A 57,251-nucleotide genomic window follows, 5' to 3' on the forward strand; every position below is an offset into this window, starting at 1 on the left:
GACACAGATGTGTGCTTTTAGGTGCATGGTGCTGCTCTCAAAACTCCATTTATTCCTTTTTCTTTAAACTGGATCTTCCTGTGCCTCTCTCTCTACCGTGGAGACACTGGGATTATATTCCTCGCTTTGCACCTCTGGTGTGGCAGTGGCAGAAGGGAGAATGTTACTGGAAAGTGTTTAGATGACAAAAGCTTTCACAAATTGTTTTGTTAAACCACAATACTTCCCGTGATACATCCAAGCTCTCGTTGTATTCCTGTTTACCCGACATCATTTCATTATTTACATTACATGCCTCTGTATTGTCGACTGTTTTGGGAGCTGACTTGCACTTCTATGCCTTTGTTACTGTTTTGACATTGCACTCTCCATTTATGATCTGTTTAGCGTTCAGCGTGGACAATGTGCATGCAAATATACTCATCCCATTATACTGTCTCTCTTTGTATGTCAGCTTTCTTGCCTAAGAGGTATAGATGTAGAGTTGGTTGGGGGGAAGGGTTTGATAGTGCTGTATGGTTGTTGTTTTTTTTTTTTTGGAAGGAGACACACACACACACACGCATCTGTGCCGCCAAACCCGTTTCAGACGTGAGAAACTGTACCTTAATTTGCATAAGAATAATTGACACTTCAAATTAGCCTTCCAATCAAAGAGGATTATTTTTTCAGCATATGTGCAGCTACTGAGCACTGCCATGGTGGAGAATATGAAAGGGAGGGCAAAGAGTGTAGGGACGGGAGGGGGCACGTCATAAAAGATTAACCCTTTCACTTCCTCATCTCAGAGAGGAGGAGCTGGCGTGCCATTTTATTGCATATATAACTTGATATGCAGTTTAAAAAAGAAAAAAGACTTTTGCAGGAGGAAAAAATGATTTCTCCTATAAGTCAGAGGATACTGTAATACTCTGGTAGGGCAAAATGGTGCATCTGATTGATAGGTGTTTTACGTTTGAAAGCCTTAGGTGCACTGACTGTGTTATGTGCACGATAATACATCTATATTCACCTTGGTGGCACTGGGTACAGGCCAAGAGAGCGAGCGCTATTAGGCAGAGCATATGAGCGTGTGTGTGTATGTGTATGTGTGTGTCATAGTGAATGTGTGCAGATTGAGGGTTTGCCCACATTAAACCATTAAAGCAAGTGCAATGTTGAATTATTGATAATGGCTAATGAAAAGGATCAGTTCAGGATGAACTACAGGCTTAACCACAGCCCTGAGGCTAACACACACACACACACACAAGTACATGCATATACACCCATTCTCCAGGTGCAGCATTGATTTCAGCTTTTCTCCAACTGGAGTCAAATCGGTACCAATGTGTTTTTTTCCCTGTTTATAGCTTACTCGTCATCATTCCATCATCTTTAAAGGCCCATAATGATCCATTCCAGTGAGGAGCAAAGGAGGCCACAGCAAAAGAAAAAACTCCAGATTTCTTCCAGGCCTCCGCGTTTGACAAGCAGAGAGCCTTTTTTAAGGTTGAGCCAGTTTTCAGGGAGAATAGGGACAGAATTCATTTTGGGGGAAGGGGTAGAGAATGGGGACTGAGGGTTTGGCGCCAGCCCCTCTGAAGCGCTCAGCATCCCCCCGCTTATGGGATGGCGGATGTGTCTGGGTGTATCCATGACAACCTCACTGCATGCAGGGATATACCACGGCAACATAGCCAAGGAAAGTTAAGAGAGTAGATGTGTGCGTGTGTGTGTACGTGTCGGTGCAGATCCATTAAGGTCCACATACTGTATCTCAGAGAAAGTATTCTCTCAGTTAGACTGGGAAGCCTCAGTTTGCTGATAGACATATATCTTTAGCCTTTGACTCAGAAGCTAAACATAAATAGATGTGCTCTTTTGTAAGCCAGTTTTTTACTTTGACACAGTTGTAAGTGAAAGCGTCTTCTTGCTAATGGTTCAGCATTTCCTCCTATGTGCTGTGTGTTTTATGCTTTCGCGGATACAGACAGGTGCACCCTCATGTGCACTCAGGTCGCTGCCTAACAAACATTAAAACACAGACTAACACATTCTCAGACACAAAGTCACACAATCACTCTCATGAGTCTTGCATAGCTCAAGCTGTGTTCTAATAATCCCATCTGGGATGGCCTGGATTCTCACTCAGAAAGTACCTCATAAAGTAGCACATATATGTGTTTCAGTGTGTGTGTGTGTGTGTGTGTGTGTGTGTGTGTGTGTGTGAGAGAGAGAGAGAGAGAGAGAGAGAGAGAGAGCACAAGGGAGACAGTGCACAAGAGTGAGACAGAGGAAGATGCTTTCTGTGACATGGAATATATACTGTTTTATATTTTAAATTCACCTTTCTGTCCATACTCAAGCACAAATGCACACAAGCGCACACTCACAGATGTAGAGTCAAACTCAGATCCTGTGGGAGTGTATTTTTAACCCCAACTGCCTGTGCTTTTGCTGAGGGGTTAAAGGGCCGAATGGAGAATCAAGTAAATAATTCACAATAGCTGAAACTCTTTCGATGTAACCTCAGAATGAACGGGGGAGGGATACCAAAGAGACTTAGTTATGTAGTGGCACAATATAGTCTTGCAAAATCCTGCTTTGACTTAACGGTAAAAAGAAACAAGTAGGTCAATAAGTGGAAAGGCCCCTCACCTTCTGATTAAGTCTAGCTACATGGAACAACTGTGAAATGTCTTTATATATACAGCGCTAAACAATATACCTTTCCTGTTATTTCAGGTTTGATGGACCAGAAGTCCATCATGATCCACAAACATCTGGAATAATGACCGGAGTCTCCGACTAAGGACGTGGAATACATTCTGCTGATCTCAGAGGTAACCGAACTCGCTCCATTGTTACATGGCCTGCTCTGTGCATCTTTTTTCTCAGAACATTTGATATGGAGGTGTCTGTAAGACACTTTTGAGTGACACTGCCTCTGTCAAATGGCTGATTGAAGGAGACACAGAGAGAAATGCTGTGCTAATGAAATCATCTGACCCACATCTTTTCGTGCTATCCATTTCTCCAAAGACACAGAAAGGGCATTTATACAGGTAAACCATGACTGGTCCCTGAAGTGAAAGAGGGGGTTTTTCAGAAGGAAGAGGAGCATCCATTATTTACTATACTGAGGTTGCTAGACACTTAAGAGATAATGCAGTGCTTCAAGCATACAAAACATAGAGCCTCCTTGGTGCTGGTGAGGCCATTGTTGTGTGTTTTGAACATGTCTGTTTCCATCCATACTGACAGATGAAAAAGAATGTGTCTCCCAAAGGTTCAGAAGCTTGGACAGAGATAGACAGAGAACGGAGGAGAGGCAGGCAATGGGATGGTGAAGAGATGTGTTTGTGTGTGTGTTACATCTCTGTGGATGTTCGTTTTTGTGTCTGTGCATCTGTGCATATGTATGTCTGTTTATTACCCCCAGTTTGTTTTTCGGTATCTGCTCATGCACTTATATGTTGAAAAACGTATCCAGTCATAGACTGCATAATGCAAAATAAATAGTCTTATTTAGTGCATGTGCCTGTCTATACATACATCATGTTCCTGCTGACTTTGTATAAATATTCTCTTCCAGTTCTAATAGACTTCAGTCAGGTCTTATTCTCTATAGATTAGCAGCATCACTTTCTCCCTCCTGGAGACTGGAAGCATCTGACTGTTGTCTACTGGGAGTAGTTAGCAGAAGGAGACTAAGGCATAAAACTCCTCCTACAACTTGGGGCAACACCAGATACTACTTTCTGCCTTTGTCAATTTCCTGGGGGACACTTTGACATGAAATCCTTTTTATTTTTTTGTGGATGAGGAGAGAGCACTCCCCAAAATTCCAGTGTTTTTCTGCATAAATGCGCATTGTGATGGAGAGCACGACAACTATACATGTTTACAGATCCGCTCAGGGAAATTCCAAGTCACCGAACAATATCCGTAAACTAAAATATAGATGTGTGCATGTGTGTGTATTTTATAACATAAATGATGAAAATAGTGACAAGGGGACCTATTATGCTCATATTTCAATGCTTATGCTATTATGCTCATATTTGGAATCTACTAGTGTTTATGGCTAAAACATATTGGTTCAGTCCCTGAATTCAACCTCTGTATAATAAAAAAGAAAAAAAAATGTTTTTAACTCCTCTCCCTTTAAGGCCAACCTCCTTTTAAATAAACTGTCTTGTGATTGGCTACTCCTCACAAGCAGAAAGCAGGCCAGGCTGCTGTGCTAACAGCCAGAGATGTTTGACTGAGGTGACCGCATTAAGGATGATATCATAATCTTTGACATTATATAGATCCAAGACTGCAACAAAACTTGCACTTTCACTGTTTGAGACTTTGGCCATCAACCAGTATCATAAAGCTAAAAATAGGAAGATCATATTTCACAACTCTTGGGTGTGCTTTCTCAAAATGTCTCTCTCTGAATTTTACAGTCAATGAAATGTTAGACAACCAAGAAAACGAAGGCTAAAACTATTAAAAATTCCCTAGTTCGTAAAAGATGCAAAACTCTCTTTGGGACATTTGAAATAATAAAGTTATAAGAACATATTACAATATTTTACCCTTTAAGTATTCATCTTGAAGCACAAGTTTTCACAGTGTGCTTCACCTCAGTCTTTCTGTTTTTTCTTTAAATATTTTACACTTTGGTTGAAAGTTTTTGAAAGAGGCAAATGCAGCGGCTCTTCCTTATAGGCATAAAACTGCAGTGTCAGCAGAGGACATCAGGAGGATGCATAGAAAGGCACATGTAGTTTTGACTGCGATCAGCTGCCACAAACAGACAGGCAGGCAGTGTTTGCCCTTGAGGAGTTGTGAACAGACAGGGTGGTGTGTTTGAGTTGTCTGAATCCACCTCCCTTCATCTTTTGGAGTCAGGCTGAGTTGGACTGCTGATGGCCCAGGGACCCCATGCCAGCCCTGAACTATTTTGTACTGTCAGCCAAACATCAGACAAACTTGTTCAAGGAAACATGTCTGGCCAAAACACTACATCCATAAATTCTTGTTTTCTCTGAAAAAAAAACTTTGGGGAGTTACTGATTTATTGCAGCTTGTAAAGGTGTAGTGCACTCTTAAAGCTATTTCAAGTGGTGAGTTAAATCAGCAAACAGCAGTCACAGGTTCGTAAAATGACATGCTTTGTTGTCTTTGTAGTCTGATGCAGCTGACGAGACACTCAGCCACCCTTACTGTCTCAAATGACCCCAGCTGTTCTGTACAGCCTATACATTTGTATTGGGCCCCTTAATACCTCCCATGCTTGTCAACGAGCTCTATGGTTTCGAGGAAATTTAATACCATAATGTCTTTTTGGAGGAAGGGAGTGTCGGTATGGCAGGAGTAATGGAGGAAGGGCTGGAAATGCAGGTAACCCAGGTTAGGCTGAGGGTACAGGGATCCGGTAAGGCGTTCCCCAGACCTTAGAGTCTTCTAGGCTTCTCTATTAGAGAATAATAAGCAGCTGTAACCCTGAGACACTCCCAGGCCTGTGTCCTCAGCTACAAAAACCTCCACTGGGCTTCTTATCAGGTTCTAAGGATATCATGTAAGACAATACATGTGAGAAGTGCAGGGAGAACAATAGGAGGAAAGTGCAGTGTGATATGAGGGGGACTAATGTCAGCGGATATTGCTGAGGCCTTTGTCGCCTTCAAGTACACTGGGAACTCGCAGCTCACTGAGCTCCTTTCATTCAAGGCTCATGCTCTGGGATGTGACGAAACTCTACAACAAATGCCGTCCCTCACGCTTGATGGCAAACTGTAAACACGGAGGTTATGTGTTTGTTGTGTATGAAGCATAACTCACTCTTTCCCCAATCTTGGTGGAAAAATTGTGTTTACTGAAAGCTAAAGAGTATTTCCTAAACGTTGTGTGCTGTACATTTGTTTCCACGCAGCATCAATATTTTTCTTTAGAACTGTAATTAATAAACTCCTGTGATAAAATCTAACACTGTTGTAATGATAAACTCATATTTCTCTTCTATTTCTTTTTCTTTGTATTTCTCATTTTTTAGGTAAATAAGTTATCCTGATTAAGAAGAACGGAGCCAAACTTTCAGCAACACAGAGTCTTACAACAGCCTGAAAATAGTACTTACTGTGCCTTTGTTCTGATGGGTATCATATTTTCTTTTCTTTTTTTTTAATGGAAAAACACTTCTTAAAATAAGATGAAAATATTCTACACATTAAAACATGTATTTATTTCATGTCAGTGATTGAATTTAACAAGTATATTTTCTGACAGCTAAATAAAGACTTTTTCCCCCATAAGTGATGTTTTAAGTGTGAGTTATTTCTTCCTTTCTGTTCAGTGCTGTGGCACTCCAGGTAAAGAACAATGTGCTTGACATAATTGGGTCCTATGTGGTTATGAAAAGAGCATGCACACTGATAAAAGCTGGCAGTGTGATCAAAGCACTATGTGTCCTGATCAAATCACACACCTGACACAGTTGTAGTTTTTCCAGACAAACTTACGAAATGTAGAGGAAAGAAATTTCAGTCGGCGCCAAGAAGCCTTCCTCTTGAAAATCTCTTTCATTCAACACTGTGAACCATTTTGACACGCTGCTCCTTGTCTGTCAAATCAAGTGTAAGTGCATGTGCAATAATTAAGAATTACAATAATTATTATTTTTTTCTATATCTCCTTTGGGGGGGGGGGGGGGGGAATGTACAGTCTGACTTCTGTTTGTGCTGTGAAGGTGTCTACATAATTATATCCACACACTAAATTACAAAGACAAATTAGGATCACGGTGTCTTACAAATTGTTCGGTATAGAAACAATTTGGTTTTATCTTTTATTACTCAGTTTTTATGTCCTTCCTGTTGCACAACTACCAGTATATAGCACACCAGGCTACAAACCAATAACATCATAACACTTCATGAGGTAAGTAGAAAGCTAATGTTTGACACTGGAAAATGCAAACTGGACATGTAAAGGACACACACATACAGACAAACTCATACTGACGTCCTGCGTTTTTCCACAGTATCCAAACACCAGCGTCTGGTGAAGTACTTTTTAAAAATACCACTAAGTGTAAAAAACAACTTTATTTTTCATTTCAGTGCAGCTCTCTAGTCTATTAAGTTGTCATTTTAAGGGCTTTCCTGGCTTTCCAGTTAGCAGCATCGATTGAAACTGCTGTAAACTGTAATTGATTAAGTGATGGCTCGAGCTCATTTGTAGCATTTCTGTAAAGAAAATAATATGACATAGAAACCTGCGTATATTCCTCAATTATTCTATTTTAGCGTTGTCTAGATCTTAACTAGTTTAATATTTGGTTTCATTTATAGTTTTAAGGGCCTCTAGTTAAAACACAGCACAGAATAAACACCAAATTAACAATTTCACAAGGAATCTACTGCAAAGTACATTGACTGCAACGCGGAAAAAAAACCCATCATATTTTGAGCCTGATTTGGGTCTGATATTTGCTGCTAGGAGTGGTAATTTTTGTTGAATGCCAAGGGAATATTTTAAGCACAAGATACTGACACTGGTGAATGGCTCAATGTCGTGAGTGCAGAGCTTTTTACTGACTCCCCATATTTGATTTGTCAAACTACAGAGATTACAGTGATTTAAGCAGGTCAAAGGTGTGTTTTTGATTAATGCCTGACTCTCACAATATGCACTATGAACTTTAATAAATACTTGCAACCCTGTATGGCAAAAACAAGAGTAATACAAGCAATTATGCATAATCACACAATCAAAATGCTTAAGGTAATTTTCTGTGTTACCCTACACACCCTACAGGACAGCTGTCACACAAGATTTACCGGTGAAATAGTTTTCACCAAAGCACACTATTTAGTTTCTTAGAACTTTAAAGTTTGCCCTAAGAAACTGCTCCCTCATCAGGTCTGTTCATTAGTGACGCTAATTTAAAGTACTACTGTTGGCTTGTGTTGGTCACTATTACAAGGAACTGCCTGTGAAAGCTATCTTATCTTTTTAAGTCGCTCAGTAGATTGTTCGCACACTTCCCACTGCCCAGTCTCACATTACTTTGATCTGCATAGTAACTCTGGTCCTTCATGGCTAAAAGGGAGGATCACTTAATAATTACTCCGCAGTTAAATATTTATTTTTCACCCTGACTACTCATTATTTGCTGATTATGTATGTAATATGTGAGATAAATACATTCCATTCGGACCAAATCATTGTCTCTGTGATTCTGCGCAGAATTGGGGGTCAATAAAATTAAGGCTTTTCTTATGAATTAGACTGATACATTTATTTTAATTGGTTCAATTCATTAATATGAATCTGGTGTCACTGAAAATCCAAAGTGCCACACTCTTCATTCTTCCCTCTCCTATTCTAATCACATTAATTTTCTCTGCTTCTCCCTACTTAACATTCATTGTCACTATTTTTCTCACACTTACCCCATTTTCATTTCCTTTACCAGCATCATTCTTCCCTTCTTTCCTTCACCCATCTTTCAGGCTCATCTGTCCTCACTTGTCCTCTCCCACACTAAACCATTCTTTTACCGCCCCTCTCATTCTTTTCCTGCCTCTCTCTCTCTTTTCCTCTCTCTCACTTCTATTTTTCTCCCTCTCAGATGTCAGATCACAGTCTAGTCTTCCGCTTGCCCTGTCATCACATTTTTCACACAGCCCCATCCCTTAATTGGGCCTGTATCATCATATCATATCATGTAGAATACCTGATCACAGCAAGAGATGAAAGATGGCCTCCAACTATCCCCACACAGACAGACTGACACACATAAAAACATACACATTACACACAGCCGCGCTCACACGGATGCACGTCAGTGGTCATATGGGACATGAATCTAAGCTGAGGGTTGTGTCTGTGTAAATTTTTGCTCCTCGTGTTTGCAGCACATTGTCGATGTGATCGTTACAGTGTGACAGGTGAGATGGTGTGTATTCCACGAGTGTCCAATGATGTTTGTATCAACTGCTAGTGGCTTTTGTGATGAGACAAAGGATGCCCTGGAGCCAGCGGTGTCACATCTGCAGGTAACTATGGCAAAATAAAGGAAGCCTCAACAACAACTGTCAGAGGAGTGTTAAAATAGCTCAAACATGTCTTGGTGTCAGTTTGAAAGATGCAACATGAAATCTTGTGCAAGCTCCCCTGTCATTCCTGCAGCTGGTAAAAACGACTTAGCACTGTAGCCGTTAACTATATAATGAGCTTCTCATTCACTTTATGTTCTTTCAGATAACAAAGGTAACATATTTATAAATTAAGTTTATTTAAGTCTTAATTATGTTTATGACTTAACTGATAAGCATAATATATCCCCATTTAGGTCCATGGTAATAAATAAGAAAAGAATGGGAAATGGAACTGGGCAAAACTTTGTTAGCTTTTGCATGCATTGGGCATTCACTGTTAAAACACAGTCCAACTCATGTTGTTTCTAAGGGTATAACTATTATTATTACAGAGAGGCAGAACTGATAGCATTTGTTGCTCAGGTTCCACATTAACAGGGTTGTTGTTAGCCATAGCCGCTAGCTGCTACCTCAATGATAATACACAGCTAATGTGACTATGAGATAATTGCTAACAGTTAAACGTCTAATGTAAACATCTGCACCAGCAATGTTAACACTTATGATAACTTTTTAACATGTAAATGTTGAAATGGGAACTGTACTGACCTCTCCAAAGTCCTCAGGAAGAGTTCCTCAATATTGTGAACACAGCTAGCGCTAGAACAGTTAGTTAGTGTATGGGCTGTGCGTCTGTCTGTAAAGTTCTGAATTAGCTGGAGGAGGTGAAGTTGACATCAATACTACTGCAAATGCATATCTAATCCAAAAATCTTTACTATCAACTACTATCTTTTTCTTCTTCTGTCAGCTGCTACTTTTAGTGGTCACCACATCTGCCTCCATTTTCTCCTATCTTACATTGCACGTAATTTCTTAGTTTGGTGTATATTATTCAGACCATCAAACAAATGGTAATATTAAAAAAGAGTAAATAAAAAATGTGGGTTATAAATTATGCCAGAATTTATAAAGGGGGGGAAAAAAACTACCAAAATGCACCTGAGCCTGAGTTAAATAATTAATTAACTGTGTTTATCATGTTCAAAACTTTCCACTTTCCAAAAAAGCAAGTTTAGGTCAATTTGAAACAAGAGATCACTTAAATAGAACCTGACAAAGTAAAAATAGGCTAAAAGACCAGTGTTGGACGTGTTACTCAAAAATATGAATGTATTATGTACTACTTTTCATAAAATTAGTGTAACCTATTAACTTACGTTACTTAAATTCCTCGCCAGAAAAAGTATTTTTTTTACAATGTTTGTTACATTAATTTCACGTTACTCTGCGAAAAGACCAGAAACCGCTGGTACCTAATTACCAGTTAACAATAAAAACACGAGGCGGCATTTCCACACATCAACACAAAACCCTATACTAGTTTAAGACACATAAACAATTTCTTTTTAGTTTATTTTTAGTATTGTTTAGTGTTCATGTATGAACACAAAACCAGCAAAGCAAAGATGAAAAATAGCCCTAAAGAGACTTTAAAGCCACAGTAATTCTACTGCAGAAACATGTACAGGTGAAAATGGAGGCTGAAAATGTTGAAACCCTAATGGGTCATCACTACCTGTTGTAGTTCCTGACCTGGTTCCTGGGCTGCAGTCACGATCCACTCAGCTTAAACATCACTCTGGATTCTTGGCTAGCTTTGTGTTAGCATGCGGTATGTACGGATGCTTGCTGGGAGCCAAAGTTGTATGTCTGTGTGTAGTAGTCTGCATCTCACCAATTGCTTGTCTTGTCTTGTTGTGCAATTAAAAAAAAAAAAAAAAGATCTCCACTCCTCAAAAACTGTAGAGCACCTCATCATTTCCCTCCTCCCACAAAAACTGAATTCAGCTAACTGTAGCACAAGTGTTCAGGAAGAAAGTATGTTTGTTTGAACAATGGTGAGAGCCATCGTTCACAAATGGAAAAAATTCTGAAACAAAGGTGAAATTTCCCGGGACTGACTGGCCTAGCAAAAGCACATTGACTACTCACCTAAGAGGTCACAAAAGAGCCCAGAATAACATCTGAAGAACTGCAGCCCTTAATTGCCTCAGTTACGGTCAGAGTTCATGATTCAGCAATAAAAAAAGGACTGGGCAAAAACTGTATCATTGGGAACGTTTCATGGCAAAAACCACTGCTGACCAAAAAAGAACACAAGGGTTCATCTCACATTTTCCCACAAACATGTTGATCCCCAAGACTTTTGGAGAAATAATCTCTGGAATCATGAAACAAAAGTTGAACTTTTTGGATGGTTTGAGTCTCGTTACAACTGCCACAGCATTTCCTAAAAAACAAACAAACAAAAAAAAAAAACATACCCACTGTCAAACAAGGTGGTGGCTTTTGCACATAGGGGCATGTAGGTTTGGTAACTTTTTCTTTATTAAATGAGGCCATCATTTAAAAACAGCATTTTGTATTTACTTGGTTATATTTTTCTAATATTAAAATTTGATGATTTGAAACAAATAAACGTTAAAAGCTAAGAAATTAGGAAGGGGGCAAATACTTATTTGTGGCACCATATTTACTGTTCCTCCTCTTCACATTTCCAACCAATTTCCATTACGTTTACATTTCCAACTGTCAACATAATGGAACAAACGTATAAGAACTCCATAACTGACTCCTGCAAAGGCAGAACAACATGCCCACTATGAACGCTTAAGAAGAAAAATGTTACTTTATTCGTTAAAAAAGGTATTCTGTAATTATACTTCTGTTTACAGCTTCATTAAAAGCAAAACTGGTTCAAATTAATCCAAAAATTTAATTTCAAATAGAAAGGAAATGTCATGGAAACTCAAAATATTTGTTAATGGAATTTTAAAATGAATTAAAATAAATTAAATTTAAACTATTGAATGTAATTTACTTGCAGTAATTTGGTTTACAGTGAGTCGGTTAACCTTTAGAAGTAAAAAAAACCAAACAAACAAACAGACAAACTGTACACACTACCTCATTGCAAAGTCATAGGCTCTCATATTTCACTAACATGGATAACTTCCAGTAGATAATGATGCAATCATGTGCAACGTGTGTGGATAAACACAAGCACCTGGGTTTGCTCAGAGACCCAAAAAGGACACACACCTCTTCATTCCGTGGGTCTTGTCAGTAAACAACCACACATACATTACTTGTTCTTGTAGAAGACGTTAACGTTTTAAAGAATATATATGAAGGTCATGTTATGAAAAACTATAACAAATGGAAACTGAGTTACAAGCCCATTTTTAAGTTGTTCTCCTGTTATGACAAAGTATATCCAGTATCTGGGTTGGTGCCTCAATTATATGCAATGTGTGTATTGTGTACAGACACACAAGGTGCGTTTGTATCACAACAAATACTTTGTCAATAGCCTGGCGCTATCCATGAAAGAGAACACAGATAATACTGTACTGCAGTAGTTCATGAATGAATGTGAAATCCAAAGAACACAAACTCAGTCATGTGAAGATGTGAATCTCGGTTTTTGTAGAATCATAAGACACCTGTCTACATCTTTCAGTACTGTTGAATGGAACCTGGAGAATTTGGGAAACACAAAGACCTCAGATGACTTTAACTGGCACTTACTCAGGAAGAATTCTGCTATTGATGCAGAGCTATGAAGCAATGAAAAAAAGCTTTTCTACATTTAGGTGGGGGTGTTTTAGCCCATGAACATGACCTTGGTAACTACTGGTGAGGAAAAGTAAAGAATAGAACTTCTAAACTCTATTATGTGATAGAACTTTTTGGCTCCGTTCTTTGTCTCCCTCTTGTTTTTTTTTCCACTAGACGGCACAGTATTTCACTTTTATCTGCAAATAGCAGGACTTCGTGTTATCTTATTTTGTTTGGGGAAAGATTCACAAGTACTATCCGCCGCATGATCCCAGCAGACGACAAGATACAGAACTCCAAGTCTGGAAACTTCACAGAGAGAAAAATGAGGTCTTACTGAAACTATCTTTGGTTTGTGTTTAACTCTGGTAATTCCCGCTGAAGATCTCCAAACCATAGTATCTCCTGGTGTTTTAGTATACAATGAAATAGTTTGTTTGCATTTTAAACCAGTTTTTGCTTATGTGTTCATTCCTTCTTCTTTTTTTTTTGTAGATCACAGCTGTAGACTGGAAGAGCAAAAAGGATGACTCATTATTTAAGGTTGTCGAGGTTACTCAGCCTACTTTTTAAAGGCTTCTTTAAATGAGAATGTTGTGATAGACTTGATTTGATCATCATTTTACAGACGTGATCAGTTCTCATCATTGATCTGTTTTGTCATGTTTGCTTTTGTAAAGTACTGTGCAAAAGTCTTAAGTCAACCCTCATTTCTTTATCATTTGCAAGAAAAATGGGAAGTAGATTCAGCTATTTATTGAAATATGTACAAACATACATGGAAATGCAGCATGTAAGACAAACACAGAGTCTGTACAATTCTAACAAGGTTCAAAGTCAGCATTTGGTATGCCCACCTTTATTCTTCAACAGAGCCTGAACTCTCTTGTAAGCTTTCTTTTAATTTCTTAAAGTAATTTCTTAAAGTAGTCTTCAAGAATGGTTCTTCAGCCTTCTTGAAGGATATCTTAAAGCTCTTCTTTGGATGTTGGCTGCCTTTTGTTCCATTGTCTGCTAAGACATTTGCACACTGCTTTAATTATCTTGAGGTCCAGGTTCTGTGGAGGCCAATCCATGACTTATAGTCCGATTGTGTAAAAGAAAAACAAATAAACAAAAGTTGGAGAACCTAGACAACTGGAAAAAAAATCTACAGCAGATGGATGATATCTGAAAATCAGGTTCTTAAGAAATAGAAAAAAATCCATCAAATATCTGAGAGATGCTTCTGGATCTTCAGTTGATTTTCGGCCATCCATGTTTTGTTTTTCCTCTAGTTTACCTGTTTCTCTATTTTTTAAGGACACATTGTACACAGTGCTGAGATATGGTAAGTGTTCAGTTAATGGCTTTTTGGGAATCACCATGTTGGTGCAAAATATACAATTCTATGTCTGTCAAATTGTGTTGTGTTTTCTGTAGACATAATTAAAGAAATGAGAACAAATTATTTTTGATAAGTTGTCTGTTTTGTCTAGAAACAACACTGGATGATCACTTGAGTTAGATGAGTATTAACCAAAAAATACATACCTCTGAAAATTGACAGGTACAAAGACTGGACTGGAAATGAGTAAAAAAAAGAGCCCAAAGAACTATATCTGAAGACCACCCACTTTAAAAAATGACAGGGAAGCAAAATGTAAATACTGTAAATGAGAACTGGCTCAAAACTTTTGCACAGAACTGTAGCACTACTACTTGGAGATAAGCACATTACCCCAATTTTAATTTCACTCCACTGGCTACCTGTACATTTTAGGATTGTTTTTAAAATTCTCTTATTTGCTTTTAAATCTCTTAATGGCCTATCATGGTGTGTGAACATCGGCATGTTTGAGTGTATGAGCTTGCATGTGTGTCTTTCTCTTTTTGTCCAGTGGAGAGTGATTGGGTTTGAAGTGTACGATGTTGACAGTGTTCAGCCATCTCTGGAGGCATGGAACCACAGGGCCGAAACTGTTTCTTCTCTTTCTGTCTTTCTTCTAGCTCACACTCACTCTCCTTTTTTTCCTCTCAATTTGCGACTCTCATCTTCCTCATCTTTTCCCTGCTCAATCTAACCTCTTTTCCTCCTGGCTATTTTTACCCTCCTCTCTGATGAATTTATTGATATCCAACATTGATATTTATTGCTGCCTAAAATGGTCGTCCGTCTTCTGAGAGGTAGGCAGGGATTCCTTATATGGGTCAATAAGAGACACACATGCCTGCTGCTTTGAGGGAATTCACAACTGCTATAGCAGAGATATACCTCATGGTCCCATATATTGAAAGAAAAAAATATAAAAGAGATTGGAAATGGGATAATCAGAGATTTTCAATATTGTCTAGGTCACTTATTTGCATTCTGTGCATTCACCTATAGCTTCCTGGTTATAAATGTGTCTTTACAGTGTACAGGGTAGGAACCTAGGCTCTAGGTTACATGTGCTTCTTCTGAGCACTTCTTCTGGGTTTCTTGCAGCTGCCTGAAAACTCTTTTAAAAGTAAAAACAACATCATAATAAGAATGAATCATTTCTTGATGTTTTTTCTTTAAATTGCACATATGTCATGATACATTTCCATAAAAAGTTCAATAAATGAACTTTGAAGCCGGCTTCCTGGTGAGCCCTTGGTGGACTGACTCAATTCATCTGTGCAAACTTCAGGTTTGAATTCTTGAACTGTTCATTGCTGTATCTCAGACCTGCTGGTTGTCACGAGGACTAAGGGTAACACAACAGAAGCAGTGATCCTCTCTGCTCCGCCATTATTGATGTCGTGTCACCCACTCCTGGGGCTCCGGCTTTGTTTTCCCATCATGCCCTCGCTGCCTGCTGGTTGGTTTAAACAAGCAGTATTCTTGTTCAGCCTTTCAATTATACCATGCCCTGTAGCAGCACCCTGCACCCTCCATATACACCAAGACAGGAGCTAAGAGAGTGGGAGGAATTGATTTGAATTTGGCATCTAATAGATGTTTTGGTGTTCCTGTGGTTTTTCTGTTTATTAGTATTGTGACTCCTTATGAGCATCTATTTTATGTTTTAGGTATGATTTTGAGTGATGCACGAGGAAAAAAGTACTTAGCCTTGAAGGAAAACCTAAAGTAGTGGACCCCAGGTGCTGAAAAAAATAAATAACTTAAGAGTTCAAGAGTCCTAATAGTTTTTGAGAGTAGTAGAGTTAAACAAGTTACAAAGAACACTGAAAGGGAAATGAGAAATGCAGTTTCACACCAGCTGTTTCACTTAGGCGTTTATCACACTAAAACATATTTAAAAGTCAGGCCCTCCATAACTTAAAATACCAAAAACTTATTATTTCCACTGCTTTCCCACTGTCTCATCACCCTATAACTCCCTGTCTCCTTGTCTGCAAGTCCCACAACAACTAGACACGGGTCAAGTTCTTCTATTGAAAAGGTTACATAGAGGCTGAAACCCGGCAACCGCAAAAGGAGACCGTCTAGACAAGGCCCCACAGTCCTGACCCCAGTTACAGCCTGTCCCTCAAGGGGCCTATAACACCTTTGTTTTCATGTTGATAAATTCCATTTCCTGTCATACTAGCAGCACAACAAACCCTGTGATATCAAAACTTTGAAACCTGGACTACAGGCATGTACAGAGCAAGTGACAGAGTGTAGTATAGAGCAAAATTAAAGTGTATTTTTTTTTATGTCGGTAACTATTTGTTTACAACAAATTACCCAACAACTCCTGCTTGCATAGTGTGGAAACTGTTTTTGTAAAATATTCTACAATTATTGATGAGAATAAAACAATCTGCAGAAAAATAATACTTTTTTCACTTGCATTTACTTTGGTTACCTGGGTAAATTTTGATGAGAATATGTCTGGCACAAAGTCCTCAGTTCCCACAGACACATGTCTGGATTTGGGGGAAGTCTGTTGATTTAAGCTTGCATTATCATCTAGTCACACAGCATAAATTAACATACAGAGCACACACGACCAGTCTACATCCATTCAATAAGGGAACGTGGTTTGCTGGCTGACACGTCAAAGGGTCGTTTTAAGGCCTGCTCATGGCTAAGCATTATGCTAATTACTGCTTACACATGCACTTTAATTAATATGTAAAACATTAAAAATGCATGCTATATTTCAAGTGCTGTCAATAAAGAACAGCTTGTATAAAATATATTTAGTTTTTATAAATAGTCTTGCATAAAATGTACTTATGTAACCCCAGCCAATCGTAGGTACACTCCATGATTCAGTTTCATTCGCCGTTTCAGAGAATAATTGAAGTGGAGACGTCTCTGATTTCAAGATATTATACTCTGATTTTTTCCTCATCTCTAATTGTAACAGCAATAGAGTGATAGAGTGTATAACAGTTTACTCTATGTTATTATATAAATATAGTACATCCCTGTAGTCTCCTAGATAATTACCACTTTGCTTCTATTAAGCTGTTTTTCTGTACGTTCAGTAATGTCAAAATTGCAAAAACCTAATTGGACTTACTGGACTATTACTTCCCTCTCTTCCCTTTAAGCTATTAACTAACTGTACATTTAAACTTTATGTATACCATATTTCTTAAAATAACAATCAGTAGTCAATTAAAAGCTGGGCCTATGAAAGTGCTGTAAGTGTGCCATAATAAAAGCCCTGTTAAATGATGTGTGTCTGGCGAATTTGCTAACATTAAAAGCTCAATGGTACGCATGTTCTGCTATAGTGAGCGTTTCTCTGTCGTTCTATTATATTAGGGGTTCGGTTGCACATAATGTTTTTTATTTACCTTTTCACAAGATTAACTAAGCCGTGAAACCACGAGTGCATTGGGTTGCTGGGTTTATGACCATTGCCATGTTGGCTCAGTTTAGGGTGTTTAAAGTGTGGGGTTCAGATTTTAAAAAGAATGGCACAGAGAAACTCAAGTTCATGTCTATGAAAAGTCACTACTTGGATCTGTTTTAACCTTGTATGGCAGTAATTGTAGCAGGACGTGAGAGCAGATTAAAACAAAGCTGTCTACCTAGTGTACAACTTTGTGTAATTAAGCAATCCTGTGCAAAATTTCAGTGAATGTAACTGCAAACACTAGCACACACAAAAAAAAGCAATATGGGCATGTAAACAATTAAATGCATTTAATAAATGAATAATTACATGCATTAAAATAATTAAAATGAACACTAACCAAAAGTGACCAAAGAGCAGATAGATATTGATTAGACAGCTGTATTTTTAAGCACACCAAACTAGGTTTCCCTCATCTTTTCATAGAAATTAAGCAGCATTTTTTTCAGTATATATGTGGAACAAGATGGTTACAGGAAATATTGGCATTGGCAGAAATGTTAATTTCTGTAACCACATTGTGTCGTTAAATCAACTCCACGTTTTTCTAGAAATAAAATGAACAATTATTGCAATATCTATAGTTCATTTTTTTCATGTTGGCACACATAGAAGAATCTCTTGTTTTGCAGACACAATATTTAACAAAGCAGATAATGATATTATATAATTGTTTATAAATACAACACTCCCATGACTAGCTTTATATGATATAGTTTGTTTTAGTTTTTTGTTTTTTTTTAATTTTTTTTATAACAGATATTTTAGTCATCTATCTTGATTTCAGTATATAACTAGTACTCATGGGCAAGACTGTGATAGCCATATTTCATTCTGATTCAAAACAACCCTTAAAAGCATCACCTAATGTTTCAGTACTTCATGTAGAAAACCCTACTTCCTGTTATTTGTCTTCCATTTTCTACCACCAAGCCAGCTGAGAGCTTTCAAGTTTAAAGTATACACTAACCCTATCAATGCAGGGTTTTGCTTGCTTGCTTCCATTGTTCCGAGACTCCTTGTCCACCCCTTTCCATCTTCTGCCTCCCTATGGAGAGCCATGAAGTGTCTGAGTCATCCTCGATTACAGTTTGTATTTATAGATGAGAGTCAGGACCCGGGCCTTGCATGCAAGCATGCATGTGCATGTGTGGGTGGATAGGTCTTTCCAACTCACACTGCCTAAAACCAGTGCCCATTGTCTGATGACTCACCTTAGCTACTGGACGCTGCCACAGGAGAGCTGATGTCACCTTTCCTGAGACAGAGTTACTGCTTGCAGTGACCTCACTCTGATCCAGGTTAGAGAAGACTGCCAGAGGATGTCTGGTATGTCAGTGCTTTAAGGCACCATCTCATGTCCTCCTTTCTTGAGCACATGTCAAAGTAAACATATAGCATTTCACTTTGTGACAACAAAGACTGTCGAGCCACCACTGTTTCAGCGGTCACGAACAGTCAGGTGAAGCTGTGCAAGAATTTTGTCTCTTTGTTTATCTGGTCTCTTTTTCATATCAAATTTGGAAATTTCAGTTAAATGAGCAGCCCATAATCGTATATTTGCACTCAAATGCACACACATAGGGCCTTCGGGTGATTGATGTAGGAAAATTTCTGATGTGTAGACTGGAGATGCCTGTCTTTTCCACTTGAATAGGAGGGACTTTTTCTAGACGGAAAGGCGGGAAGGCAAGAAGGTGGTGAATGCTTTCCCAATGAGAGGTGAGGCATATTGAAAACTATATTAAATTACCCTGATTAACAATTTAACCACGATCAGGAAAGCCATGGGGGTGCTCTGTAGGGAGGCCCAAAGACTATTCATCCCCACAGCGCCAGGGTCGTAAGGTGCCCCAAGTTCACAGGCTCGGGCTTTTTGTTATGCTAACACCTTATCCCAAATCAGCTGCCTCCTCCATGGTCAGACACAAGCATTTCCCTGAGAACTTTCAATGATTTGTCATTCCACCGTTCATCTCACCCCCACCCCAACACACATATATGCACGCTCAGGCACTTCCATGCACAAGTTTGCATTTTTGCAAGTAAGAAGAAAAGAGATGTGGGTTTTTGAACCTGTGCGTCCTTGAGAAAGCCATTACAAGATGTCTTTTTATCTTTTATATAATGCTAAAATATTCCACGTACAATCACATTTTTTTTTAATTTCGAGAAATCAAGCGTAGTGATCAGCATAACCTTACTGTGCACTCAACATACTAAACATAAAACTGAAGACGTAAAAGAAAAAAGAAACAAGACAGAGGATAACATGTTTCAGCATTTCTGTCTCATGGGAGAGCTAATCAATACACATTAAGAGGGGAGTTGATAACACATGTATTAGAGGTCAGGAGTCAAACTCTGGTCAAATACCCTTGACCTAAGGTCAAAGTCTTTAGCATGAACGTGCCTCTGGTGCATCATCACATAGGTCCCAAAACTGTGTAATCACAAAAATCTATTTAGCCAGATAAGCATTTCTACAAGAAGATGTCTTAAAAAAAAAGGGGGGTTATTTTTTCACTTCACATTTTGAATTCTTAAAATTGTTTTGTCATTAACAAATTCTAATTTATGAAAAGGCTTGAACTGTATTACAGTTTCAATAATAAAAGCATATATCATGCACAAATACACAAAATGCACAATACAGTCCCTTATTTTAAAATTTTTTAGACATTGCCAACAATCACAGCAATTCACATAAAATAAAAGAAAAGAAAAACGCATGCAATATAATGATATACCACTGATTGGAAGACAATTATTTGTGTACAGCCATGGTCCTGAGTTGTAGGCGTGTATGACTGCCCTCATCTCACACTCAGCCAAAACTCAACCAGGAGAGAAGGAAAAAAATCTCATCAATGCAAATTAGAGCCCACAACCTGAGGAGCCTTGCAGGACCCACCAGTTATCAAAAAAAAAAAAAAAATCACAGGCTTTCATTTCCAAATCGTGTTGTCACAGATTCTCCATATTAACACAGGATAGTCAGTCATATCCATGGATTAGTCTGCAGTTACTTAAAAAGCCGTATCCACACTCAGGCTGCCACAAGAGAAAATAAGGATGCTTCTAATTCTGCCAGCATAATTGCCTGATTATAATGAGCTTCTCTCTCGCTCTCTCTCTCGCTCTCTCACTCTCTCTTTCTCCAGCACTGCCTTTATTTCTCAGTGTCTGCACACACACACACACACACACACACACACACACACACACTGCAGCCTAATTCTGATATAAATCAGTCTTCAATTGAATAGAGGGGGGAAAAAAAATCAGCATTATTATTTTCTGGTGTTGTAATAGTGCTGTGCACAGTGAAACCTGGCATGAAACCTAACATTTTCCTGCGATTTCAATAGATAATAGAGTTTTGAGCAAAAATAAAAATAAAGCGCACAATAAAAACAACAATTTATGTTCAAATGAGGTGTGCTGACATACCGCCTGACATTCAGTTAATTAATTTTGTGGAATCCAGACACAGTGCCAGTAAAGCAGCTAATGTCATATCAATACGCTATAGTGCCTTATGTTTCGACTTTCTTTGTTTGAGATGCATTACAAGAAAAAACACTGAACATTTAGCTATGGCTTGAAATTATAGATATGTATATTTTACCAGAGTTTGTAGCTCAGTATAATTTAAGTATGAAATATCAGTATTCTGATAATTTTTTAAAATTAAGCCACAAAGAAAAAAGATATTTATTTAACTTATATCTGACTGCTTGGATTAATAGCATTCACCTCACAGGTGACATGTCACCTCAAACATAATAATGACTTAATCTTGAGATTTTATTAGTCAGTTATTTTCAAATGACACCATTGCTTTAAGTTGTGTATTTATTTATTATTTTCATAGTGTTGTGCACTATAACCTCATCCCAAATCAACACCGCGAGCAGTCTAAGCTGTCAGTTCACTATGCACCAAAGTGACACTTTTAGTAAGAGCAGTAATAAAAATACATGCATCATTTTATACCTTTAGGTGTAAAAGTAAGTAAGAAGGATTAGGCCACACACACACACACACACACACACACACACAGAAAGACACGCACCAGTACAGACAAAAAAATGATATTCAATTAAAAACAATTAGAGAAAGCATTATAATATAATATTTCCTTTCAAAGTAAATATAATGTTACCGCTCTTCTACTGTCGACAGAAAACTGCATTTGTCAATCATTAAAACACATGCACTCCCCATGATAGAATAGACGGAGAGGAGAAGAGGATATGGTGCAGACAATATAATGTCACTAACTTTTCAAGTCGTTGTTATTCTGCCCGCAGTGTTTTCGCTTTGGCAATAGCATACATCGCCTTGTTCCACCAGGATTTGTTCTTCCATCCCTTTAAAGCTGTCTAAACCCAAATGCAGGCTAAATGAGCATGCCCACTCATGAATGCTTTTGCTTAATTACAATCCCTGATGGAAAAACTGCTGAGGGAGAAGCCTGAACACATCCACGTGTTAGGATGGAGACAGAAGCTTTTTTTTTTTTCTTTTTTCTTTAAAGAAGACAAAACGTATGTGTTCAAGTGTGTATGAATGTCATTAATTATAATAGGGGTATTTTATCCCCCCCCCCTGCCTCGACACAAAAGACAAAGGCAAGCTGTATGTGCTTGAATTTCATTTAGCGAAATGATATTGATGTTTTGAATAGAGATCTTGAAAGGCCTTTTTCCTTTGTGGACTGGATGTGAGTTTTTACACTCAACAGGATCTGACATCTAACTTGCAAAATGTGTGAGTTATTTAAATATTAGCTGCCTTAGTTATTATGGTTAGAAAAAATATCATTGGACATTTACTGGCTGTAACAGACTAACAGTAAATAATATGTCTACTATTCCTGTTTTGTGAAGTCATAACGAGCCAAAAATAAACTAAAGAGGGATGATGGGTGTAAATTTATATTTATGTTTTTTAACCAATAAGATAAAATGTTTCAAATCTGTGGTTGACTCTGTCCTGGATTCAGTAGTGTGGAGAACAGAGAGCACTGTGTTACATGATCCCAAAAAAAGAGAGACTCCATCTCAGATATTAAATCCTGATTCGTGCAAACCTTGACAAAAATGTTGAACAGAATTTTACATAGTAAATTCCTGTGGTATATTCTGTGGTTAACCAAATGTGTGCTTCGAATGTCACATTATTCTAGTTAAGCAGAAAGCGCCCGGTTTCTGTAAAGGAAGTCTACACTACATATAAATTATTCAGGAGTATTTGCATTTGCATTGTAATTTGCATTCATGTAGATTACAGAGAATGAAGAAGGAGGCGCTGCACCAAAGAGAATTACATTCTGAACCATTTTCAGTCCTACTGGTGAGGAGTTGACATGGATTTTTGTTCTATTTTCCTCCTCTGCTTCGAGGTGTACTGCCGAGATCAGGGACACACATTTCAAACTGTTGTTTGATTAATAAAAGAAGGAAATGATGTAAAATGCTCGCCAGATCTCATGCACAAGAAGCCCTGCCATTAAAAATGAATCTTGACATTCAACAATGAGTCTATTTGATTGACTAGGCTGAGATTTTTACTGTAATATTCTCATCATCTTTATTTATACTGTCAGGATTGTGAGTTGAAACTCAAAAGAACCAGTAGGCACAGAGGAGATGTCATATGGATTAAACACTAGGAAAATGTGTGAAACTCTCACAGTACACTGAAGATCCTGGCTATTATGTTTCATCTAAAAATAACAAGCCTGACTAAAAAGAACAGACAACACTGAATAAGAAAAGAAGAAGAAGAAAAAACACAAGCTCCAGAGAGAACAGAGTTCAAACAGCAGGAGCGATAGTGCTGAGTGTGATATGGAATACAACAGGGAGAATGTACAGTACAGGACTCCCTTCAATTATAAATGAAAAGGAAATCAGTGTGAAATGTATGGAATAACCCAGATTCTGAAAAAACCCCAACCCTATTTAAAGCTGCTTTAGCTGCTTTTGTGAAATGCTGATGATGAATTTCATGGGCATATACATGTGCCATCATATGACTTCCTACTGCTTTAACGTGATTGTATTCATTTATATCACTATTAGTTTAGCAGCAATTATAACACCAATTATCAGAGAGACATTTCGGGGCCTTGGCCGAATGGAAAACGTGCCACAGAGTAGGCTGAGCCAGTGTGCCTGTACACTACTGGATTGTGTGTATCCATGTGTCGTGCCACGAGGGGCTAGCACAATGCATCAAGGGGGTGGGGTATGTATCCCTGCAATAAGAGAGGAGGGCTTAGTCAATATATGCGCATGTGCAAATACACCCTAGCTCTAATATACCCACATGTTGTCATACACGGCATTCCATATGTAAAGGTGCGCAAATGCACAGTTGTGTTATGTCTGATCATGCTACGACTCATGCCGTAAATAGAAAGTACCAAGTGTGTTTTATTTAATGATTAGAGCAGCATAATTACATTTTGCACGTGGTATGTCTTGCTTATACCTAAATACTGTATGTGAAAGAAAAAAACTTAAACAAAATGTTAAAAATAATAAAGAAAAAGGCTCTTTTTGTTTGATTTGACAGGACTGACAGTCTGCACCTGATTCAATTGTTTTATTTTTATTTATTTATTTTTTATTGGGATCTATGCTATTTACCACCTTGGAGGACTGTCAGCATTAATTATGAGACCAAATATATTTAATGTTGAAAAAGCACTCTTTAAAAAATTCTGCAGTATACTTTAAGTGCTGCATTTACAGGTGACCATGTAAGTTTATCAGCAGTGAGCTACAATTTAAGAGTGATATTGTGATCTATGGAGGTGAAGTAATGGGAGGACAACAACAACACCACAGCAGAAGAGACCTGTGGAGAAAAATCTACTTGCACCATCCAGAAGAAATCGCCACCAAAAGAAAAAGAAAGAAATACAAACAGTTAGAAAACTTTAAGGGTAAACTTTCATTACAATTAAGTAAGTTAAGTAAGTATAATATTCACCTGTGCTTCATTTGAATGGTAAATGGCCTGTATTTGTATAGCGCTTTACTAGTCCCTAAGGACCCCAAAGCGCTTTACACGTTTAGTCATCCACCCATTCACACACTGGTGATGGTAAGCTACACAGCCGCCCTGGGGCGCACTGACAGAGGCGAGGCTGCTGGACACTGGCGCCCAAGGACACAACGACCGAGACTGTGCAAGCCGGGGCTTGAACCGGCAACCTTCCGATTACAAGGCGAACTCCCAACTCTTGAGCCACAATCGCCCCATTTGAAACCAGAGAATTCTCTTTTCACCCATTATAAGTATTGCACAACAAGAGACTGTGACTTGTCCAGGCTGTACCCCGCATTTTGTCCTGTGACAGGTGGAATGGGCTTCAGCCTCGCCAGGACACTGAATTTGGAGCTAAAGAAAATGGATGAATGGATGTATAGATAGTCCCACCTTCCCAGATTAAGATAGCCAACTAATTGAGAACTCTAAAATGGCCTGGAAAACTTTTCAATAAATATACATATGTTGCTGTGTAGAAAAAATGGTGCAATTCATAGATTAAAAATTCATCGTAAACTATATTTTGTTACTGAGGGCTTGCCCTCATTTGCAGTGTGGAAGTATTGTACAAAATGTATGAGTACTCTTTATTGTTTAATCTTACCTATATTTAACTTCATCACGCAGCCACTATTCAATCAAATTTCACAGCCTGCCAACTCACAGAACTCATTAAAAATTTGCTTTTGAGGTCTTAAAGCACAAGATTACCCTTGAACTTCTGACAGCTGAAGGGTGACATAATTAATCTCTGATATGTTTTAACTTAAGAAATTAATTAACTTAAGTTAAAATTAGCAAATTTATTTTTTTTTATTAATATGTGATCAATATTCACTGCCTAGAGATGGTACTTTTTATTTTTAAGTTATGAAAAGCACAATTTCTGAAAATGATCCCTTTTTAAATGTTTTATTATTTATAACAAACTTTATACACAGATGGGGTCAAGCAGGAATTTGCAGATGATAAAGTGATATGTAGTGAGAATAAGGAGCAGGTGGAAGACAGCCTGAAGAAGTGGAGGTAGGCACCAGAGAGAAGAGGAATGAAAGTTGCAGAAACAAGACAGATTACATGTGAGTGAATGAGAGGGAGAGAGTCAACACACAAGGAGCAGAGGTGGGTGAGTTTAAATACCTGAGGTCAACCATCCAAAGCAATGGACAGTGCACAAAAGAGTTGGTGAAGAGAGTCCAGGCAGGGTGGAGATGGGTGTAAGGGGTGATTTGTCACAAAAGTGTAGCGGCAAGAGTAAAAGGTAAGATTTAAAAGATGGTAGTGAAACCCGCTATGATACATGGTTTGGAAACAATGGCAATGACACACAAAAAAAGACTGGAGTCAGAGCTGAAGACGCTAAAGTATTTACAGGAACTGAACAGAATGAACAACATTTGAAATATATACCTCAGGGCGACAGCTCAGGTCGAGCACTGTTCCTGCCAGGCATGAGAAAAGGAGGAACATGGATGTAGTAAAAAAAAAAAGACATGCAGACATGTTGGTGTGACAGAGGAAGATGCTAGGGATAGGGTGAGTTGGAGGCAGATAATCTGCTGCGGCAGATACAATTGTCGCTGAAAAGAAAGACCCATACGCACGACACACATATTAATTATGAGTTTTATGATGTAGTTTGGCAAAAAATGCCAGCATAACTAAAAGGCGTGTTGATAATCTGTTGCATTATTTACCCCTCCTTTCATTCACTCATTTATATTCATGTAAAAGTAATAGGTGTAGTCTGTGAAGCTATAAACGTTCCTCTGTTAACCTTAAACACAAACACGTTGTCCTCCTCAGTTTCTTCTGTCCCGTGTACTACTGATTCTTTGCGCTTTTCCGGTTGGGGCGGTCCTGATATGTACGTATAGTCGCCTTGTCGAATCCTACAAAAAAGTACAGACTTTTTGTAGTGCTTTAGCGCAAGCTAAAATTTTAATTCACAATTATATCTTAACACTTTTATAATTTCGTTTTTATTTCAGTTATTTCAGTTCAATGTGAATAATTTCAGTTTTCCTACTTTACGTTCGGCACACAGGCACATCTGTGGACACCTCCTTACCCAGAGTTTTAATGTGACCTCTACTGCAGTTGAAAATACTTGGGAGCGGAGGCAGAATCCATTGATTTTTCTTGACAATGTAGGGGTGTATGAAAAGATACGGTGACAAATTGAATGAGAAACCTCTTCTTTTTGTGTATTAGAATCGTAGGAAGCGCTTATGTGCTCCTCGCCGCTTGATTTCCGAGTCGGAGAGCTCAGTGTTGCCGGGGTAGAGTTCGTTTTAGCTGCACTGCATCAACATGGTGAGTATGACAGCGAGCACCTGAACGCAACGCTATATATGTTTTGTCTCACTTCTTTGATAGGTATCCAGCCTCTAACATCAGCTTTCATGTAAATGTTTACCTTGACTCTGAAGCGTTTTTCATTTTGTGCCGTTTGCTATTGTGACTGCAGTGGGACGTTAGCTTAGCTTGCTAGCCAGAGCAAATGCTTGTAGTCGGCAGGTCAGTGTAGCTTGTAAGCTAAAACGGTGACAGCAGAGTAGTGAATGGGGCAGTACATATTATATAGTATATACATATATCTTGTGCTGTTAAGTAGGGTCCACTCACATACAGTGTTTGCAGTTATTTTCATTTACTAGTTTTGCATATGGGACTTTGAAGGTAGGTCGTATATACCATATAATTAGCAGTTAGCTTACCATTCAGCTGGCAAGATAATTTCGGGAAGGAGATGAAACCTACCCCCCAAAACATTTTTATCACATTAAATTATAAATTATAAATTCAACCCCGCTGTACGTACAATTGTAATGACATTTATATTTATATAAGTCAAGCGATTGGGCAGTCCTTATTGGATCAATAGCCGTAGATTTATAAAAGTATCTCAAGTTCTAACACAGCATCACCTAAGTAAAAATAAGATGGAGTGTCAAACATGAAAATGTATTTCCTATTGAAAGCTATTGAAATGATTTTGCCTTTCTTCCTTCAATTTGTATCTTCATTGGTTAATGTAGCTGACTGTATCTGCTGTGATGTGCCTTAAAGGCACAGAACTGAATCTGAACTTCTTGAACTAACCGTTAACAAGTGACTGACTTATTAAGTATTAACATGCTTATTAACAGTTCTATAACTATGTTTATCTATATTTGGCTAGTTGATAAGTTGTAGTAACCTTCAAAATACTTTCAAAGGTTGGCTCAAGGTTAAGAGCTGAATTGAATTGACTTTTACGCCCCCCCACCACCACCACACCAATTTGACTTGCACAGTCAACTTCCCGTCTCTTCATGATGGTGCTTACTGATAAGGGGAGGTAAACGTAATGGAAGTTGACTTGCATGAGTAAAATGATGGACACCAGCATACAGGAATAATTAACTGGACGCATAATTAAATTCAAATATAATGACAACGCAATGCAGCAAATATTGAAATTCACAAATATATTGCAGTGTATTATATGTAATCATCATGTAGTGCATCAAGTATTGTGGATTTGCTGTGTTGACACAATAAATAGGCATTGTACCGTCATTGTATATTGCACAGTATATTGCATTCTGTAATTTGCACCCTGATTCATTCATCAAGTATCTTACTACAGTGTTACTATTAGACTTGTTTTTATAATCAACATATGGAACATCTCTATCATATGCTGCAATGTTTATATTACAAACTTTGTTCTTGGACCTCTGGAACCCTCACTAGCTGAAGATTTTAAATACACCCAGCAGTATATACTGAAGATGAATGGCACTGGAGAAGTGCTGGTCAGTACAGGCTTTCACTGCTTCAAAGTTAGTTTCATCTGTAAAATAGTAGTGAGGTTTTTGAGCTCTTACAGATAGTGTTTATCGCTGCAGTTCCCACTCCCCACCCCCTACAGATTTCATTTGGTTGTTCTGTGGAGGGGGTCAAGCGGACTGGGCAAGATAAGGGAGTCCATGCTGGCTCAATTTCCCTCAGGCCTGAGATCCTTGCAGGTCTCCCACAGAGTGTGGTCAGCATCCACCAAACTAAGAGTGTGTGCTTTTGACCTATATAGCATGACCATTACTCACATGAAAAAAAATGTCCCGAGTGAGAGAGGTTGTGTTTGGTCACGCATCACATCTAAGTGAGAATAATTGCCAAATAAATGGCACCCTCTCTCCTCTATGTGAGTCCAGAAGAGGTATTGACTTCAGCTTTTGAAGCTTACCCCATGCTGGGTGACACTAGGGATTCCCATGACCAATATAAAATTTAGGTCCAATGTATATGTCTGCCAGTATCACTTGTCCTGTCAAGGTGTTATTCATTTCCTCCTTACACACCAAGTTCAGCCTGACATGGGTTTAACCATCACTCAGAGACAGGTGTGTTGCCATTTAGTCCAGCCCTGCTTGGCGATACATTTACTAGTAATATGTGTTGCTTTTTGTCATTGTCCAAACTTGGAAGCAGATGTCTGTTTAACACTTTCAGCTAGCTGCAAACAAAGCTAATCAAAAGCTATTTATTTTCAGATACTTACATTGAGTTGTAACATTGCAGAAATTGCATGTTTGCATGTTTTGAACAGTTTGTTTAAGGTTAAAATATAAAGAGAATCAATTTGTTGTCATTGTTGTGGCTAAAACACTTTGACCATTAGTATGTTAAAATAATCTTTACGGTTTTATGTAAATTTTAAGTGGATTTTATGATTTGGTGTATTTTATACCTACAGGCCATTATAAGTGTATATAACGCATTTTTCTTTCTTGCTAATATCCCGAGTACATTTATTAGAAACTTTATTAATTAAAATATTTGAATGCATCCTTGCAATAATGAGCCAGACAAAAACATTTTGGTGGGGAACCCCCTTTATGCTGCATCATGTTGTGGGGTTTTTGTTTCTACAAAAAACAAAAACAACACACAAAAGTCCCATCTGTCTGTGAGCAGAGACACTCAATTAGAACTTGGCAAGTGTTTGCAAACAAGTCAGTGTCTTCACCTGAGAGTTGAGGCTCAGGTGTGAAATGTATGGTTTTCAGGGTTTTCAGCGTTATTTTGTTATTGTTTTTATGGTTAACTCGGTTTTCCTGGGTCTTTTCACGTGTGTTATGAAGAAATCTTCTTTTTTTAGTTTTATTTTGTTGTATTTATCCGCAACACCTTAAAGGCCAGTCTGTGAAAATATTGATGGGCATAAACTGGTCCGTGGCGCAAAAAAGTTTGGGGACCGCTGATGTAAACTACTTTTTATTTCCGGCAATATGCCAGTAACCAACCCAATTACACTCTTTTTGACCAGTTTCACCTGGCAACCACCAGCAGCCACTTGCCAGCTGGTCAAGGAATACATATTTTTCCATAGTGACCAGCAACCAGGCTTTGTATGCTTTTATTTAAAGGAAAATGTTATTCTGGAGATTGTATGTTGTCAAGGTTCTTCTTCCTCTAAATTCTCATCAGGCCTCTCATCTTCTTATTGAGTGTAGATTACTGAAAGATGTTAGTATGGTGGTTCACATCGTTTCTCTAAATAAACTGTCAAAGATTACTCAGCTGTGTAGATATAGTGCATACATTCATGTATGTATTTATATACATTATTCTTAGACCATTAAACGTACAGCTGATCTGTTTAACTGTGACTTGCATCTCCATTTAATAAGTCATCAATACATCAATCGTGATCATTCCAAATGATTCACAAATCATTTGTTGTGAATGTACTTATAAAGTGATAGCATTTCTTATTACCTATATTCTTTAGGAGTGTGAAAAAAGATATATATTGGAAGAAAAATCAATAGGAGTATTGGTACAGTGGTGACAAATATTGACATTTTTATTCCAACAAGCAGACACTCCAAACAGATTCCCATTCCAAGTTGGATTATCAGAGTTACTGCTTCATAATCTACAATTTAAGTTATAATAAATTATCTTAAAGTAAACATTAAAGAATACAATAAGAGTAAATTAATTGCCACTTTTTCTGCACCATTTGTCATAATGTCTGTGTCGCCATGAGCCTTTGCTTCTGTGTAAGGTATCCAAAGATTAAGCAAGAAGCTTAATAGCAACCTGGCACACTTGGATCAATATTCACTTAGGCTTAAGGAGCCAGAATCGTTCCCATCATGCTGCGCTTTTATCCTCTCAATGTAGGCTTAGATCAGTGGGTTGGCTTCTCTTTGGCAATCAGTAGGAACCATTGATATCTGTGCCTGCACACGCTTGACCGCAATGACCCAGTACAGAAACTAATCTCAAATTAAATACCTTTAATAAAAAAAATTAAATGTCTGGAGTAGGCTAGCACTAATGAACCAAAACGCAATAAAATTCAACATCCGGCAACTAGAGCAAGAATTCAATAGCTTGTTGTGTTTTGTGTCAAGATAAAATTACATTTACACTAATATTATTATATTATATATTATAAACCTAGTAAAATATTAAAAAGATATCTGCTTTTAGGAAAATAAAATGTTCTAAACTGCAAAATCATTTTAAGCTTAATTGTGCATTCTTTGATTTTACCATGTTCTGCACTGGACTGGTGAACTATTGAGGGTGAACCCACTATTCTGTAGCATGTGACCTAAATCAGCTAAGTGGTTAAGAAAGTGGATGCATGGATGATTTTTTTCTGATTGCATGTTTAAGTAACAAATTAAAGAGTAACATTATTTTATTTTTTATATGTTCCAACAAGTGCTGCAGTTTTATGTCAGTTACTTTAAAATCACATCACAGTGAAGTAACCTAGGTTACATACAGAGTACAACACTTTGTTAAAATGCTGTAAAACAAAATATTATTATTTTTGTTTTTAAATAAGCAGATATTTGAATTAGTCAGCCAGCTGGGGATGTATGCTGAACTTACGAGAGTGCTTGAAGTTTTTATGGGCTGGTGACTCTATATAAAACAATTTCAGTGACTTCCTTTTATTTCAGGTAAATGGTGGGGAACCTTTCATAATGTGTTGATGCCATGAAATTACAAATGAGCAGAGATTTCAAAGAAAATACTTATTTTCTTTGAAATCTTTGCAGTTTCAATTGAATTGTTGCCTTTGTGCTGCTTTCAAATAAAAATAGGCTTTAAAAATTGTATCTGAAAAATTGTATTTGGAGTCTGCTTTATTTAAATGTTACACATCATCCCATATTTTTTATACTCTAGGTTCTATGTTCCCTTAAGACATTACAAGATTGTGTTTAATTGTGATATAGAAGAAGAGACAGGCACAGTATATGACTAATCAGTTCTGGTCATTATAAAATGTTTTACAAGCTTTCTTACAACCTTTAAATTTGCATAAATGCAATACATTTCTCTTTATTTCCTGATCTAATGGATTAAATAAATAACAAATACTAAACATCAAGCAGCACTATGAAATAATGCAACTGACTGGCTGGTTATGATGGCCTAATACAACCAGAGTTGTACATAAAAGGACTACTGCTTAGGTGGTAAACAGAGAAAAAAGGTTTTCAGTAACTATAAGATGAAGATTTCTCTGTCAGTCTTTACTGTTCCATCACATCTACCGCTGCTTGCAAATTGTAGCTTTACCAATCAAGCAAGTGTTGAAGTAGCATTAACCAGAGTGTCAAAAAAGACACATAAATCAAGGTGTCAATGATGTTAAAGCACTTATGATGTCAGTATTCTGGTTTTAATGAACAGTAAAAGACTGCCACATCGCCCCTTTGGTTGTAAATTTCTGTTGGCCTTTTAAATTATGTATTTTCGCATTCTACACATTTTGTAGCTTTAGGTGTAGCTGGGCTTGTCTAAATAATACTGAAGCAATGAACCTCTAGGTCATGCTGAGCTCGTTTTGTAGCGCGCTGTATGGCATGCGTAATTATTCTTTCTTTAAATGTGATTTAAATCCAATCCTTTTTCCACAGGGTGTGATCGGTGTGCAGCTTGTGGTTACCATGGTAATGGCCAGTGTAATTCAGAAAATCATACCTCATTATTCCTTGGCAAGATGGCTACTCTGCAGTGGCAGGTAATGTAGACTCTCTTACATGCCGTTTCTTTAAATGCTGCAGGCAGTTTAGTTGCCTCCTGGGAAGTTTATTTCAAAAAGGGTTCCAAACAATCGGGATCAAAATGTTTACTCAGACTCTAAAGCTTTCGGAAGCATTTTGATCAAAGACCAAAGGTCGGCAAAATATTGGGGTGACCTGAAAGAACAGAAATAGGGTGCACTTCATTTCCTCCAACTAGTGCCACATATGTTTTTGAGAAAACTGCTTTTTGGAACATCTTTAATAATTAATACGCTGTTTTTAGGACACCGTTGCAACATTTTCAGAACTGTTTGCCCTAAGCAGAGCGTTGTCCCCTCAGAATATTTTGTAATTACTTTTTTCCATAATAAGTAAATAAATATAGAATGTAAAAAAAGCAAGCTTTGCTCCTTCTATCCTCCTCCACCTCGCAGTAGTTCTCAAGATGCACTAACAAGAGAGTTTCTAAACAAAGTTAAGGAGGGTCTTTGTTTTTAAAGGGATGCTCCGGAATTAGGTCTTATTTCAAGCTTAGTCTTTAAGGACAAATACTCTTTCTGTTGTAAAAGCTCTTATAAATGCATTTTAGATGTGTATTAGTGTCGCTTATGTAAAGGGAATCTTTGCAATATGTCTGGTTAGTGCGCGCTTTTGTGTTCTCTAAGTTCATCATAAAGCTTAGAGATGTTATAAATTGAGGCTTTGAGTCATGTTCATACAATCTAGACTTAATGTCACCACTTAAAAGAGCATTTTTGAAGAGTAATGTAAGGCAATTTAAAGTTTTAACAGTAGATGAATCGTCTTTGATTGTTGGGAAAGGGAAATGAATGAACAATTGATTATATAGTCCCCAGTTTTCTTATGGTACATGTTTAACCCTAAATTACTTGCCTATGCCTTCCATACTTCATAGTCAACATATGCTATTTTGTGCTGGGTGTCTTAGCAAATGTACATCAAATCTAGCATCAGTCAGTCATTTTTTTTTCCTTTGTGCGTGCTTTTTTTTTTTTCTCTTTTTCTTTCCTTTTTAAATCCTGTCCTGTCTGGCAGGTTTTACAATCAGATTTGTGATTTAAATGCACTGTGGTGCCAAACACATTTTGCTTTTGCAAGAACAGCTATATAGAATCTCTACAGACTCCTCTTGTTCATGTGAATCTTTTATCTGTTTATTTATTTCTATTTGTGTTATTTTGGTTATTCATTATATGTGGTATAGTATGACGATGTCTAAGGCAGGACAGGCAGGAAAAAAAGAAGGGGGGTATATTGGGGAAATTAACAAAATTCAATAAAAGGATACATATAGAAATACACAGTGTATCACCAACTGTTGCTCCTGTTAGAAAAAAAACTAACATACTGCACCTGGAACACATAAATTAGAAAATACATAGATACATAAATCAACAGTCTTCTTGTAGTGTGAGAGAGTGTGTTAGAATGGCTGTGTCTTTGTCACAAATGTACTTTGCATGTGCTTTAAAACTGTCTTTTTCCCCGTCTACTACTCTGAGTACAAAGTCACATGGCTGTTCTTTTCTTTGTTCGCAGTTTGCGGTGGTACCAGCACCCTACGGAAGATGAGTTGAGGAGCTTAGCTGGGAAACAAAAAGGACAGAAAAGGAAAGACAGGTAGGTTGGAAGGAAGGGTGCGAATGAAGGCTATTGTTTGGTAGCGGGGAATAGCAGAGGCAAAGAGGAGGTGCCAAAGATGTGTTTATGTGGTTCATTTAAGGATTTTTTGAAGTAAGGAGATAAAATAGACAGATTTCCTTCTGGTTTGTTCCTCCATGGCTGTTCATTGGGTTTAAGAACAGCTCATGTAAGTGGTCCTGTCCAGTGGATATGAGGAAAGTTGGACCTTTAAGGTGGGGCAGGTGTTACTATTTGGACTGTTTTAGGGGGAAAAAATTGCATCATCTCTGAAATCTAAAAGGCATTATCAATTCAAAGGGGTCAGATGTCAAGCCTTAATACTAGAAGTGTGCTTTGAGACTACTTTGCATTAAACAAACAAACAAACAAAAAAACACATGCTATTCATTTTTCTAGGGCTGCAGGTGTATGTTGGGCCATACAAATGAATTGCCTTTGTACTCTTCATTTTAAATGTGAATTTAAAGTCAGCGGTGACGGTTAATCCTTACTGTTCCACATGGTGTCCATCTCTCAACTTAAGGCGTTTTTTGTAGCACAGTCCTTTCTTTGACCCTGTATGAGGCAGGTCAAGGCTATCATCACCACATGCTCAGTAATCTCTAGAAGAAAAAGAGGGACCACTGTCCTTTGGCCAGCTCGTGCCATGCAGCTCAATTCTCTTTGTTAAGCATCCAACTCCCTCAGCCAGGGGTGTAGCTGAGCCCCTTTTTTCCTGTCAGGTGCCTCAGAAATTAAATCTATCTAGGGCATGTTTGGTCTTTGAGTCTTAGAGTGGTATTGTTCAGCCAGCAGTCCAAAACTAAGGAGGCCCTCAGACAGTTTTTCAACATTAAAGAGCAGCTCTCCATTCACTTGTTATTAGCGATTTAGAGTTGCCTACATTTTGCCACACTGGGTCGTGGGAGAGTACAGTAGTATTGGTAATGAAATTTTGAATGCTTGAGCTGCATTGGATCTCATAAGTAAGGCTTTTAGCTGTCATGGATTCTCTTCTTGCCTAAAAGAGAGTTCAGATGAGAGTTTTCAGTTCAGACTACTGTTATTCTGGTTTCTTTTCCTTTAAAAATGCTTTACCACAAATCTTGACTCTGTTCCAGTTTTTTTTCTCCCTTTCTCACCCAAGTTGTTGTTCTGTCACTCCTTTTCAAGGAAGTACAATGGTCACATAGACAGTAAGCCCCTAACAGTCCCCAAGGACATAGACTTACAGCTGGAGACGAAATGCATCACAGAAGTGGACACATTAGGTAACTTGACTGTTTGTTCCCACAGCCTGTAAATACTGTGCAATACAATCTGTTTTGTAATTGAAAGTGTTGATTTAATTATGTACTTTATGTCCGCAGCTTTGCACTACTTCCCAGAGTTCCAGTGGCTTGTGGATTTCACAGTAGCAGCAACTGTGGTTTATCTGATAACAGAGCTGTACTACAGTGTGGCTCAGCCCTCGGGAGAGATGAACATCAGTGTGGTCTGGTGCCTACTAGTACTCGCCTTTGTTGTGTATCCTTACATCAGTCAGTCTTTACGTTTTATTAATTCTTTTTTTTGCTTTTCAGCGTTGTTGTGTGAACTAGCTTTTTGTTTGATAATATGCTGACAGTAAGAAAAGGTTACACAATTATAAAATTTAGCATAACAAAAATATTCTTTCATTCATTAGCACATTTCAACTTTATATGCAACTGCCTTTTTACACATACTGTGTTGCCTTTACTTAGATTTTTGTTAAAAATAATAATGCAGTCCAAACTCTTTATTTCCTGTTAACTGTGACATTAGACCACTGAATGTAAACATGTCAGAAGGTCAAACCTAACACTTGATAGTGGCTGCTTTGTCATTAGAATTCATTAGAACTCGTTAGACGGTTTTATGATTTTATGATTATATATCGTTATCAAGACTTTGTTATCAGACAGTAGTCTGACACCACAAATGATAGTCTGACATCAAATGATGGTCAGTTCAACATTAGCAGTATTGTTACAAGTGTGCTAGCATGGGCAAAAAATGTGAAGAAACAGTGGGGGGTTTTTTCAAGGTTTCTTGTCCTTTTGTAGCTTCTGTCAGTGCTTTACTTCCTCCAGCCAGCTAAAAACAGCAAGCTTCTGTTTTTTGTGAGGATCTGATGTATGTGTTTATTTAGATGTAGATTGGGCAGCTCAGATCCGATCATAAGTGGCCACTCAAGAAATATGTAGGTCAACATAGGTTAACATGTCTATAACAGCGATTCAATGTGCTATGTAAATGCAACAGAGGAGACTAATGGCACTGAAATGAGAGGTAAAGATTCTCCTGGTTCGAATTCCCATTGCCTTTATCGTCCTCCTGCTATTTGCTGTGCTGAATAATATACATTATCCTTGCCACCGACCAAGGGGATCAATCTTTCCAGTTCTCCAGGTCAGTTGTGGCTCACTGTGGTCAGACGGTGTGTCATTTCCTGCCTGCACTGGCAATTGGAGGCCCAATTTTCACAACCCAACATACTTATATGCCTGGGGAAAAGGAAACTGATGAAAGCTGAAGATGAGGGGATATGTGTTAATTTGACACATGATTTAAGTTTTTTCCCCATTTCAGCCCTGGTGACATGTTTAAATACTCTCATAACCGCTCCTTTTCATTAATCTGACAGCATCCGCACACGTCAGCTTCATGTCTGAATGAGGACCTGGTCAACAGTCTTATGAGGGCGGACCTAGTAAAATTTACATATCACTTTCAACACAGGGTTAAACTGCATGCATTCAATTTTACAGGCAAGCTCATGATTACGATTCCTGCTGTCTGTGCATTTCTCCGTTGCATCCCTGTGAGTTGCTCATCTTACACAGACCGAAAGACACAGTTGCATGCTTTCAGCTGCCAGAGGTATACACGGACAACTCCAGAATCACAGAATGCCTTTCAAGTATGATGTTGGTGAAATTTAAGTATTTTTTTCTGAGTTTATGACATTTCTACAGCATCAAACAGCAGTAGGAGCCATCTGTGAGGGTTTCCAAAGCAAAAGTGCTGCATATATTTACACATGTAGGAGTAGATTAGTAAATCTGTTCTATCTCTAACAGCAGATCACCTTGTGTGTTTTTCTTCACATTAGACAGGTGAGCTGTCACAGTTTAGAAGCTACAGTTAAATAATTTGTTTCAAAGTGGCCATCTGTAGTCCAAAGCTCCATCACAGCTGTCAGAGTATGCATGGCCTTTAATTAACGAAAGTAGGCCAAACTACATGTGGCTGCCATACTGTAGAACAGCTCTGATCTCATACATAATGTCACTTGATGTCACTTATACATATAGCAAATGTGCACACATGCTGTGAACTCTGTGGAGTTCACGTTATGTTCAAAGTAATGCATTTTATTTTTTTCTGATAGAGTCCTTAAGACTCTTGCCTTGGAGGTCAGCTGCACAGCTCTCTCAACTATTTACTGAAAGTATTGGAATTACTGGAATTCTGCAAGTATGCACATTTGATGGTATTTACCTTTTAAATCTATTTTCTAAAATGTAAATTCCTGCTTAAAAATCTCCCTTTTATCCTCCCAGTGTTAGCAAGCCACCTTTGATTGTAAAGCACTACATCATAGTTCAAACTTATTCCTCTTAGAGCCTCATGCTAACTTCTATCTAGTGAGCATTATAGTATAAATGAAGGTTGGAGAGGTAAAAAGAAAACCCACTTGTTTGAATGGTATTCTTGATTTTGAGTGAGAGATTGAATGCCACACTGTAACCTTATATGTTCCAGAATCTGAGGATTTCATCTCTGTGAACATCAGAGCAAAGTCACTGCAAAATAGTATAAATATTTTCATCACTTCAGTCATATGTAGCGGTGCCAAAGCACCAGAGATCCACTCTCCACACATACCAGCTAGCAGGGTTTGTGTGACTTTAAACGAGTGAGGGTTCACACGGGGTCTTTCAGTATCCACAGACTGTGTGTTCTTCTGTAAAGAGGAAAAATAGTTTGCATGGTGAATATCCATGTTGTTCATCGCATACTGTTGTGCATTTCTTAAGGATAAAGTTTAGGCAAAGCAGTTTGTGTTAGCTGATTATGTCGTTGTGCTTCTTGAGATGTTTTCCTTAACTGTGCACTGTACAGTAAGACGCTTTTTTCTCTAACTGCCCATTACTTCAAGCTGGAAGAAAGCGGCGAGCGCTCACTCTGCATTACTTTTGCTTTCTTCTTTTTTGTTAAAGCCATGGCCATTCTCATTGTCACTGAAAACTACTTGGAGTTTGGTCTGGAGACAGGTCAGTTCTGCACCATAGCTTTCTTTTTGTTTGTCTGTTTTGAGAATAAAAATATTACTCACCGTTGAACACGCCTTCCTTTCTAGGTTTTGCAAACTTTTCTGACAGCGCTCAACAGTTTCTGGAGCACCAAGGCCTCGACTCCCAGTAAGTGTAACACCAGTGTTGTTGTTTCTTTCCGCCGCTGTCATAGATTCTTTACAACTTGTAAAATAACCGTTATAAGCAACGTGGATTTTCTCTTTCACAGGGGTCCCATATCTAAGCTCACCTTCAAGTTGATCCTGGCCCTGCTTTGCTCTCTGATCGGAGCGTTTCTAACTTTCCCTGGTCTACGGTTGGCCCAAATGCACCTAGATGCACTCAACCTAACTACAACCAAATTTACACAGTGAGTCTTCTGTGCTTTGTAGATACGTCAGTAGCCCTTTTTATAGACAACAATAATACGTATACCCCTTAGATGTTAAATGTTTGATCTTAAAACTAGAAATACAAAGAACCAATACTCAGTTTTACAGTTTTAAAAAAAGTATCACTAGAGTTTATCAAATTTTTCCTTTTAGTTTTTATGTAGCACTGCTGGCAGACATACAGTGGGGCAAAAAAGTATTTAGTCAGCCACCGATTGTGCAAGTTCCCCCACTTAAAATGATGACAGAGGTCAGTAATTTGCACCAGAGGTACACTTCAACTGTGAGAGACAGAATGTGAAAAAAAAATCCATGAATTCACATGGTAGGATTTGTAAAGAATTTATTCGTAAATCAGGGTGGAAAATAAGTATTTGGTCAATAACAAAAATACAACTCAATACTTTGTAACATAACCTTTGTTGGAGATAACAGAGGTCAAACATTTACTATAGGTCTTTACCAGGTTTGCACACACAGTAGCTGGTATTTTGGCCCATTCCTCCATGCAGATCTTCTCAAGAGCAGTGATGTTTTGGGGCTGTCGCCGAGCAACACGGACTTTCAACTCCCGCCACAGATTTTCTATGGGGTTGAGGTCTGGAGACTGGCTAGGCCACTCCAGGACTTTCAAATGCTTCTTACGGAGCCACTCCTTTGTTGCCCGGGCGGTGTGTTTTGGATCATTGTCATGTTGGAAGACCCAGCCTCGTTTCATCTTCAAAGTTCTCACTGATGGAAGGAGGTTTTGGCTCAAAATCTTACGATACTTGGCCCCATTCATTCTGTCCTTAACACGGATCAGTCGTCCTGTCCCCTTGGCAGAAAAACAGCCGCATAGCATGATGTTTCCACCCCCATGCTTCACAGTAGGTATGGTGTTCTTGGGATGCAACTCAGTATTCTTCTTCCTCCAAACACGACGAGTTGAGTTTATACCAAAAAGTTCTACTTTGGTTTCATCTGACCACATGACATTCTCCCAATCCTCTGCTGTATCATCCATGTGCTCTCTGGCAAACTTCAGACGGGCCTGGACATGCACTGGCTTCAGCAGCGGAACACGTCTGGCACTGCGGGATTTGATTCCCTGCCGTTGTAGTGTGTTACTGATGGTGACCTTTGTTACTTTGGTCCCAGCTCTCTGCAGGTCATTCACCAGGTCCCCCCGTGTGGTTCTGGGATCTTTGCTCACCGTTCTCATGATCATTTTGACCCCACGGGATGAGATCTTGCGTGGAGCCCCAGATCGAGGGAGATTATCAGTGGTCTTGTATGTCTTCCATTTTCTGATGATTGCTCCCACAGTTGATTTTTTCACACCAAGCTGCTTGCCTATTGTAGATTCACTCTTCCCAGTCTGGTGCAGGTCTACAATTCTTTTCCTGGTGTCCTTCGAAAGCTCTTTGGTCTTGGCCATGGCGGAGTTTGGAGTCTGACTGGTTGAGGCTGTGGACAGGTGTCTTTTATACAGATGATGAGGTCAAACAGGTGCCATTCATACAGGTAACGAGTGGGGGACAGAAAAGCTTCTTACAGAAGACGTTACAGGTCTGTGAGAGCCAGGGATTTTCCTTGTTTGAGGTGACCAAATACTTATTTTCCACCCTGATTTACGAATAAATTCTTTACAAATCCTACCATGTGAATTCATGGATTTTTTTTTCACATTCTGTCTCTCACAGTTGAAGTGTACCTCTGGTGCAAATTACTGACCTCTGTCATCATTTTAAGTGGGGGAACTTGCACAATCGGTGGCTGACTAAATACTTTTTTGCCCCACTGTATATCAATTAAAAAGATGCTTCTTTTCTTCACCTGGTAAGATAACTGTGCTGTAAAGTATTTAATCTTGTGTAGAGTTGCAAACAAAACGGATAGATAGAAAGTTGATTCTGTTCATCTGGACGTAGCGTATTCAGTGGGAGAAACGTTTTGTCACTCATCCAAGTGACTTCTTCAGTCTCAGCTGACTGCAGGTTTCCCCAATCTTATAAACAGTACATTTGCATAATGACTGAAACTAGCACCACTAAAGAAACAATAGGCTGGGAGGTCAGTTCCTTCATCATAATTAAGCAAATTCTCATGACCATTGATCAATGGCCCTGAGCACCATCACAGAGAGTTGGGGAATGGCTGCAATCACAGCATTGTAAGATGGCGAAAGATGTACCCTCAGACCCCCTCCTCGATTCAGAGATGGTCTTTTCCTTTTCACGTAAACGGCCTCCTTGACTCCGCGCTCGAACCAGTGTTCCTCCCTGTCCAGGATGTGTACATCCTCATCATTGAAAGAGTGTCCACTGGCCTGTAGGTGTAAATAGACTGCGGAGTCCTGGCCTGACGAGGTGGCTCTTCAAGGATAGATGTACAAATTCACTACTCAAAGTAGCAAACTGAAAAAGAAAGTGGCTGCTGGAACAAGGTAGTTTACAATTAAGGTCATATGGTTATAAAGAACCTTCTGTTACTGCAGTTTTCTCATTTTTGACCTTGTTTAGTCTGCTTTCATTAATCTGTAAGCCCTGAGCTACTCAGTTCTCTACTCTGTAGATGATACTGAGCAAATGTTGGAGCAGAAGTTGCATTAGAGTTTTTGATTACCTAGTATTATTTGCAAGATTAAACTTTGCAGACAGTCATGAAAAGAAACCTGCTTCATATTGGCAGCCTATTCTTTGGGCAGATTAAACCAAAATGAATTTGTTTGGATCAGATGGGGCCCGTCGTGTTTAGCGTGGACCTTGCAAGGAACACTTGTGGCTGTGTCGTGCAGAATCCCTCCAGTAAAGAACAGATAGAGATGAGCCTGTAAACAATGGCTGAAGGTCTCTATACAGATTTTTTGCCAGTCTGGTGTCATTACAAAATATATTAATAAATGAAAGAAGGAACCCTCCAGATGTAGTTACTCGTTGCCTTGAGGTTGTAAGACAGTGTTTTTGATTTCCTCTAACCTTTGTTTAATGTATTTGTTATGTTAGACCTGTTTCATATGGGATGTGCTCAAATTGGCCACAAAAACAATGCTTAACTATCAAACTATCCTATCTTGGACTATCAAGAGGACAAGTGCAGCCCGGTAATACTTGTCTCCTACTATTCAGAGTGTGTCAAATTTAAGAGAGCACCCTGCAAGTCAGATGAAGGCTTGCTCAATTGAGGCAGATTTCCATTTCAGAACTCACTGGGTGGGATGCCTCTGACCATGATAGGGGGTACAGAGCAGGGAGCACATCGCATTCAGATAATCCACTTTGGCATAGCAGACTCCCCAAAATGGCTTCCTCTTCCATTCCCCTACTTAAGTGTCATGAGCTTACATCTTCAGACCCTGTCACCAGCAGGGATTATCTTCATTCCTTCGAAATGTGTGTCTTGGTTATCTTCTCACCACTCGCGGGGAAAGTTACGTTCGTAGTGTGGACTTTATTTCTCGCAGTCTTAACATTTAAAAATTGATTATTTCATTGATGTCTTCAGTTTTCTATAATGGATGAATTCATAGATGATTCTGAAGTGGGGTAAATGAGTTTCCTTGTTTTTAAGTATTGTGTTTATTTCTGTAGGACTCTGCTTCATATCAACTTCCTGTCCCCTCTCATCATGGTCCTGCTGTGGGTGAAGCCTATTACCAAGGATTACATAATGAACCCCACTCTGGGAAAGGAGAGTGTGCCTTTGTAAGTAAAGATATGGGACACGTTGTGTAGTAACATTTTCCGTGCTCGTAAATACAGTTTAAGCTTTGTGTTGTTACTGGATGAATTCGAGCCATAAGGAAATATTTTTTTACTTCAACATCAAATAAGTAGTTTAGTAATTGGACCGGTTTGAACATCATCATAGTCCAAAGTTGACTTTGTAAATAAAACAAAGTGCTGGCTGAATATGAACAAAACTCAGATGTAAACTAGTTTGTTGCCCACATTTTAGTCTGTGTAACAATTCATCATAATTCTCCTGGAAGTCTATAGTCTTACACATCACGTTGACGGATCTGTACTCTGGAAGGGAAGTCAGTTCAACTGCCTTGATATCTAGAAAGCTAATTACCTGGCACTCAGAGATGAGGGATGGGACGTCATTGTCAAGGTGTAAAAAAATAAATAAATAAATAAAAGCAATTGTGTCCTTTTGTAGTGCGAAACAGATGTAAACAAAGCAACGCCATTTGTGAGAAAGGAATGTACAAAAATGAGATAACGATTGTATTCAGTGCAAAGATAAAGTGACAACAAGTACACGCATTTTCTGTTTGGACTTTAAACAAATTTAGTCACGCCTGACAGAAGGCCCTTTTTCCACCTTCTCTTTGTTTCTTTTGAGTTTGTGAATTTCATTTGTGGCACAAGTTTGAATTCTGTCATGTCTTGAACTTTCTCCTGCTGTTGACAGCGACTCAAACCTGATTAAGTCCTATTTCATGTTACAGTGCCCCCTTTTCGTTATTTTTTTAATTTCTCAATTTCACCCTCTCTTACTTTTCTTTTTTTAGTCATTTATTACTCTTTTTGCTCTTACAATCTTTCCTTTCTGTCTCAGCATTCTTACCTACCATCCAAATGGCACAGCGGATACATGATGTATTGAGTTTGTGTGCCGGGGGGGGGGGGAACTGCCATCCTTTCATCCCTCCTCTTCTCACTCCCGTCTTTCTGTTACTGTCAGGATGACTGAACAGACGTATGATACTTTGCGGTTATGGGCGATCGTACTGATGTGTGTGCTGCGGCTTGCTATGATGAGACATCACTTGCAGGCTTACCTCAACTTGGCCCAGAAGGGTGTGGATCAGATGAAGAAGGAAGCTGGACGGATAAGTACTGTGGACCTGCAGAAGATGGTGGGCAATTTTTGTTTTTCCCATGATATTAGTCATAATTATTGATCATTGTTAATCAATTACCACTCTGTTTTTTTTTTAATGTAAGAAAATGAAACTACCCGTTTCAACTTAAGGTGAGGACTGAAACGAGGGATTCAGAGCAGTGTCTAGATTACATCACCTATGGCATATGGAATGAAATGAGTAGTTGCCCAGTTATTGCTTTGAATTTTTTCCCATTGGGTGCAGTCTCAAACTGCAGTCACTTTCAGACAGATTGGTGAAGGTCTGTAAATAATCGCTGTCAAACTTATAAACGCAGAGAGATCGTCAACACATTGCAATCAATAGGAATCAGTCTTTGCTGATGAGTGCAACTCCTCTGCGATGTGTCTCTTTGCAACAAGGGATTCGACTCAACTGGTTCTGTTATGTGTGTGTAAAATCAATGCTGGTGAACGCCTGTGTCAGTTTGTGGTTAAGTTGCCATCCTGCGGCAATAACCTCATTAATTATGGAGGATTTTCTCATCCTGGTCCTAGCTGGAGTCTTAATGCATGTACTCAGTGTGAATTTCTGGTTTGCACAACAGATGTGCAACAGGTGATTTTCACTAGTTTATCAAAGTTATTGCAATTTCCAACTTGACTCCGTTCAGCTGCAGACTGAGAGCAGACTGATTGTCTTATTGCTGTTACTTTTGTGCATCAAGACAGCAATTTAACTGTGAAGATCGCACAGATTGCGAATAGTTGCAGACCTGGTCCTCGTCTTCAAAGCAGCCATTGCGAAGGCAGCAGGTTCACTGCACACGATCCTATTAATTTTGGTTTTGCCAAGGTTTGCAATCACTGTTCTCCTTAGTGCGACTGTGTTGTTAAGGTTGATCTAAGATGCTGGTTTTGCAGAGGCGAAGCAGTTAAGAAGCCTGAATAATATACTACAACTACAGATAGAACAAACGCTTTATTCCGTTAAGATTTTTAGATTCAAGTCTACAACAGACAGAAACTGATCCCTGTAGTTAACTAATATATTTATTTATGACTGAAATGCTCTTAAAATGTGAAGGAGATGTTTTATTGCTGATGTTGCTTGATCTATCAATATAGAATTCATTATTATTTTTATGATGAAGCTTCCTGTTACGATGTGTCCCTGCCCTACATGAAATAGGGGTTACTCTTTCAGAGAAACAAAAGCTGCTGTGAGTTTATGAGCTTAGTTGAAAACATTTGGAACGATATTCTGTTAACATTTTGTGTAAAAAGCTTATTGTAACGGTGCTTTTCTTGTCTACTTTTCACCTAGGTTGCACGTGTTTTTTACTATTTGTGTGTTATTGCACTACAATATGTGGCACCCCTGGTGATGTTGCTACACACAACCTTGCTGCTAAAAACCTTAGGTGAGTCATCTACTGCTTGGTAAATATATATTTTTTCAGGTTTAAAATATCACATTTTCCTCCAACTTCAGGTTATATTTCCCTTTTCCCCCTCCCATTTTCCTCAATTATTACAGGTGGTCACTCCTGGTGGGTTTATCATGAAGAAGACCTGCCTTGCACCCATGAAATGAACTCTGACTCTATAATGGGTGAAGCACCAGCAGCAGCTCCAACAGCAGCTACGGTGATAGAAACAGGAGCCCGAGCATCAGTAGCTCAGCTCTCAGTGGCCCTAGGAGGCCTGCGGACTGTTTTCAGCCCCTTGCTTTTCCGGGGCCTCTTCTCCTTCTTCACTTGGTGGATTGCTGCCTGCCTTTTCTCCACCTCTCTCTTTGGCCTCTTCTACCATCAGTATCTCATGGCGGCATAGCATCACCAGGCCACTGGTGGCATCAACCCCCCCCCCCCTCCAGCTGCACACACACACACACACACACAACCGCAGTGCAACTAAGGTGTACAGCCTGATCAAAAAGGACTGAGTGAGTGGGGGGGGGCAAATGGAGGCCTACTTACAGCTCAACATCCGCCCCCCTTTCCCTTCCTTCTTCTCTCTGACCACCAGTACAATAACTTCAGTCATATCCTCAGAGCTCCTGGTTCAACTTCCAGTGCTTCCTCCATAGACCATGAACTCTGACATTGTTTTTACATGTGACCACAACTTTTGATCTGGTCAAGAACATTTATAAACTTTAACAAGACTGAAAGAGTAATCGGTATCAGCAGTGTGTCGGAAGAGCTGTAAAAAAATAAATAAATAAATACAATAGAATTAATTAATTTTACTAGGTGAAAATCGGTGTGGCAATTCTGATCAGTTACATCATTTTTTTGCGAGGGGAGTTGAATCCATGGTAACTGTTCACAACAGAGCACATGCAATGAGTTTAATTCATCAGCATCTTCAGGTTTTTGACATCTTCTGCTTAGAAAATGCAGGTTCTTTGCAGCATTGTGCACATCAGCAAGAGTCTGGCTTATTTAAACCACAGAGTGCATACATGCTGCTAGGGGCCTGGATGCTAAGAGTCCTTCGGGCATATTCAAGGTCCTAAACCCAATGCACGTTAAAGAAGCTGCATTTAAACCAAAGGATGTCACTGAATCTAGATCTACAATCACCTCAGCTGTTTATGTGTGTGCATGTGTGGTTTTACATTTGTGGGAAACTGATGATTGCCACACTTGGGCCCACATTTGTCTCTTGATCGAAACTTTTAACATATTTTTCAAACTTAATATAATTTGTTGGTTTGTATTGTTTTTTCCTGCAATGCCTCAGAGAAGAGTCTTACTGTTTGTTGCTGACCGGTGAGCGTCTGTGTTAGAGGAGGGAGGGACAGGCTGGGATGTTCCCAGAATAGCTGCTCGGGTTGGGGCGTCCGTAATAGAAGCAGTGTTCAACTCAAAGGGTGACATCTTGCTAACTCAAAGCTGATTTCTTTAAATGTGTCTAAATGAACTGAGATAGAGGAGAGACTCTTTTAAAGAAAGGCGTAGTTTTGATATCATACTTGCATTGGAACCTTCCTGGTTTTAACTGAGCCATTTTTAGAAGATGTGGAAGATGCGAAGATGATTCAATGGGAGGGACGGGGTCAGGGTTCATGCTTGTGTCTGCATCCACAGCACAAGGCTCTGTGCTGAAGGTCAGGTGAGGAGACGATGTCAGCAACTGTTGATAAGCTACTGCCTTTTATATTGTTTGTTTTGTTTTTACTTCTATCCATTCATTGGTTTTAACCTCGTGAGAGCAATCTTTGATTTGTATTCTTTTTTTTTTCCAACAGAACAAATGTTTTGTTTTTTTAATTTTAATAATGTGTGCCAAGTGAGTCTAACCCCGAGCCTCACCGCTCCTCCTGCTTTTTCTTTTTTCCCCCCACAGGAAAAAGGACAAAAAAAGAGGGAATCACTAGCTCTGCTTCATGTAACGATATTGAAGTATTTACCGTTCCTTTGTATGCTGTAATTCTCGGGGGTGGGTGATTTTAAACGCACAAGCAGTCATTGTGCAGATGACACACTGGCCAATGCGATTGTCCAGTTTATTCAGGAATGTTGGGTACGTGGCACCAGATTAATCGCACGGTGCTGCGGTTCTCTGGCCTGTCATTTCCTTTTGCTTTTAATAAACAATCGAGCTGTAATTTCAAAATTCCAGCTCAGTTTTGTACAGAACCACCATATCAGCGTTTCTAAGCTCCTGATGTCAAAAGTCTTAGCTTTAGTTGTGTGTTTTTAAAGGATGGAGAATATGCACATAATGAATGTATCAATCCTGCCTAATTTCTAGATTTTCTGTTTGTTTTTTATGGATGATGACTTGATTTAACACCCCTCACTCCTTGTACTTCTTAAACTCCTGTCTAATCTGTCTAAATCTGCCCCTCAAGCAAATTGTAATTTATCCTAATGACCAGTTTAATTGATTGATCTGTATTTTTTTTGTTGGTTTTTTTTGTATTTATTACACATATTGAGGCCTGTAAACATTTCTCATTTTCATGGCAAACTCTTTTCTTTCGTTGTCGGAGTGTGTGGTGGGCTAAAATCAGCTGTGAACCTGTGTTTGACGGCGTGGTTCTGATCGGTTGCGAAAGAGTACTGGATGCCTTATCGGGCATCGCTCCTTCAGTTTGTGTTACCATTGAAAGTGTTTGTTATTCATTGCTGGGTTCACAAAACAAATTACACACACTGTTGTTCTTTCATGTATTTATTTCTGCTTTAGAGTTTAGTCTTAAATAAATTATGTTCTTTAATTCGTCCTTTTTAATACGTCCTTGTAGCTTCATACACAACTTTACACAACTGGGACGTCGGTTAATTATCAAAACTTAAGATGCAGTTGACTCATTAGGGTCAGAAGATCAGACCAAGCTCTGAAAAGTTAAAAGACGACCTTGTGCATTTTGTTTTGTCTGATTTTCTGGCTATGCCACCTTCTGAAACTTGTTTCCAGATGACCAAAGATGGAAACTCATTTTTTTTACAGGACATTTCTGGTGACATCCCATACTGTAGTAGAGGAACGTACTCAACACAGACTACACTTTTGTGGACTCTCTCTTCCAAAGGATGCCAGCAGGAACCCTAGAAAGAACAATAAGCATTTTATTATGTGTTTCACTCCCAGTTTAGCTCGTTCTCACAGGCAAATAACTTTTTTTTGGTGATGGAAAAAGGTGTGGTTTCTGGTAAACTGCTAAATTAATAAATTGCTGATGTTTTTATACGCCTTGGCTTTTGCTGCAGAGCTGTTTTTGTGGTGTGGCCTTCATGATTGCATGGGGGAGGCGGGGGATACAGAGGCCCATTTCTAAAGCATCGCTGCTTCACCTGGTCCTCTGTCCAAATCAGTGCTGCAATTGCTTTGGAAGTAAAAGCTTTCCTCTGCATTTACAGTGTCTCAGTTTTGGATCTTCAAGGTCTTCGGAAAGATTAAGTTAAAAATAATTCTTTTTTTATTTCTAGCTTAAAAGGGCTTCGTATGAGAGTGTTTACTCATACTGTAATTGTGTTTAAGGATCTCTTTAATTATAAAATATGTCCTCGTGTAAGCAGGCATTGATTAAGGCAGTCAATGGCCATCGATTTGCTTTTCTTAGTTTGGGGGTCTCCATTCTTGTGGGAATCGTTATCGGAGTAGATGGAGGGATGAAATGACAAACGCTCCCAAACTCTCTTTTCTCTGGGAACAACATCAGGCCAGTTAATACAGGCCTTGAGTGCCATTGTCCGCATGAGCGGGAAAACTGGGCCATGGCATTCATTCATAGGTAGACAGATCAATAAGACAGCTTCCAAAACAAACCAGTGGAGAGGTTCCTTTATTCCTCTTGAGTGGGTCCTATTCACAGACGTCCCTTCTCCATAGAGCGGCGTGGAGCTCCGATTCAGGAAAGGGAGCAGAGACTCCCCCCGCCACACCCCTCCATCCCTAACACAGCCAGAAGAACTGCAAAGCTTCTGAAGGGGCGAAGCTATAATAGTGAGCTTTCTGTCCCGCACAGAAGAGTGATCCCATCCTCACGCTGATTGTGAGATGCGGCCGCCATACTTACGTGATCGACCTGACCTTGTGCCATGAATGGCCTAAAAGAGAGCACTCCACGTGTCTTAAACACTCCCGACCTATTTTTACTTTGGTGTTTTTTTTTTTCTTTTTACATTCTTTATAGCGATACCTCCAAATCATAAGCGAGATAAGAAAAACAGAGGTTCCCTGCTGAACTGAATGCTGATTACAGCTTGATTGTCTGATATCAGCATGAAATAAACATCTTAAATGCAATTATTGTCTTTTTATTAGCATGACAACAACTGGATAACAATAAAATAAATTAAAAACCCAGACATTTCAGAGAAAAGGGAGGTCATTTTAACATAAAAACAAACTTGTCCTTAAATTTCACAAAGTCAGGTATTTTATAAGAGACCCTTGAAGACCACATAACGATTCAAACACTTTTATTGACACGTAAGATAAAAGAACATAAACAGGACATTAGTGAGATTTAAGGCAACTTAATTTACATCGATTTCAGGAAATCATAAAGCAAAACATTCAGAATTTTTATTCTCTTGAGTCACTGACAAGGCAAATAACACAACACACAGAAACCCAACATTCAGGCGTAACGCTGTGGATAACTTTGTGCAGTTTTTCACTGATCGTCATCATTGTTCACGTCCCAGCACATAATTATTATTCTTTGATAAGCTTTCCATGTACCATGATATAATTTAGTTAAAATTCCACTGGTTACCAGTGCAACGCAATCAAGCGCGAGTGGGGGAACTGGAACGATGAAAATCCTCTGTGCGTGTAAACTACATTTAAATCTCGTCATGGTTAAAAATTTGAGGTCCACTGCCTTGTGCTAGAAATATGAAACGGCTGACTGCCCTCGTGGTAATCACCACTGCTCCTACATTAATTCATCTCAGATGAGCACTGTTCCTCTGAGGTTTCCATGCTTCATTGTTGTAGGCCTTTAATTAGCAGCCTCCTGATAGACACTATGCCACAGACACTGCCACAGTATAGCTCCTTCAAATCTGTGTGTGTGTGGACATATCATGGGTTTAATGGAATTTCTTCTCTTGAATATTAATGTAAAAAACAGGAATGTTTCACCCCCTTTTTTTTTTTTTATCAATTAATATTCCTATAGTGGAAGAAGATGTATGGACAGATGGACACATTGCCATATTTAATACTGTTGTGTACTACTGAGTTGTAGTATTGGTCTTTTAAGTGTAACACATGGGCAAAATATGCGATTATGAATCTTCTGCCCATTCACTGTACAGTTTTGCATCATCTTTTCTAAGGTGAGCTAACAGATATGTCAGCATGTTCGTGAATCCGAGACACTATGGCATCTTAACTCACCAAAAGTGAGTGAATTTCATACTCTGTGTCTTGCGTATGTAATCCACTCTTTGCGAGACAAACTTTGCTTAGTCGAAGATTAACGGTTCATTCCGAATTAATTAGCAAAAGCTTAATGTCTTGTGGTGAAAAAAAGCAGTGCATTAAGCAGAAATGTAATAGATTTTTTTTCCCTAAAGGGATTCACATGAACAAATCAATTAATTATATATTTTAAAAAATTCTTTCTGTGTCCCGTTTTTTCCTCAGGGCAAATTCTACTGTATGTAGATGCCTTAACAATACAAACCAACAGAGTGGACTGCCCTCTAGTGCCACCAGCTGAGTGTGACAGTATGTGGAGCTGAGGGGGAGGGGGGCGTCTTGGGGGTGGGTGGTGGAAGTGGGAGAGCCTGCTTGTTTGGAGCATTAGCAGAGTGCCTGTTTTTCAGTGCCATCCAATGAGAGAGCACCTGGGTAACTCGTTCACACATCCACTGGAACAAGGTGGAGAATGCAAATGCTCCGAGATCAAGGTTTCTCCTTGGCAGCGGTGCGGCACTTGTTTCTCTCCTTTCATGTCCGAATGATGATGGTGATAATACGAGGGGAGGACAGGCCTCAGATTGAGCAAAAGGGAGGCTGGGGAAGGATGGTGGGGTGCAGGGGGAGGGATGAGCAGTGGTGATATCTTTGATATGGAATGCTGCATCATATGATATTAGTGTCATTCATGCAGCTTTTTGATTGACACTTTATTAGGAAAATTGTGAGAAATGCACTATTGTCTTCATCTATTTTTCATCTTTGAGTTGCTGACACTCTGATGCACTTTGGCAAATGTGGCGCTCGAACTAGGACAAAGCAGCTGCAAGTATGCATCACACTTTCTTCTTGGGGATTTTCTCCCTTCTACTCCAATAAAGGAAGTAATATAGTAACAAACATTTTTTTTTTTTTACATAATTGCTCCCTTTGTGGTTGAGCATTCACAAATGCATTTATATAAACACACACACACACACGTCCGCACGCGTAGACTCGCGCACGCCACTAAAACCTGCATCACTTTAGCTCAGTGGACCCTGTTGTTTTGCGTGCCTCAGGTCGAACAGAGTTAATTTTCGGAGTTATATTTTATTAGGATGATGATGCACATTGCATTCACGGAGCACTTCAACCTCCAGGTCCTCCCACACATTGCTGTAAAGCCAGCCTATGTTCCTAATTAAGACAATGTGGCTGCGCGCTGTTTTCAGGAACTGAGACTGATTTGAATGAAGGCTGCGAATTCTGAACATTGCTCCGGGTAAAAGCGAGAAATTTATTTTAAGCCGGTCAATTAGCAGAAATGCAATGAGTGGCTTCTGCAGGTTTCCTCACGGATCTGTTAAGATTCATAAACATGCAGTCGATGTGTAGTCGTCGAGGTGGGGGGTGGGGGGGTGTCGAAACTATTCACAATCAGAGAATTCTGTGTCGTGTTGACTTGGTGGTATATTGTCTAATATTGAAAGGATATTTCAACAGTAATATCTTGGCTGTCGCTGTGCGTCTCTAATATAAAAAGGAGAAAGGTTTTGTATATTTACTGTCACCTATTTTCTGCAAAACTCACTGACCGAATAACCACAAACTAGGTCATTTTCATACATTTTTAACCCCCCTGCCCAAAAAAAGGAAAATCAAAGCACCGCCGTGTTCGGGGAGCAAATTTGAACCTGTTTGCACGGAGATCACACGCTGACATCCTGTTGCTCCAAGTGACCTCTGACCCCTCGCCATGACCTGCATTTGAAGGAGATAGGAAGGTCAGTGGAGTATTTTAGAGTGCTCCCAAGGGAAACCGGGCCCTGGACACCGGACCCCAGCCTCTTTTCACGCACACACAAACACACACCGAAGCTCCAGCCACACAGTCTGCTGAGAAGACATGGAAGTGTGAATTTACAAGAGAAATTGCTGTTTGTGAGGGAGACATGGAATACATATTTATGCTGTATATGCATCAAGACTAGATGTTTTTGCAAAAAGATGTCTGCAAAATTATTTGTGGGTGTGTGTGTGTGTGTGTGTGTGTTTGCATGCATGCATATGTGGGAGTCTGTGTGTTTTTCTCCCCCTGTTCTTAAGCAGGCTGCATATACACTCAAGAGACTACCTATGGGAGAAAATAAAAGCGAACTCCCCCCCCCCCCCCCCCCCCGTTCAATATTTCACTTAAGAACATGAAAAAAGAAGAAAAGCTATAGAAAAATGTAGCACACTTTCATCATTATCAATTTTGTTTCTAATGAAAGATTGAAAATTATACATCACTTTTAGCACATTATGGAGAAGGGATATAACATAAAAATGCTCAATTTTTTTTTTTTTTGAGGGTATTTCTTTTATTATTCCTACAAAAAGACTATTATCTGGTAGTGGTGAATGCATATTAAGCAAGAAAAGCAACTATCATTCATCTTCTACAATGCATAGCTGTAAATTATGGCATTATCTCTGCTGCCATAGAGGAGGAAAGGAGAAGAAAGGAAGGGCTGGGGCGCAGATGAGGGAGGGTGTTAAAAGTAAAGAAAATGGTGTAGTAAAATAGGACAAACCGCTCCACACGTACACACTTCAGCGTGAGGCCAATGAGAAATATAATGCTTGGCCTTATCCATCCGGGCCTGTCAGATTTATTTCCAACATCAAGGGGTTCTCTGCGCTCTCCTACTCCATCCATCAGTGACCTGTCTGGAGGTTGTGGACGAAGGCTCGGGGTGGACGGCTAAAGGAGGCTGGAGGAGGGTGCGCGTATTCCCAGAGTACGCTGTGGAGCGAGGGGGGCATCTAAAGCAGGAACGGTTGCCAGGGCGCACGGGCCTGTGGCATTCTGCTCTGTCTGGCATCCCAGTGTGCAATAGGAGCACCAGTCACCAGTGGAGGTGAAAAGCGCTGTCACAGAGATGAAAGGGGGCTTCCCCCCATCCTCTGATCTGCGAGAGGAAAAAAATGAAAAAGACAGACGAATATGGGGAGAGCGAGCGAGAGAGCTGGAGAGAGTTTTAGAGAGCGTAAAATCGCTCTCACTGTATTTCATGTCAATATGTCTCACATTTGAAATCCTTATTATAGATTGGGTGTGGGAAAAAAAAAGGGATGTGCTTTCTTTGTTGAGGGACATGTTCCATCACACACGAATATTCACGCGTGCACACACCCTTGCCCAGGCGCCTGTGCCACACCACCCACCTCTGTCGTTCTGCAATGTGTAACCTAGCAACTATTTAATTAAAATAGCATCAGCAAGGATAGAGGCTTCCCCCCCTGCAAGGATTTCCTCCAATCTCAATGCTCTTCAGCACACCATGAATCAAAAGTGACGCCATGTCTGCCACTATTTTGTACCCTTCACGTCCCCTTCTTTGTTTCTCCATTTGGTTTATTTCCACAAAACTGGCTTGCTTCGGTGACACTCGATTGGTCGAATGTGCCTTATGTCATACATCTAACGCACCCACACCACATCTACACCTTAACTGGCCAGAGATTTAACGCAGGACATTATTATGCCACAGAGTTGTACAAACAAGGCCATCACCTTTCTGTCCTTCAGAGTAGTCTATCAGGAATAATAGAGCGCTCTCCTCTTCCAGCCCTTCTCCACCTCCTCCTCCTCCTCCTGCTCTTCTTCTTACCCCCTGTGCCTCCTTTTCTCTTTGTATGCCAAATCACAGCATTCCCCGTTTCAACCTAAAAAGAGGCGCCTCTTACCATGCTCTACATGTGTGCCAAGATCGGGCAATGTGGAGCAATTAGAGGAAATGTGAATCAGCTCTGCGCGTCAGCGTACATCACACTCACTGTCACTCAAACCACATCCATGACTCCTTGTCTCTGAGAAACAAACAATGGAGCGATATTCCGGTCTATGGCTGTCAAAACAGAAGGCCCGCTCTCTGTTTCGCTCTCCTTTTCTCTCCCGTGCTCTCCTGCAGCTAATGGATACCCTGATGTGTCACAGAGCACTGAAGTTATCTGTCCTTTCTTGATTTTCTTTAATATAACACTCCATATAGGGCAGGTGCAGCAGAAGGATACACGTAGCTCTTTTCACTCGCTCTCAATAGGAAGACCTCTGTCATTACTTAAGAAGCAATGCAATGAAAGCCATAGTAAATGGCTTTAATGATCCAACCTCCAAATGGGTACATTATAGGGTTGACCTCTATCTTAGGTACATTGACGCTTTCCACAAAAAAATAAATAAATAAAAAACATATTTCTATCTTTTTACATCCCCTTCCTCCTCTTTTCTCACATACACTTCTTCCATTTCTGCAGAACCACAAAACTACCCCTGACACTGCAATTCAAACACAGGCATTTAAAAAGGGAAAGAGTTAAGAAATGTAAAAGGATAAAAATCTCATGTGCACTTCTAACAGCCACTGAGAAAAATTGCTTTAAACCCAATGTAAGGGCCTACCGCCATTGAACCATTTCAATAAAATGTATCAGTGAATGAAAATCCTCTCGAGATGAAGAATATAGTGGATTTTGGGAATTTATCCGAGTTCAATAGGAATTAAAACTAAACCGATTTTTTAATTTATTTTTTTTTATTTTTCCATAAAGTTATTTGCTTGAAATACTGATATTAAAAAGTTTTAGATATCTATGAGCCTCTTTGATCCATATGGTTTTTTTTTTTTTCAAAATCCGCTTTCATTTTCTGCTTAGAAATCAATAATGACCTTTTATATAAAGAGAAAGGGAAAAACATGGGATGCTGCTTAAATAATACATGTAACACAATGATAATGTTTCCAAGGGGCAGTGTAAAATGTTCACGTGTTCATAAATGTACACGTGCATTTTGTATTTCTATGATTAAGTCTGCAATCATCTGAATTCACTCTTGCCCGTAGCCCATATAGCCTGTGTAAATCTCAGAAAATGTATGTTCACACAGTGATTTGCATAATAGCACATGATTTTGACAGGCAGGACGAGAAAGAGGGACCCCTTGACATTTTTATAATGGCACTTTACAGGGCAGACAAGGTTGGGGGTAGGGTGGAATATGAGAGGCAGCACTAGTGGAACACAATATAGGCACCTCGAGTGTAACTGGCACTCCTGAAGCTGGACAGTGACCTATGGAACGTGTGAACGTTTTGTTAATCAGAACGGTACGTCTCACTTGAAAATTGCGAGAACAAAAACAAACCAAAAACATAAAGGGTATTTTTTTTTTTAAATTATAGCAAATTTCACGTGTTTTAGTTTTGCTGTTTAATCCAAAGAAAAACTTTTCTCTTTTTTTTCTGCTGAGCGTGTAGAAACAGGCTGTTTAAAATTGCGCACAAGCTGACTGATGAAGGAAAAGTAGCTCATAATTCGTTAGTGTATCACCTCCGCACTGGGTTACATCTCCGGAGATATTAGTTTTGATGCCCTGGAAAATAATTCTAATTCTTCACAGATAAGAATTTCACATTTCAGGCAAAATAAGCAAGTCTCTCAGAGGCCCTAACCTCGAAACGTTTAAGACTGAACCTAATTCGTCTGTGCTCTGATTGTGGAAATGATATAGTTCATACGTGTTGAATAAAGAATTTTACAAGAAACCTCAGCACGTGCATTTACCACCACGATTGCATCAGTTTGCGTCAAACTGAGTCCCTTGTCGATACCGGCGACATTGATCGAGTTCCAAATCACAGAATGGGGGCATGTATGGCCGATACCGTGGTCTGTGGGAGAGGCCACCAGCAAATTAAAAGGTCACAGACTTCGATGGCTTTCTCTTTGTCCTTGACACACGCCCCTACGTCTTGTCTGGGTGACACGTGCAACAATGCAGTTTCTTTTAGTCGTTCCCAAACAAGCTCAGACAATGCTGCGGCCTAAGGCCATATGCCTTGCCTGTGGCCATCCACAAGTTCCCCCACCCACCCACCCAGCCCCAGCTATTCATCCGTGGGAACGTGGGGTATAGACAGAAAGGGTTGTCTGGAATGAGACCCTTCACACATCTCCAAAGATAATTATTAGTCATATAGTCTGAGACTTGGCAGACACAAAAGCGCCGATCAACAGAAGCCAGTGTGATGTAGCCAGCCACGAGAAAGTAAATCAGACAGGATTGTTTCCACAGTAGTGATGGAGACAGAGCAGACGGCAGCTGAAGAAGAATCTGTAGTTTAATAGATAAAACTACTCTAATGTATTAATTACAGGCTGTTATCTGATTCCATTGTGCATGCTTTCAATTAAAATTTGAAACTGAAAACGATCTTTTAACAGAGCAGTAAGATGATGGTGCTGGTAGACTCGCGTCTTGATTTCACATAATACCCAACAAATTATCTCCATCCTGTTTCTAGATGCATCTGCTGTATTCTGCACTCTTGAGCCCCTATTTTTAAACCTGGTCGCACATCCGTCTCACTCCACGATTCGAATCCCACTCATCCCAACAAGCATGCACACTCACACGTACACAGACACCTCATTAAAATGCATAAAACCCGTACATGCACACACACACACAGCCCTGACACATGCATTAATTAGCACACTGGTAACAAGCTAG

At 39.2% G+C, this 57,251-nt stretch overlaps 1 protein-coding gene and 1 long non-coding RNA gene across 2 annotated transcripts in view; both read left to right on the top strand.

Moving 5' to 3' along the window:
* LOC102792929 (uncharacterized) overlaps positions 1–6,290 on the top strand; it is a 35,925-nt gene extending 29,635 nt beyond the window's left edge. The window contains exons 3-4 of the long non-coding RNA XR_004843444.2: positions 2,728–2,825; positions 6,032–6,290. This is a non-coding gene — a long non-coding RNA (uncharacterized LOC102792929). The remainder of the gene's footprint in view (positions 1–2,727; positions 2,826–6,031) is intronic.
* A 20,393-nt stretch (positions 6,291–26,683) lies between these two features.
* tmem161b (transmembrane protein 161B) lies at positions 26,684–48,050 on the top strand. The gene is made up of 12 exons (XM_087849069.1): positions 26,684–26,911; positions 32,536–32,639; positions 34,204–34,284; positions 35,461–35,558; positions 35,658–35,814; positions 38,437–38,588; positions 38,675–38,735; positions 38,839–38,979; positions 42,574–42,687; positions 43,676–43,850; positions 45,144–45,240; positions 45,357–48,050. Exons 1-12 carry the CDS (start codon positions 26,909–26,911, stop codon positions 45,650–45,652), a joined length of 1,479 nt encoding a protein of 492 aa, XP_087705195.1. The 5' UTR covers positions 26,684–26,908; the 3' UTR covers positions 45,653–48,050.
* The last annotated feature ends 9,201 nt before the right edge of the window (positions 48,051–57,251 follow it).

The sequence above is a fragment of the Neolamprologus brichardi genome, chromosome 12, assembly GCF_056152115.1.
Source record: "Neolamprologus brichardi isolate AB-2024 chromosome 12, ASM5615211v1, whole genome shotgun sequence".
Classification (NCBI taxonomy): Eukaryota; Metazoa; Chordata; class Actinopteri; order Cichliformes; family Cichlidae; genus Neolamprologus; species Neolamprologus brichardi.

Excerpts from the sequence above, each read along its gene's own strand:
- tmem161b (XM_087849069.1), top strand. Across the intron at positions 35,815-38,436 it reads CTAGTACTCGCCTTTGTTGT|TAAGACGCTTTTTTCTCTAA; the intron begins GTATCCTTACAT and ends TGCACTGTACAG. Across the intron at positions 38,736-38,838 it reads CACCAAGGCCTCGACTCCCA|GGGTCCCATATCTAAGCTCA; the intron begins GTAAGTGTAACA and ends TCTCTTTCACAG.